This window comes from Solanum lycopersicum, chromosome 5 (assembly GCF_036512215.1).
Source record: "Solanum lycopersicum chromosome 5, SLM_r2.1".
NCBI classification, from domain to species: domain Eukaryota; kingdom Viridiplantae; phylum Streptophyta; class Magnoliopsida; order Solanales; family Solanaceae; genus Solanum; species Solanum lycopersicum.
The window spans coordinates 60,116,049-60,188,137 of NC_090804.1; the positions used below are offsets into that span (position 1 = coordinate 60,116,049).

Here is a 72,089-nt window from a genome sequence, read left to right on the forward strand (position 1 = left end):
AACAGTAAGGGGGTTATGGTCTCATAGGTACAATTTTAGAGTATGAATTTATAATGTAATTTGTGCGTGATAGCATGTGATTACGTTGTCGACTAGTAGAAAAATAGAATGGTTCTCGGAAGATGGTATGTGCATGATTAATTTCTTTTTCAACTTCTTATTTTAGTTTTATTTTTATGATCTTATTATAGTTTATTCTACATATCAAGATTCAATCTATTATCTGCGTGGAATTTTGATTTCCCCCTTTGTTAGTTGCTTTTTTATTTAAAGTTCTACTTTGAAAATATATTGTGTGTATAGTATCACATTGGATATTCCCCAACAACACTAGACTACATGGATCTATTCTTGAAATACAAAGGTAGTCAAAAGATCGAAAAAAGGGGGTTGTACAATCACATTGAAACTTACAAAAAAATTTAGTGTTACATTATTTATTTTTGACATTTTACTATGCCTTTCACCATCATTTCATCCATTATTATTATTAGTATTATTTTTATGAACTTAAACTTCTAGTTGTTATTTTCTAATACTTTGTATGATTTAGAAGTTATTGTGGAAATATATTTTGCATAAGGAGAAGATGGAAGCATGTTTTGATGAGAGCGAGAAGGACTGCCTATTGATTAATTGAAAGAGTCCTTGTTTCTTTATTTTAATGATTTATGAAGGTTTCTTAGAAGTTCTGGTAAATTATGGTTCTCATATTCAATATACGCAGTTTAAAATTAATTGCAATATAAGGAAATATTGACTGAAAGCATGTTGTGAACTCTGAATGTATAGAAGTATACAAGAAATATTTGATATATATGTCAAAATACAAATAATTGATGTATATGAAAAATACAATACTCTTATGACTGGAATCTATAACCTAAGAGCTACAGTGATGATACAGTGTTACTCGACCCACACTGTTCGGCAATCCTCGTAGTGTTATATTATGGAACATCCAGATCAGCCTTCCATTTCGGCGGGTTGAAAGGGCCATAAAGGACTTTAATCTCTTTCTTGAACTTGAAAGAGCGTAAATTCTGCCTTTTTTTGTCCCAATTTTCCACTCTTTCTGCGAATTTGTGGAACCGTAGTAGAATCATTATCAATGGCACGCTGAGCGCCTAAGTGCGAAAAGACAGTGCAAGCTTTGTTATGCCGAAACCTAAATGTTAAGTCAGCAACACTTCCAAATGTCACTTCTTCCCGTCGCATCCGTCTTCAGGACGTCCGAGTGGCATAGGCGCGGGACCATGAACCGTAGTAACCTAACAACGAATCTACGCTTTGATACCAACTTTGTCACAACTCAGACCATCGTGATTGGCACCCACACTAACTCTTTGGTGGGAGAATCATTACTATAACCCAAACCAAGCAACTAAAACAATAACTAAGGCATTTAAGTCAAACATTAAGGAAATAAATAGAGTTCCCACAAACTCTACCAAAAGTTTAACAACAATAACTAAACAATGCGGAAGAATATGGCAACCAATCTAAGTTAGTTAGGTCGTAAAGTTACAACCAATCCATTTAACAAACCACAATCACAATCACAAGTTCATCCTCAAGATATACCTTCAAGTCTTGGTTTCATGGAAAACATAGTTCATCTATCTCATTTACAACAAGTGTGATCAATAATGCCACATTCATATGCATACAAGTATCATAATGAAACAATAATGAAAATACATCACACAATCATAGAATCAGAATCATTACCTACCTCGAAACAAGCTTGAAACCCTAAGAAACTTGATCCTTCTATTTCTGATTCATTCTGCTTGTTCTTGGTCTACAACACTCAACATAATATGGTAATCACTAAACAATCGCTAATTACCTAAATCTATAACAATTCTATGAACCCATGATTCCAATTGTTCGAATTATGGTTGTTCCTACCATATAATCTACAACAAAACCTTCCACCATCAATATTTACCCATTCTATTATGTTCTAAGGATCGAAAAATGGATTTGGGAAGTGAAAAAATTATTTTTAGCCTCAAGATAGATGAAAAACGAGTTGGAGTTTTATGGGGTTCGTTCCTAAGCTCTAAAATTCAGAAAGTGCCAAATAAGGTGTAACGACCCAAAGTACACCCTAGTCATTATCGGCATCGTCATCCTCTACGAGGACTAAGACAGGCCTTTAGCGTTTGTCATAGCACATCGTAGGTAAGAAAATACAAGAAAATTAAAAACTTTTGCTTATATAGCAAGGAGGTTTACATAGACCTCTAAATAGAAAGCATACATAGGCTTCTCGCATAAACAATATACAACATGTAGGAATTTAGTCTCATACTTTGTCTCACATTAAACAATTTATAGAAAGAATCACAATGGTTTGGGCATAGCCTTAGTCTATTACAATATGTCATATATGCTACAATGAAAGTCTCAACATAAGAATGGAATAATTGTCTCAAAGCATAGACAAAACTAATAAGGCTTGATGAGTGGCTTTATCCTCTTAACTCATGAGGACTCACAATTGACTTAGGAAAGAGTCAAGTCTTATTCATCAATGACCATGAATCTCCTCAATGGTCCGAACCTAAAATTTTTGGGGAAAAGGGACATAATATAGGTTAATACAAACCACATGTACTATGTATGTCTCCTATGCACAAAATCATCAATGCATGAGAAAAGAACAATTTACTCAAAACCATGCTTTCTATCAATTTATCTTAACATGCATGTATAAGAAACAAAATAAGTCAGTTGGACATACTAGCAACCCAGCATATAGATCACCCTAGCAATACTTGTGCAATGCCAAGATAGAACCCCATAATCAGTTCCAAGGATAAATATCACATTAAGCAGCCCAATTCATACTTACAACATACTTTCATAACATGTTTATACATCAATACTTACTCATAGCTTACTAAAAAAACCATAATTATAATCATAATCAGAAAATAACACTACTAGGACCATCCCTTAGGACCCCACATGTGCAATGAGTAAGAGAAGTCTTACACCCTCCCTTATCCTATGCAAAAGTCTTCAAGACAACCTAATAAGAGTTCACATACTTAAATTATTCATTTACTTTTACATTAGGGAAATAAGTGCAATAACTGACGTGATACCATGTGAGGCTACATGAAATCTGATGTTCTACTCCAACACCTAAAAGAGAGGGTTAACACTTGCCTAAGGTGTAACCATTCGTACATAGCTATCTAGGTGGATACACCAAGCTAGAGTTCTATGGGGCACATAGTTAAGGGTAAAGGAGATTGTTGCTAGAAACTTTGACTTACTAACGTGGAGGTTTCCATCTCATGAGACAACACATAATTTGAGAACCCGGACTACTAACGTGAGGAAACCCATGTGGGAGATCAGACTTACTAACGTGAGACCTCCATTTCATTTACATGCCCTTTTGGTTATAAGCATTTATTACCTTTATTAATCATCGTATTACATCATACAAGTTCACAATAGTCTCTTTTAGACCTTTAAGTAAACATCTTATCATAATAGCTCATAGGTGATCACAAGTGAGAATTATCCTTCATTGCACTTGTAAGTAAAACATAGACTAAAAGAATTATTGAACTACACAACAAGAAGAAAAAGATTGAAAATAAAACTAAGTATAGGGAGGTGAACTCTCAGGTTAGGAAGAGCAATTTTTCAAATCTTCGCCCGACTGGTTATAAAATTATGTTGATGATGCTAATGTCTTGTAATCATATAGAAAATTAGGTGTGTGATTTGAATGCATTAAAATACATCATATTCATACCAAAATTCATAACTAACGAATTAGGAAAGTCTAATGACTAGACTTTCCAGAAATTACATGTTGATTAGGAAAAACTTTCATTGATCATGCATAGCTTTATGTGTATGTGTGCATATACCCATACTTAGTACAAGTGGTGTACTAACCCTATACAATTTACTATGTTATAAGTGCATGTTAGAGGACAGATTGAACATAAGCATTCTCTAAACCATTTGGAATGTCCTCTTGATTTCGAGGATGCTACAGTTTTACTCTAGCCTTAGTTTTAGACATAGCTAGTGGATTTTGTCCCTAGCGTTTTTTTCGTATTTTCATTTTGAATATTTTTAATAAGCCCGTGTTTGGCAAACTATGTATGATATATTCAATTTCTATTTTGAATTGATTCTTATGATAGATGGTTGTTTCATTTACGTTGAGCTTAGTATATGATGAAATTAAGTATTAACTATATGAAGTCTATGTAAACTTCATTCTTATAAAAAGTTTTAAATTTTCCGCTAAAATCAACCATATGAATGTGATGAAATCAAGAAGAGGCTTGTCTATGACCTGTGAGAGGTTAACGAGACCGGTTGCAATTCGGATTCCAGAATCCGGGTCGTGATATAAATAAAGGAATTAGGTCAAATAACCACCGCCCAATAGACACAATAACAATTCCTTAGCCTTTCCAACAAATTCACACAATAAAAAATCTTACCAAAGACAATTTACAAAAGGCTATGACAACAATTCATCCATATCAATGATCCAACAAAACTTAATATAGGTATCCTTAACGACCCTAAAAATGAACTAGGTTGAACTAGACATTAAATTGTGTTTTAAGGGCTTTTAAATATTTAATTATATGTGTTAATGAGTTTTTAGGTAAGTACAGTTATGTTTGAAGTCAAACGTCAAGAGACGACCAATACATTCAATGACTAGTCATCTATGTGCTTGTGTGTGTTATAGTATGCGTCTGCTTTTTTTCATGAGTTTTTTTGGTTTCTAAAATGATTGGAGGGGACCCTAAGACATATATGAACATGTTTAGGGGTTAACGTCCAAGTATGACTCCAACAAGGACCCACGAGGGCCTCGAAAGATGAAAAACGTTAGCCAGTATGGTACAAAGATGCATTGTCACAGATAGTTGAATTGGGAAAAACTTTCAATATAAGTGAAAAATCAAGAAATGGATAATGTTAATGCCGTAATAAAACACATGAAAACTAACAAGTGATGAATTGAAGAGAAAGAATTAATGTGTTTGATTTGAAGAGGGAGTCTAAAGAGGCAAGTAGTTGGAACTCAAGAAGGAATTTCACTTGAAGTAGAACTTTTCAAATGAGTGTTGAATGAAATAGTTGGAATGAGACTATGACACAAAAGAATTAATGAATTTGTTTTAAGGAAAGAGTCTAAAGAAGCAAGGAGCTTGAATTGAAGGAGTCTCACTTGAAGTCGAACTCTAAGTCAAAAGAGTTTAAGTGATTGGGGAGTTCAAAGTGAATAATATCTCTATAAAGAATTGTGCTTAAATAGAGGTGAAGTCATCGATAATACTCGTGAACTTATAGAGCTAAAAGGGCAATTGGAAAATTGACTTCACAAGTGCTACATGTAGGCTGCATGGACACATTGAAAAACCAAGTCCTATTACAACATTTATATATTAGGAGATTTTTATCGAGTAGTAGAATTGATGTATGTTTAGTTTAATGTGGTATAAACTAAATTAGGAGTGTTACCTTCAAGTTGGGATAACTCAAATTTTTTGGAAAAACACACCTTGGGAGATTTGTGTTGATCTTTGAGAATTATTGTTCGTAATTTAGGTTGCATAGGCTTGTAATCTGTTTTGAGTTGAGCCTCGGTGATACAGTGAAGCTGGACTTAAATCTGGTAGGGGTAAAGGTTGTGATTATTTACACTTTTTTGAGCTAGGTGTTTTCCACCTAAAATACTATGTTTTACTTATTGTTCTTACTGCTTTGTTGGAACACATTAAGCAAACACTTAGCGTAAAGTCAGAGTAAGTAAATTACCAAGTCGTACAGACTATCATAAAGTAACTTTCACAAACACTCAATCACTTTTCGCATAAAAACATTACCATATAGAAGAAATGAGATGATGTTTACATATGTCTAATAGTTGTTAACAAAACATGTATATACTCAATTCGGTAATGTAGATACCTAACATCCATGGGGGACTCTCAAAGTTTACATATCGTACAGGACAATACTTTACTAGGAAATGCCCTCTATGATAAACATACTATATCGATAATCCTTTACAAGTTAATATCCCAGTTGACCCTTTACCAAGATTTATCTTTTTATTTCCTCAATATTAGTATGATACATGAAATATAAATGCCAATAAAAAATAACAATCCATTTATGGAATTCAAATCCTCAGTACAGATAATCAAAAGCAACCCAGGATAATCAACTTGGCAAGAAGAACAATGCGAAAATAGTCAAATAATCATTTCATATGATATCTTTAAAATATCAACAATTTTCCTATGTATTAATGACAACAAAATTATTTTTACCAATGATACAACTAGAAATCAAGTTCACTAGTAATATAACACAACAAATCACAAATAAAGTATCCATTACCAATAACATGATATCAGTATGCATAAATGCTCGTCATCTCATTTATATGGGACACCCATCACCCATTACCCATTTAATCAGTCAATTAGTACACTAACACTTTGAAAGAGTCAAAGAAGGTTCCAATTTGCCTTAAACCCCTACAAAGTCAATTGATGGTCTTTCCCTTCCATAGAGCTTATGAACAATCTCAATCTGGTCAAATACATTATCTAGATGGTAAAACCTGTTTGTAGACACTCATATTACTATACTATTACCCCCAGCCAAATAAGTCGACCCCGAGCTCCTATGGGAAAAACAATGATTTTAATTACAATTTATATGACCTTACAGTAGGAACTCAAATCTTAAATTTCATCGAACTGAGTTCAAATTGACGCCAAAATCATCAAAAAGGATTTCTTTATTTCGTCTATGACTTTTAAGTTCATTTTCTTATGCATTTCTGAGCAATGGAATAATCAACAAATAAAAGACTTGATACCAAGATCGGTTTACCCATAATATAATGTAGCTCAAATGTAAAAATTCATTTTTGAATTGATTTTTTATCACCTCCAAATCAAAGTACTATGATTTCTAGATGTAGAGTGAAATTCCTCAATTTACTCTAATAAAAATCACTCAACTTTTAACTCTAGAAATTCATATATGCTCAAAATAGCAAGCAAACATTGTTTGAAATTTAATACAATGTTCAGGCATTAAAAAAATAAAAATAAAACACTTTCTATCATTAATGTAGAAAAATCAGGTATCTAAAAGGTCTGCACCAACACCTTTTTGCAACCAACAATTTAATTTTAACTAAAAAGACCATAATATCAACCTTCGAAATGAACTGATTTATTTTTACTATGAGTCCTAAATACAGATATGGAATCTCCTCATTAATTTTAACTCAATTTCATGTTTGGATTCCCAAGGAGATGAAGTCTCAGAATAAACTTTCGATCTCTATAATTAAAAATGGATCTTTAAATCGTCACATTTTAATGCTTAAAAAAAAGATGAAGCACGCAAGATTTTCACAATTCATCTGAAACTCATTGAAAATAAATCAAAATTTGTGGACAAGTCCAAACTCATCATATAAACATGTCAACACTTTCAGATTATGAATCTGAGCTAGTCAAGTCAATAATTTGACAGAGGTCAACTCTAAAATTTAAATTTAACTGGAATCCAACTTGATTGTATAAAACTCATCTAGAATCTCCAAGTAAATATGATCATATGATCTTTCTTGCTAAACTAAGTAACAGAATGAAAAATCAATCTAGGTTACAAACAAGAACTTCAAGTCTTTCTCTGTTAATTTCTCCACTGCCTCAGAAGCACCACCAACCATCCTACAAAAAACATCAATATTTGGCAATCAACACACCAGAGAGAGAAGGGGGGAATGCACGAGTAGAGGAGGAATATTGAAAGAACACACATGCAACTACCACAATGAACTTGGAGGAACTTACCCTTCAAAAATTAGTTTTTTCTTCTCTTGCAACTCTAAGATCCTCTCCTCGATTGTATTCTCAACACAAAGCTCATTATACTAGAAATGATAAAAATAAGAATAATCTATCTTGATTGGTATAGTTAGTCAAAGAAATACAAGCACACACCTGGTTGGTTTATACTGCCCTATTCAATGGATTCTATCTTGAGCTTGCCTCTCCACAGCAGCATTCCACCAAGGATCCGTAAAAGAAAACTATCAAAGTGAAAAAGGAGAGTTAAACGTCAAGAAAAGTAGTCCGGGTCATACAACGAAATATTATTAGTTTTGTGAAAAATAAAAATGAGTTTTTGGAGGTATAAATAATCCTAGATATTTAATAAAACATTCTAGAGTTATGTAGAGTAGTACCTTAAGTACTTGATGTATCTAGGAATTGTGTAGATGTTCTAGAGAAGTAGATATTTATAGTGAATTGTAGAAAAATCTAGATTCTTGTTAGATAGTTAGAAGATAAGGTCATCAATATCTTTCTTGTAGATCAATCTTGAATAACTTCTAGAAGTATCCCTACTCTAGTATATATAGGGGTGGCCATTGTCATTTGTAATTAACCCAAAAACCCAATCAACCAAAATCAACTAGTCTTCTTCTATATCAAATTTTTCTTATTCAAAATGTGTTTTCTCCTTTCTAGCTTCCTTTTCCTTAGTTGAATCTTCCAATCTTAGTTAATGATATTGGGCTAGCAGAAGGCTTCATGAATTATATTTTTCTTCTGCTATTCTCTACATGGTATCAGAGCCATAGTCATTTTTTGACTTTTGAATTTTATTCAAGATCAGGTTAGTGGTAGAATCAACTGGTTTGTCGGTATGGATTTCAGCAGTCGTGTTAATGGACTGGGAGTGGAGTTGTTGAATCAGTCAAATTACTAGGTATGGAATCATAACTTGTGGGAGAGGATTTGTGGGATGTTGTTAATGGGAATGACACAAGTCCTGCTGACGGACCAGAAAATAACAGTGCATACAAGAAGTGGAAACATGTTAATGCGAAGGAGGAGTTCATTCTAAAGAGGAAAATCTCCTCCGGTTTATTTGATCACATTATGAAGTGTAAATCAACTCACGAGATATGGAGGACCCTCTATCCCTTGTTCAACAAGAAGAATGAAGCTCGGTTGCAGATATTGGAAAATGAATTGGCTAACACCACTAAAGGTAATCTTTCTATCTCAGAGTACTTTTTGAAGATTAAGAACTTATGTTCTGAGATATCTTTGTTGAATCTGAAAGAGGCTATTTCTTAAGCACGAATGAGAAGAATTTTCATTCGTGGTTTGAAGCATGAATATATCCCATTTGTGACGTCGATTTAAGTATGGGCTCAACAACCATCTTTCACGACCCAAAGCGGGCCGCGAGTGGCACCCACACTTACCCTCCTATGTGAGCGAACCAACCAATCTAAACCCCATTCATTTACCAATAATAAACAGAAAATAATGTGGAAGAATTAAAAACTCATTACGAAATCAATTGATAAGTTCTAAAATTCAATACTTATCATCCCCAAAATCTGGAAGTCATCATCACAAAAACATCTATCCTCAAATTACTAAATCTAAGAATGTCTAGAAAACTAAAACAAATACAAGAGATAGTCCATGTTTGAACTTCAAGGACATCAAGACATGAATGAGAGAGAATCCAGTCCGAGCTAGGAACAATCGCTCACCCTGAAATCTGACGCGGTGAAGACTTGCTAGAGTTGCTGTTGAGTTTAAGACGATGGCACGTTTGCTGCACTCCACAAATAACAAGAGAAAAACATACAATTAGGGGTCAGTACAAAACACAGATACTGAGTAGATATCATCGGCCAACTCAAAATAGAAAATAGTATATATCAGATAATATCATAAAATCAACTACAATACTCAACATGCGGCATTTACAATTTCCATAACCCTTGGTCACAACACCAAGCAAATCAATGAGGACTCACGCCTCCCCATCATACTCATTTGGGAATTAGGTTCATTAAATTGAGTATATTAACATATTTCAAGATTCATTCTCTTTATTTCTCTTGTGTCGGAACGTGACACTCCGATCCCCTAATACTACGTGTCGGTTTGTGACACCCGATCCCCTAATACTACATATCGGTTCGTGACACCTGATCCCCCTAATACTACGTGTCGGTTTGTGACACCCGATCCATTAATACTACATGTCGGTTCGTGACACTCGATCCCCATATACTATCCTGGTACCGGAACATGGCACCCGATCCCCTAATCTCACTACTTCCGTTCATCAAGCCATCTCCATCATTAACAAAGTAGATTAGGGTTTTTCAAGATTTAGGATTCAATAGTTTCATCATGCTTACTTTATCACAATTATATAATCACATTCATGCAAGCATACAATTAAGCATATAGAAGGGTTTACAACATTACCCAATACATATCATTCGTTATTAAGAGTTTACTACGAATAGCATAAACCATAACCTACCTCCACCAAACAATTGCGATCAAACAAGCTAATTCCCCAAAGCTCTGTTGTCCTCTTCGTTCCTCTCTCGATCGATCGATCGTTTCTCCCCTTTCTCTCTCTGTTCTTTCTATTTTTCTTATTCCAAACCCTTTTTATTTTACCCTAATTAGTATATAATTAAGTATAAAAGATGATAAAAATAACCCACTAATTATTCCAACATTATCTCCTTTAACCCCCAAGAAATTGAATTATTAACATTAATCCACTAACTTTATAATTATAAGCATGAATAGTCCAAAACGCCCCTTAAAACTTTTAAATAGGAATCTTACCCAGTCAGGGTTACGCAGCCTGTGACGGTCCGTCATGACTGTGACGGTCCGTCACAAAGTTCAGAGAGTTAGTTCTGTAGAAAGATTTGTGACGGTCCGTCGTGCCTGCGATGGTCCGTCCTGCCATTCCGTCACGAAGTTCAGAGAGTCAATTTCAGTACCCAAATTTCAGAATTCTAAGTATTTTGCAACGAGACCCCCTCGACGGTCTGTCGTGCCCATGACGGTCCGTCGTGGGATCCGTCGACTCAGACTGTTATTACCAGAAAATACTCTACTGCTGAAAACCACTAAACAGGTCGTTACAATAGATACTAATTTACCCATCGTTTGTCCTCGAACGATCACAAGAAGAAAAACAAGGGCGAAAAGGAGTACCTGAATCTGTAAACAGATGTGGGTATCTTTCTTGCATATCAGCCTCTTTCTCCTAAGTGGATTCTTCAACTGGTCGATTCTTCCACTGAACCTTGATGGATACAATCTCCCTTGACCTCAACTTGCGGACTTCTCTATCTAGAATAGCAACAGGCTCCTCCTCATAAGACAAATTCTCATCAAGCAGAACTGAATCCCAACGAATGATGTAGTTTCCATCCCCATGGTATCTTTTCAACATAGACACATGAAATACTGGGTGCACTCCGGACAGTCCTGGGGCAAGGCTAATTCATAAGCTACCTCCCCCACGCGCTTCAGAACTTCAAATGGACCAATATACCTTGGGCTTAGCTTACCTCGCTTACCAAACCGCATCACCCCTTTCATGGGCGAAACCTTCAGCAAGACTTGCTCACCCTCCATAAACTCCAAGTCCCTAACCTTTCGATCTGCATATTCTTTCTGCCAGCTTTGAGCCGCTAAAAGCCTTTCTTGAATGCATTTTACTTTATCTAAAGATTCCATCATAAGATCAGTACCCCAAGGTCTAACCTCAAATGCATCAAACCACCCAATGGGAGACCTACATCTTCTCCCATACAATGCCTCGAATGGGGCCATATCAATACTTGAGTGATAGCTATTGTTGTATGAGAACTCTGCTAAGGGTAAGAAGTTATCCCAATGACCACCAAATTCTATCACACATGCACGAAGCATATCCTCCAACACTTGGATCGTTCGCTCAGACTGACCATCGGTCTGAGGGTGAAATGCGGTACTAAGATCCAACCTAGTACCCAATTCAGCATGCAATGTTTTCCAAAACTTAGAAGTAAACTGCGTACCTCTATCTAATATGATAGAAAGTGGAAATCCATGCAATCGAACAATCTCTGAGATGTAAAGTTTGGATAACTTCTCTGCATTGTAAGTCACCTTAACCAGAATGAAGTGAGCAGACTTAGTTAACCTATCAACAATCAACCAAATGGAGTCATACTTACCCATTGTCTTTGGAAGACCAACCACGAAGTCCATTGCAATTCTCTCCCACTTCCATTCCGGAATGGGCATTCTCTGAAGTGTTCCTCCGGGCCTCTAGTGTTCGTATTTTACTTTCTGACAATTTGTACATCTGGCAATAAAATCAACAATGTCACGCTTCATTCTATTCCACCAAAAGTGTTGCTTTAGGTCGCGGTACATCTTGGTTGCACCAGGATGTGTAGAATACCTTGAACTATGAGCCTCTGTAAGAATAGCGTGAATCAAATCATCGACGCGGGTTACACATACCCTTCCCTTAATTCTTAAAACACCTTCCTCGTTGATTTTTGCTTCTTTAGCCTCTCATCGCGACACCTTATCTCGAATCCGAATCAGTTTCTCATCATTAAACTGCTTTCCCTTAATCTTGTCAAGAAAGGAAGATCTCGCCTCCACACTGGCCAAAAATCCTTCCTTCTCATTTATTTCTAGCCTCATTAAGTCATTAGCCAGAATTTGTACCTCTCTAGCCAATGGACGTCTTGAAACTTGCAAGTGGCTAGACTTCCCATGCTCCCTGCCTTTCTACTTAAAGCATCTGCCATAACATTAGCTTTTCCGGGATGATACAAGATAGTAATATGGTAGTCCTTCAGTAGTTCCATCCATCTCCTCTGTCTCAGATTCAAATCTTTCTGAGTAAAGACATACTGTAGGCTACGATAATCCGTATAGACTTCACACTTAACCCCATATAGATAGTTCCTCCATTGCTTTAATGCAAACACTACCGCAGCCAACTCCAAATCATGGGTCGGATAATTACGTTCGTGCACCTTTAATTGCCTCGAAGCATAAGCAATTACATTTTTCTCTTGCATTAGCACTGCACCCAAACCCGAATAGGATGCATCACAATAGACAATGAAATTCTTACCTTCCACTGGCAAGGTGAGAATTGGTGCACTAGTTAACAAAGTCTTGAGTTTCTGAAAGATTTCTTCACACTCATCCGACCATACAAATGGGACATTCTGTTTAGTCAAGCTTGTCAATTGGGAAGCAATAGAAGAGAACCCCTTGACAAATCGACGGTAGTAGCTAGCTAAACTAACAAAGCTCCTTACTTCTGACACATTAGTAGGTCTTACCCAATTCCTCACTGTTTCAATCTTAGATGGATCCACCATCACTCCATCCTTAGAAACTACGTGCCCTAAGAAGGACACTGAATCTAGCCAAAACTCACACTTAGAGAATTTGGCATAAAGCTTTTTCTCTCTCAACATTTCCAACACAATTCTCAAGTGCTCCTCATGTTCTTTCTTGCTCTTTGAGTATACCAGTATATCATCAATGAATACAATGACAAAGAGATCCAGATAAGGCTTAAAAATCCCATTCATCAAGCTCATGAAAGCAGCAGGGGCATTCGTAAGCCCAAAAGACATTACTAAGAACTCATAATGCCCATACCCGGTCCGAAAAGCAGTCTTGGGCACATCTGCTGCCCGTATTTTCAATTGATGATAACCAATTCTCAAGTCGATTTTTGAGAAGGTACAAGCACCTTGTAACTGATCAAACAAATCATCAATGCGAGGAAGAGGATACTTGTTCTTAACCGTTACCTTATTCAGTTGTCTGTAGTCTATGCACATCCGAAAGCTTCCATCCTTCTTCTTCACAAACAAAACAGGAGCACCCCAAGGGGATGCACTTGGTCTAATGAAGCATTTGCTCAACAACTCTTGAAGTTGGGCCTTTAACTCCCTTAACTCAGCGGGAGCCATTCTATAAGGGGGTATAGAAATGGGGCGAGTACCCGGTTCAAGATCGATGCAGAAGTCAATATCTCTATCCGGTGGCATACCAGGAAGGTCTGCAGGAAACACATCTAAAAACTCGCGGACTATCGCAACCGACTCGATTGAAGGTACTTGGGTAGTATCATCCCTGAGATGTGCCATGAACGCCAAACAACCCTTACTAACCATTTTCTTAGCACGAAGAAAGGAGATGATACGAACCGGATTGGAAGTGTAGTCACCCTCCCACACTAACGGCTCTGTCCCAAGCTTGGCTAACGTCACAGTTTTAGCATTACAACCCAAGATTGCAAAATTTGGAGAAAGCCAAGTCATACCCAGAATTACATCGAAGTCAACCATTTCTAAGATAACCAAGTCTAAATGAGTATTGCTCCCCACAAAAGTCACAAGACAAGACCTATACACCTTTTCAACTATCACAGACTCACCCACCGGAGTAGAAACACGAATAGGCATGTCAAGCAATTCACAATGTAAATTAAGACCATTAGAAAATGAGGAAGATACATAAGAAAAAGTGGATCCAGGATCAAACAATACAGAAGCCATGCAATCACAAACCAAAAGATTACCTGTGATGACATCATCAGATGTCTCCACTTCAGATCTCCCAGGGAAAGCATAACAATGGGCCCTATCACCTGTCTGCCCGTTGCCTCTACCAGGTTGCGCTGCAGTAGTTCCCATTTGTCCGTCACCCCGGCCGTTTTGGTGACCACCATTACCTCGGCCACCACGTCCTCCAGAGTAGCGGCCTCTTCCATGACCACCTCTACCTCTGATTATTGGGGGTCTTTAACTCGGTTTTGGACAATTCCTCCTAATATGTCCAGTCTCTCCACATCCATAACATTCTCTGGATTCAAGCATAGGTCTGTGTGAGAACGACGGATTCTGGGGATAACCTCCAAACTCAAAGAAGTGTTGACCGGTCTGCGGTGGACTCCCATCTACAGTCTGTAGTGAAGACTGAATAGGGCGGGCTGGATAACCTTCTGAACCCTGCCCTCTGGATTAAGAACCATTAAACTCACCTCCCTTACGAAACCTTTTAGATGTCGATGCCATGGAGAAGTCATCTGGCTTCACTCCCTGCACCTCTATCACGAAGTCTACCACTTCCTGAAAGGATTTCGCTGTAGCCGCTACCTGTAAGGCTGAAATCCGCAAATCTGACCTCAACCCCTTCACAAAACGGCAAATCCGCTCTTGTGGACTGAAGCAAAACTGGGTGGCATACCTGGATAACGCACGGAACTTAGCCTCATACGCAGTCACCGACATCTTGCCTTGCTCTAGGCTCAAGAACTCATCTCTCCTCCTATCCCTCAAGGTTCGGGGGATATACTTCTCCATAAATAAGCTAGAGAATGACGCCCAAGTCATAGGTGGTGCTTGTGCGGGTTGACACTCAACATGTGACCACCACCACATTTTGGCTTTCCCTGAAACTGATAGGTTACAAACTCAACGCAAAATCGTTCCACTATGCCCATTTTATGTAGAACTCATGACAATCAACCAGAAAATCGTAGGCATCCTTAGATTCAGCACCCTTGAAGACTGGAGGTTTCAATTTCAAGAACTTACTGAAAAGTTCATGCTGATCGCTTGTCATTATAGGCCCTGTAGTCAAATGAGGAAACGTGCCTATTTCTAATGAGGCATCCATGTGGGGAGCCTAAGCAGCTGCATGCTGTACTCCCGGAACCTGGGGTGCTGGTGCAGAAAACACTGGAGGTGTCTGGCCCTGATCAGATAACCCACTAAGGTAAGCAAGAACCTGATTAATCATCTCTGGGGTAGGTTGGGGTGGTAATTCCTCATTCTGCACTTGCTCATTCTCCCCTTCCTCCCCCTCGCTTACTACTTCCTCAGTCGGTGGAGGAGTCACCTCCCTAGTACTAGATGGGCCAGGTGTTTATCCTCTTCCTCTAGAGGATGTCCTCCTACGACCTCTACCATGGCCTCTTGCCACTGTTCCTCTTCAAGCTACAGTCTCATTGGCTGGCTCAGACGCCTCTTGTCTTACCGGTGCTGGTGTTGGCGTAGTTGTTGCTCTAGTCATAACCATCTGCGAAATAGAGTGAAGATGGTCAGATACCAATTTGTATCACCTATATACCAATTGGATCCAAGTAATAGCACGAAAGAAAGAAATAATGGAATTTTCCTAAAGTCTTATAGCCTCTCAAAGAAAAGTAAAGGCGTCCCCCTACCTTTCCTTATGACTCTACTAGACTCGTTCTTGTGTGATGAGACCAACGAACCTAAGGCTCTAATACCAAGTTTGTCACGACCCAAAGCGGGCCGCGAGTGGCACCCACACTGACCCTCCTATGTGAGCGAACCAACCAATCTAAACCCCAATCATTTACCAATAATAAACAGAAAATAATGCGGAAGACTTAAAAACTCATTACGAAATCAATTGATAACTTCTAAAATTCAATACTTATCATCCCCAAAATCTGGAAGTCATCATCACAAGAACATCTATCCTCAAATTACTAAATCTAAGAATGTCTAGGAAACTAAAACAAATACAAGAGATAGTCTATGTCCGAACTTCAAGGACATCAAGACATGAATGAGAGAGAATCCAGTCCGAGCTAGGAACAATAGCTCACCCTGAAATCTGACGCAGTGAAGACTGGCTAGAGTTGCTGTTGAGTTGAAGACGACGGCATGTTTGCTGCACTCCACAAATAACAAGAGAAAAACATGTAAGTAGGGGTCAGTACAAAACACAGGTACTGAGTAGATATCATCGGCCAACTCAAAATAGAAAACAGTATATATCAGATAATATCATAAAATCAACTACAATACTCAACATGCGGCATTTACAATTACCATAACCCTTGGTCACAACACCAAGCACATCAATGATGACTCACGCCTCCCCATCATACTCATTTGGGAATTAGGTTCATTAATTGAGTATATTAACATATTTCAAGATTCATTCTCTTTATTTCTCTTGTGTCGGAACGTGACACTCCGTTCCCCTAATACTACGTGTCGGTTCGTGACACCCGATCGCCTAATACTACGTGTCGGTTCGTGATACCCGATCCCCCTAATACTACGTGTCGGTTCGTGACACCCAATCCATTAATACTACGTGTCGGTTCGTGACACCCGATCCCCATATACTATCCTGGTACCGGAACGTGGCACCCGATCCCCTAATCTCACTACTTTCATTCATCAAGCCTTCTTTTAACCAAGGCATCATCATTAACAAAGTAGATTAGGGTTTTTCAAGATTTAGGATTCAATAGCTTCATCATGCTTACTTTATCACAATTATATAATCACATTCATGCAAGCATACAATTAAGCATATAGAAGGGTTTACAACATTACCCAATACATATCATTTGCTATTAAGAGTTTACTACGAATAGCATAAACCATAACCTACCTCCACCGAAGAATTGCGATCAAACAAGCTAATTCCCCAAAGCTCTATTATCCTCTTCGTTCCTCTCTCGATTGATCGATCGTTTCTCCCCTTTCTCTCTCTGTTCTTTCTATTTTTCTTATTCCAAACCCTTTTTCTTTTACCCTAATTAGTATATAATTAAGTATAAAAATGATAAAAATAACCCACTAATTATTCCAACATTATCTCCTTTAACCCCCAAGAAATTGAATTATTAACATTAATCCACTAACTTTATAATTATAAGCATGAATAGTCCAAAACGTCCCTTAAAACTTTTAAATAGAAATCCGACCCAGTCAGGGTTACGCAGCCTGTGACGGTCCGTCATGACTGTGACGGTCCGTCCTGCAGGTCCGTCACAAAGTTCAGAGAGTTAGTTCTGTGGAAAGATTTGTGACGGTCCGCCGTGCCTGCGACGGTCCGTCCTGCCATTCTGTCATGAAGTTCAGAGAGTCGATTTCAGTACCCAAATTTCAGAATTCTAAGTGTTTTGGAACGAGACCCCCTCGACTGTCCGTCGTGCCCATGACGGTCCGTCGTGAGATCTGTCGACTCAGACTGTTATTACCAGAAAATACTCTACTGCTCAAAACGACTAAACAAGTCGTTACACCATCCTTGGAGAAATTTGAAAATGTGTTATCGTCACAGGAATTACTAGCCAAGCAATTGGCTAGTGTGTTTGTCAAAGAGGTAGAAGGATATGCTCTTGTAGACGACAAGATAAACTTTAAAGGAAAAAACACGAGACATGCCAGGAAAACAAGGAGAACAATATGGCTCAAAAAGTTGCCAAAGAAGAAGAGTGGGGAAAATGTTTAGTAGCTGAGGCTCGAGCAATAGATTTCATGATTTCCATCAATCTGAAAAGAGATTGGATCAAAGATTTAGAATATAATATAGCCGATCACTTGGAGAAGCAAGATATTGATGTTGTCGACATTAAGCAAGAAATTTTTGAGGATGTTCCAAGTGGTGATATGGTAGCTTACATTGAAGAAATAGAAAAGAAGATCCTGAAGTAGCAATATCTGAAACTACATGTGCCAATGGAGACCTTTATAGTGAAAGCATTGATGCAGATGTATTGGAAGCGGAAGTTTTTGGTCAACCATCTGTAATAGCAATGCCAATGAATGAGGCGAAGAAATTTTTGAAAGCAGATGGAGAAATAAAGATCAAATAGAAAAATAAATTGATATTGAAGTCTCAAGTAGAGAGGATATAATTTTTGAAAGTTCTGAAGATGCAAACAAATCTATTGAGGAGATAATAGATGAATATGACAGTGGATTATATGTAGGTCTTGAGACTTCATAGGAAATTGATATTGTTTCTTTGAATAATATAATTGTCGAGAAATTAAGAGAAAGGGGAAGTCAGAGAACTCAACAAGGAGATACTCTACAGGGATCAACTGATAATGAAGAATTTGTATTATTTGTAGAAGCAAGATGAGGTTGAAAGAAACTTTCGGTATTTTTACCAAGATGTGGCTCAAAGCTTCATTTGAGTTCTTCCGCAACAAGTGCGGGGTAGTCTCCAAAAAATCACTTTAAGGGGGAGTGTGTAAAATAAAGATTATTTTTGGAGGTATAAATAATCCTAGATATTTAATAGAACTTTCTAGACTTATGTAGAGTAGTACCTCAAGTCCTTGATGTATCCAAGAAATGTGTAGATGTTCTAGAGAAGTACATACTTATAGTGAATTGTAGAAAAATCTCGATTCTTGTTAGATAGTTAGAAAAGAAGGTCATCAAGATCTTTATTGTATATCAATCTAGAATAACTTCTAGAAGCATCCCTACTCTTGTATATATAGGGGTGGCCATTGTCATTTGAAATTAACCCAAAAACCCAATCAACCAAAATAAACTAGTCTTCTTCTATATAAAAGTTTTCTTATTCAAAATATTTCTTCTTCTTTGTAGCTTCCTCTTCCTTAGTTGAATCTTCCGATCTTAGTAAACGATCTTGGGCTAGCAGAAGGCTTCCTGAATTATACTTTTCTTCTGTTATTCTCTACAAGTTAAAAATGTATCTGTTCTTTAGGTGCACTGAGATGAAGTTAAAATATCCCAAGCAAAAAAATAGTTTTAGCCTGAAGCGATGAAGGAATCCAACATAAATTCAAGAAATGAAGAATATTTAATTACAAAGAGAGGAAAGGAAATCCTTACATGTGATGCCACTGTAAAATTCAGGGAATGACCTCTGGCTTTCAAGCTCATAAGAAATATAATACAATCTAGATCATTGGTAAATCTTGTAACTGCAGAATCTCTTGCAGTGATAGTCATGGATACATCAAATTGACCACAATTAATACCTGACTGCCAAAAGCACACAAGAATTTTTTTTGCTTTGACTACTGACTGACACAATAAAGGTAGATGTGAAGGGAATAACGAAGACATGTCTTACCTTCTGTAGAGAATAGTGTATCATATGAAAAAATGATGTGAATTGGCTGAAGATTATTTCCTTTGTGGAACCATCTCTTTCAATCACGAACCTTATTTCTTATCTCTTGATCCAATAAATCAAACAGTGAGAATGCTATTATAAAGTATAATAAATAAGATTGAGACCACACCAACGATTTATCATTCATCATTTAGTTTCCACTCAATTAAGTGAGGGTGGTATTTGATGCAAAATTTTCAAATGGTAAGCAAACAATAAAGCTAAGGTAAAATAAGATATCGTTATATATTGAAAAGTAATTGTTTACCAAAGCTTCTATTTTTGTGCTTGTCTGAAAAATTATCAACACAAATTATGTTCAATATACTCGAAGTCCTAAACCCTTTGATAGATGCTTTAGTTTTCTGATCATTTGCTGTGAAATCCACTGTAATTGATTCAAAACATGAAGGGCATGAAAGTTGTCCCACAATTGCAGTGAAGTTTATCAAACATGACTTGCAAAAGACATGTGTGCAAGAATTAACCTGCAAGAATTAAAAGAGGTGCATTTTACTAGGAGAGTCGGTTTAAGTTTCAAATGACCACATAATACTAATGAATTCATAGATTATTTCTTAGGTTGTCTGCAAGTTTAATGAAAGTCGTGTTAGTGTTAAAAGGCATTCCCGAAAGCATTTCTAGTAAAAGAGGTCTTTCCTATGTTGCTGGAAAAGAATTTTTAGAAGACATCTTAGAATTAAATGTGGATTACCATGGACACATTAAGATATGAAATATCCATCATATGATATATGAAATATTAATGTAGTGTGAATAGGAAATCCATCAAATTCAATTTTAGTGATGTATCAAGTTTTGTGAGTATACTTTCTATTTCTTTTCTTAGGGAAGTGGGAGAGTATGCAAATTACAATTGGATCTTCTGCTGGATCATGACATAACCACATGGTTGTTCAACATAGCCAACATTACTTGTTCTTCCACTTCTAGACAAAGCAGAACTTGAGCATTCCACAAGGTAAGGATGATCGACGACCTGTAGTCAAATAAAATATAAGACGTGTGAGTATAGCTTCCAATTAGCGAAGAAGGAAGGAGGCGAAACAAGGATTTCTTCTTTCTTTCAAAGTGATAAAGGGAAAGCAAATCAATCGTAAATGAATCAAATATAAGAAAAAGTTTTCTAGTTATTACATAGATCATAGAAAGTCAAATTGCTTGCTTTAGTAAAAGAAGTCTGAACTTTTTTTAGGTTCAAGGGCGGATATATATATAAGGGTAAAGCAAGCCAAGAAATTACTGAAGGAATTATTATCTCTGAGTTCTGAAATATTAAAAGATTAAACCAATTAACAACATTAAATATTTCATCTCCACAATTTAGTGATTTTACCACAATTGGTGTTGAAGAATTGAAATATTTCTTGTTAAGAAAAAAATTACCTTATATCTGATCCATACTTTCTGAGGGTTAACAATGAATTTTTTTCACTAAGAATACCAAATTCAAGCAGCAACCAATACATTATAAAGAACAAGTCAGTTTGAAAGCATTGTACCCATACCTGCGGCATGCGTGTGAGTAGATTAAAAATGTTGACATAGTTATTCATCAACATACCATCTTGAATGTATCTGTGACAAAATACGTTAGAAAGAAACAATGTGATGAAAAAATGAATTATCCATTGATAGTGTTGATTATTTTCCATGAAAACCTGTGTAAAATGATCATTATATAGTATTTTCAAGCAAGGAACGTCTGTATGTTTTCAAGATGACTTAACACTAACAAATTAGATGAAACATCATGTACCATGAAAAAGCATTTATTACACCATGAGTATCGAATGGAGAGCAAAAAAAGGCCAATATTACTTTCAAACAAGGGTCGAGTTTTATAAGTATAGAAAAAAATATATTACATACGTATAAAATTGTGCCCGACTTTCATCCCACAGTGATCTGTAATAATCTTCTTCCTTAACATCGAAACAATTTTTGCGCAAGGTAACCTGAATAAGAAAGTGTGTAACATTCTAAATAGGAGAAAAACAATTAATATCTCGAGCATTATGCTAATGTGAAAAAAACTTACGATCTTTAGAGGAAGTCCAAGATCAGCAGCCCTTCCCTTTTTAGTACGTCTTAGTATTATGGTTTTTAAAATTTTGTGATTAAACAGAACCATTGCATCTCTACCAAACCCATGATTCCCTTGGGATTGTATGGGTGAGGCATTATACTAGAACATAAGATGTATCAACATCTCCATGTCAGCAACAATATTAGTTATCACAACTAACGAAAGGCATCAAAATAAATATATAATTTGATGACTTACTCTATTCCACCAACAGAAGTGTCGAAAAGATTGGTGGTGGCAATGTGGACATTCGAATAATCTAAAACAAATACAAACACAAAAGGGAGTAAATAAGAAATTTCAAGAAGGTGAAAAATAATAATATGCTCAAGGAAGAAAGATTTCAACTGTCATTCGGGTGAATAGGAATAAATATAACATAGTAAAATTAAAACAAATCCTCAGCTATATGCTTCTCTATTTAACCAAGTTAGGTGCAAATATAAAAAAAGAAACTCTTAAGTCTACCTATTGTTGAGAGCTATGCAATCACAATCTTCACAGAAGGAGTAAGAGTAAGGAATAATTTCCAAGAAACGAACCTGTCCAGAAGTAGGGATGTATTTAGTTCGGAGAATGAAGATGTTAATTATGTTATCCACAAAAGAACATTAATCACAAGAAACATACAAGTGAGTACAACTCTCAAATACGGTTTTACCGGGGAGTACCACTTAACGCCCACTTATAAGAAGATTCTAGCGCAAGAGAAGCTCTTGTAGTATTGCTGTGTATATTATTCACACAATGGGCCTGTGCAACAAAAGTACAATCCATTAGAACACTATCGATAAAGGGTTTGTCCGACAAAAACCTATAAATGTGAACTTTTAATAGACTTCGCAGTAAATATATATATATATATATATATATATATATATATATAGACACACACACATACACCCACACCCCTAACTACCCTGTGATGGCAGAGTGGTTGATAAGGTTTATAATATCATAGCCCTACCTTGTGAAGGTAGAGAGGTTTGTTTAGGTATACACACACACACACACACACACACACACACACACACACACACACACACACACACACCTAACTACCCTGTGATGGCAGAGTGGTTGATAAGGTTTATAATATCATAGTCCTACCTTGTGAAGGTAGAGAGGTTTGTTTAGGTAAACTTTCAGCTTATGTAAAGCATATCATGAAAAACCAAATATTTGGGTATAGTAATGCAATGATTACCTCATCCAAAATAATACGATTCCAATTCATAGAGTGCAAAATCATTATTTTTTCATGTACTTAGTCTCCACTGTTGAGTAGGTAGTGATAACAAAGATCATATTCCGCAAATCTGCCAATATTTTTCACCCAGTTGGCACCATGATATACAAGAATTGTGTTGCTTCCTTTTGTGGTGAAGCGTTCAATCCCATTGACCAACTGTATCACAGCAACAACTGTACGTATAACAAGGGTTCATTTCACTGCTGCAAGAATATAAGATGTAGGTGAGAGAAAATCGGAATCTGAAATTGCTTGCCCTATTTCATCTTTAGCAGGCACAAGAGCTATGGCTTGAACAGTCTTCCCCATCCCATATCATCAGCAAGAAAACACCCTCTAACTATAGATTCTTCTTGCTTTAAAGCCCAAGAAAACCACTCTTTCTGTTACCTTAGAAAGGGTATGAACTTTTGTTTTAGGTCAGCCAATAAGTATCATCCATTGGCAAAAAGAATGTCCCAACATGTTCTTAAAATGTCAATGCAATTGCAACAAATAAAAAGGACCAAATTAAAGGCGAGGATATAAAAATAATGTCATCCTCAAATGCTTTTAATTTGACGGCTTTGTTCCCCTAATTTCACAATCCACATTTGAGTGCAACCACATCATTACATTTATCTATAACCTATAGTTGATTTAGACACAACACATGCCATCTCAAATAAAAACTCCATCAAAAAAAATTAAGAGGAGAGGAAATTATACACCAGTTAACTGCTAAATCATCCCACTATGGGTTGGATAAATTAACTTTTGGCAGGGAAGTCATTTTTATGTGTCTTTAATACTTCTTTTTCTATAATAACATTTTTTATAGAAAAAAACATGAAAAAATTGCAAAAACACCCTAAAAGTCCATTTTACTCACGTAATCGGTAATATTAAAGCAAAGCAAATGCAAGTTCACGTCAAAATAAACAAGTTGTATGATCGCAAGTAAAAACACCAGGAAAATAAAAAGAATTGTAACAGAAGAATTTTTCGAATGAACCTTCGGTTGAAGATGAGGAAGGATACAAATGGATCCTCATTTTCTACACACTTACTAGTGGAGATCTTTAGGAAAAAATAAAGAACAACTTTGAGGGGAAAGAGAGAGAGTCTCATCGTTTTGAGAGACAATGAGTAGGATTGTGTGACAGGATACCAACTTTCAATTATGAAAAGTGTGTGATGAAAATATTTTATCTTTAACACATTTACCTTATATTGGATTTTAGTAATCAAAAGTTGACCAACTTTCATTTTAAGAGTGCTTAAGCCTTAAGAAAGCACTTACCTTATATTTGATGTTTGTTTTAAGAAAGAAAAAGTTAATCTATTTACAAGTTTTGTAATATTAGATAACAAGAATATCATGCTACTGGCATATCAATAGGCTTTGGAAGTTCTTACTAACATGCTTCAAATTGATATGTTTTATGTTATTGTTGTTACATATGATTTGAGAAACTATTTTTAGAACTAAAATAAATTTTTTTTTGCAATATCGAAATTCAACGATCCTGTCGGAATTGAAATATATAGTTGACACTTATTAATTAGAATAACCATCATACTTCTTCTATAAGCGGGAAGGTTTATAATTGAAAGTTAGATTACAATTATATCCTTTCAAAGTTAATTAACTATTATAATTGTCATGGCCCAATCCTTGAGACATGATGACACCTACTATAAACCTTAACTCAAACGGATAGGTAATGAGTACAGGGGTAAAAATTCAGTAGAAATAAAATTACCATAATAAAACAGGACAAAGGCAGAAGAAAAACAAAAACCTTATGCATCATGAGAATCCCTCCCATAGCCTGGAAGTCACAAATGTAGCTCTATATAGAATGTAAGTACAAGTCCCAAAAGTAGACCACAAACAATTCATCATAAAGGAAAAATAATATATAAACATAAATACAGAAGGAGACTTGATGATCCAAAACGCCAAGTGCTCACCCACATCTCTGATCTCAAAAGTTGTTGAAGATTGGCACAAAAAATCACCACGGATAGTTACTAGGACTAATATTACAAAACAGTTGTAAAGTGTAGCATGAGTACCAAACCGACCAAGCAACAAAAGGTAAAAACAACAAAAAAAAGAAGGTAGAATCTAGACACAATAAAGGTCCAAACATATACAAAAGAAAACACACGAGATTATCCAAAGTACATCTAAACCAAATCTAATTGAACCCAATAAGCCAGAAGATACACTCGGGCGCAAATTCGAATAAAACTCAAATAAATCCTCATGAACTCCATATGTACAAAGAATAACTAAGTCTACAAAGAGAAAGTCGGGCTCCCATCCCAATTAAATAAAATACCCAATAATCCAGTCAACTCCCAGTCCAGCTAAAAATAGTGAAAATCAATCTAGGCCACCCAGCTAGCCAGTCTACTCCCATCCTAGCTAGCAAGAGTGTCTTGGGGACCCCGAAGAGGATCTCATATATTGAGGATAGCCAGTCCAATCCAAAGGGCATAAGCCACCCAGTTAGTAAGAGTAATCTAGGGGCGTATTGACTTTGAACATGATCTTAAATATCAATGCCATGTCACCATAGAGACGTCCATTCACAAAGAATCAATAGAAGGCCTCAAGCCTAGACCAATCCAATCTCAAGTCGCTGTAAAAGCATAAAACCTATGGTAGAACATCACAGCCATAAAAATAAAGGGAGAGGCCAGAAGATCTATAAAACTATGAAATCACCTAAATAAGGTTCATACAATCAAACTCAAGTCTGTTGCTCAAATCTACAAGGATCTAGTTTAAATATCTGAAATGACGTTGAAGAAAAAAAGGCTACAAATATAAAAAAAATCTAACTCAACACTAGCTTAATCCTAGACTATGTCTTAGAATGCTCACTACCGATAAAAAGTGCAATTAATTCACAACAACATGCAACAACACACATAAACCCAACTAGCATGATACTAAACCTTAAACAATGTTGAAAAATCCTACATCTTTTTTTCTAGGAAGAGAAATAATAACAACTAGGTATCCACCCCCAATTCATTCTACTCAACATGCATTTACATATTTAATCTCAATCGGAATAGAAAGGACCTCTTATCCTACTTGTAGGTTGAAAACGTGTGGTCCAAATTACAAGGCCCGAGTTTTTCATTTCTGAATGGACTTTAAACGTTTCCAAGCTTTCAAATATAGAATTACAATGTCGATACGATCGTTTTGACTCCACCAAGAAATTAATTAGTGCCATGGAATTATTTCCAAAAAAGAAACATAATACAGGGCTCGTAACCGCCACAACCAATCAACATGCAAAAAGCAATAATTAAACTCAAACAAAGAAAAAGAATAGAAAGGTTAAATGATAATTCACCTCAAAAGCAAGAGTATCCCAAGAACTTCCAAACACTCCACAACATAGTCACGATAATTTCGTATGTGTGGGACTTCGGATCACTTAATTTCGAGCATAAACAAAGTTAAAGTGATTATTGAAGTCTAAAAGAATGGTTGCCATGACGACTGGATTTTAAATAGGACCAGTCCTATCTCTTCTTTGTGAACGTGGACCTTGAGAACGCAACCAAGAGAGCATCGACCCTCTGCAATCTCTGCAGGGAATCCCCCGAATTTGTGTCCTCACGTACATGGCGACCAGTATGCCTAGCCTCCATGAACGGAACCCAGGCCCCCGAATGCAACAATCATATTGTCCTGTACTAGCTTATGCATATCAGCTGGGTTTTGGTAAGTTGGAAATCCCTGTTAGGATGTTCTGAATTCGTTCGGTAACCCATGCATGCATACGAGATATGCAACCCTACAAAATTTGATATTCCAGACTCAACAAAACATCATAAATTCTAATACAAGGTCACCTCGATAAAAAGTGGGTCTCATCCCTAAACTTTGTTTTAAGCTAATATCTAGAATAAGACTAAGAATTAGCAAAGATTCCTCGAAATTCGAATAAAGTGTCATTCTAGACCGAATATAATATTATGGAGTTAACTGTGTTGGGGAAATTTTCATTGAAACTCGTTCACTCAAACTATTCATTAAAGTCAAACTTAGGCTTTAACTTGATAGTTAACATATCTAATTGCAAAAACCGATGCTTAAAGCCTCGGGAGTCATACTGATCATGACACTACCTAAAATAACCCTCTCGAAGATGATGGAACCTTCTTAACTGGATTCAGAAGACATCTTCTTGAACTCTTAAGACTTGATAAAAAAATTATCATTCAAGGTTCATAAGCTCCAAAACACTAATATTTGCATAAACAGCAAAAGAACGATGAATAAAATACCTAAACAAAGAAATGTCTTGGTAATTACAATAATCTCTTATCAAATATTAAATATTTAGTGCATCTAATTTGGGTTAATTGGAATTCAATTAATGTAAATTACTACTATTTCAAGGTGGTTAACTGGAAATATTATTTGATCCTAACGTAAGTTTTTTCACCACCTTAGGAATTAAAAGAACAATTCATTTGCCTTCAGATCTCATCAAAAACTTATAAAATAAATGAACTTTTAAAGAAAAACGTTATTTTTGTAATCATCTTTTCTATGCTGATGTAGTAATTTTTCTTCTTTATTTATTTTAGTTTCATCCCTTATATTATGATTATTGTTTTTTTATTTTGAAGAAGCACATTTTAGTTCATTAATAATATGCATAACTTCATAAATAAATAAAAATTACTAACTGTATGTTGTCTATCTGTATTCATGTGACGAGGTTGTAATTTTTATCTTTTCTGTAAGTATTGATCGGTTGTGTTCAGAAGGAAAAAAATTGATATCTCATGTATTTAGGTTAGTAAAACATAAGAAGAAAAGATGAAATAGAAAGCCATAAAATAAACAATCCGAGTCAGTGGAACCCACTATCTATCCATAAGAAATTTAATGTCACAATCTAAGCATACACCCTGGACGTGCCTGTGAGAATCATTGCTAGTTCCCTAGCGAACCATCATATTTGTTGACTATATGTGGAAGACTAAGTCAAGAATACATAATTCTTAATAATTAAATTTGTTAAGCTTAATAACTCAACTCATAAGGTCTGGTAAATGATCAGTAGAAATACTTAAAGTTTGCAAAACAAATCAAGGAATGTAAATACTGAAAGACTCCTCAACTGTAACTATCTATGAAGCCTTTACTATTAAATAGGGATATCAAGAAATCACCAACAACATCTCAAAAGCAATAAACTTAAAGTAATATGACGACCTTTAGAATAAAAGAAGGCTCAACCTAAGCCAACTGGAGTGTAGAGTGATCTAAACGAAGCTCCTATTGATAATTTTGAACACCTGTATTTGCTTCATAAAAAGATACATGTTGAATGACATGAGTTCATCGAATGTACAAGTATGCAAGGAGAACTAAAAACGTAGATAACTTAACTGACCAGACTGGAAAAGTGCTCACCTCAACTCATATCATGCCCCGAGCCTAAACCCTAGGTGGGGCTGTCACTCAAGAACCATTGTTTGTCCCTATCAAACCCTTGGCCTGACTGTCTTACTTAGCGGAAGACTTAAACACAAGAAATAGTCTTAAAAGGAACTTGTGAAGCAAATTTAGAATGTTTTTAAAGAAACATTAAAACTATACAAAATGGAAACTAAAGTCTCAAAACATAAGGCAATAATGTCACAAAACATAGCCTCTAAATAACTAAGATGGATGTCGGGACGGGCCCATAACATCCTAATGTACTAATAATGAAAATGAAAGTAGTAAAGGGATCCTTCGAAAGGAAGGAGGCTCACCACAAGACTCAAAATGCTTAACTGGATCAACGATATTGTGGATGCCGATCCTAGTTAATTGTGTATGCATCCTAATAAGATGCAGGCCAAATAGCATCAGTACATTGCATGTACGAGTATGTGAGGGGAATTCTAAAACAAGACATAATCTTGAAAGGAATGAAGAACATACATGGCTCAACTTAACACAAAATAATTGAACTCATTTCAATATAAAGTAGTTTAATTAAGTGCAATCTAAATAAAAGTTTTCTAAAAGATTGTTTCAACTTTATGTGTATGCAAAGATATATATATATATATATATATATATATATATATATATATATATATAATTCTGAAATGTATGAAAAAATACAAATAAATTATGTATATATGAATACAATTACTTCCATGGAAGTTTCTCTAACCCATAATTATCACATAAGAGTTATTATGATGATATAACGTCCTGCCTCATGATGCTAGGGTCGTCTTATACCTTGTCGAGCTTATAGAACCTGAACTACTAAGTAGATGCATTAGTTTATGCTAAAAGAACTAAAAGAATCATTTAAAAAGTATGACAATTTTCTACCCATGGTGGCTACATGGTGTATGGGGTTTGTGTTGTCTGAATCTCCCCCATATCGGTGCTCAATACTACTCCCAAAATATTATAATAGCTATCATGTTTAAAAACAAATTTCGCTCTATGCTTTGAGATAATTGCTCAAAAACTTAGCTCAAAGGATACCTTAAAATTAAAGCTTCCCCTCTTGCTTACTTGTGAAAGAACCAAGCTAGCACTACTGGCATGATCATGAGCATACTAAAGGTAGTAAAGTTAATGCAGAAGTTAAATCATAATTTAAACTGAAAATATGGGGAATACCCATATTCTATAACTGAATATTTGAAAAGAATGAGTTTAATACAAAGGAAATATTAAATCAATACTAAGCTGAAACTAACTATATCTTAAAGAAGCCTCTAATTGACTAGAAATACTAGGATAAGCCCCAGCTAAGTCTAGCAAAAACTGAACTAAATGACTAAAGGACTGAAATAAACTCATGACTATTGTCCTTGGACAATGAGTACTCAACACTTATTTTGTTGAATTGGAGATCGGAAATCGATATAAGTCTAATCTGGATGGTGAGAACTTAAACCAACATCACAAGAAGATGTAGCACACGTATGCGTCAGTATTTGGAGGGTACTGAGCATGTATGACGGAGTAAAGCTGAAAAAAACATAACTGAACAAGCATAAAAGCAAGTTTAATATTCTGAACATGATATAGTGAATTCTGAGCTAACTGAATGTAATGACAAATTTATAACATGATGATACTGAATACTGAATATACTGATAAATGGTAAATGCAAGAGAGTCTGACTGAAATGTGGGAGCTACTAATAACCGATTGTAAAACCACATGAGCTAAATGTAGAGTTTGATGTATAAGCCCCATCAAGAGGATCCAATATACCATGCCAGAGGTATAAAGGCATGTTGGGATGATCACTAAACTCATTGCTCACATAGGGGACTTACAACCTACTTGAATAGTCGTTCTGGAATTAATTGGGTACGCAGAACCCTAGTCTAATTTGGTATTATGTTACTCCCGATGAATTATATAATTAACTGATTATGACTGAGTTTCTGTAAATACTGATAGCTCAAAACTGAACGTGCAAAATGAGAATGCAACAATTAATCTAGTAATTATGTATTTATACCTGAGACATGTATATCTGAAGTAATTGAAATATCTGACCAAGCATGTGTAGTTCAAGAACTAAAGAAATACATAACTAGGATTGTGAAATTCATGCGATAAAGTGAATAATAAGATGGATATATGATTGGAAATATAACTAATTAATTCATGAAGTTCTATTATAGTTCTACAAACCCTAGGTCTAATCATGATATGGGAATCAAGAATCTGACTGAAAACTATGGACCCAATGGGTGAAAGGAACCTACTAGTGAAATCCCATAAACCTAGTGATGAAATTCACGGAGAAACACTTAGATTTTGTGGCTGCAACTGCTAGAACCGTGTGTTCTTGAACTAGGGTTCTTGACTTTTTTCTCCTTTCTTGCTTCTAATTTTCAAAGTTTTTATTAATGATTTGACTTAGGTAAGTTTTAGTTATGTTTCTAGTCTTAAACTGTTAAAATCTGATGATTTAGGGTCAAAACGGCGTATTTTAAGGTTTAAATAAAGTGGAAAAAGACCAAAAGGCCCTTGAGTTAATTGCCATAGACCAAACAACGACCTGGATTGACAGTCCGTCGTTCAATCGATGGTCCGCTGGTTGCGTCCATAGGTTGGGTCTGTTCTACAGACCTTTACTAAAACAGGCGTAACGTTTTACTCGGAGGTCTGATCTTAGCAAGGTTGGTGGCTATCAAAAGCTAATTCGATTATGTATGTGATGATATGTCATGTGACATCTAATTCATTTTGTGATAAGAGTTATGATCAATTGAAGTTGACCCAACTATTTTTCCTCCCTAACTGTCTTTTAATTCCTTACCTACGGTCAGACATATAGACTGTAGATCGAACAACGATCCGTGCTGGTCAATCATCATTTGTAACAGAGAATGGGTAAATGGGGTGTCGATCGACGAACGCAGACAACGGAACCGTAGGTCTGTCCGTCGTTCGACACTTAGTCAAATTTTTTTGGGGTAAGATGTTGGAGGTTTCTTACTCAATCGAAGAATGACAAGGAGAGGTCGTGGTTCAGGCTACGGTCTGTCGATGGTAACAGTTGATTCCACCTGCAAATTTTTCAGAAAAGCTGATTTTTGGTTTGTTTTGGATACGGGGTGGTATAGGTTCTTTGGAAATCTCAATTTCTATTCTAACTAAAGTGTGAAAACATTTTGGTCTCTATGAATACATAATCCCCATATACTTCCTTGAGGAAATGAACTTCAAACTTTACTCTTTGATTTTTACTCAACTTGAACATTAAATCTTAAACAATGTTAAAAGCATTTGCAAAGGATTTCCTTAAAAGACTCTAAGAACTTCCTAGACTTGGATCTTAACTTCCCTTGAATATAAATTTATGGATTCAAGGTTGTAATTCATGTTTCTCGATGAGTTTTAGTTGTTTAGAATTCATTTATAGTAGTTAGAATAAATAGGAAGTGTTAATGCACATTAGAAAGACTGAAACGGACTGCATGACAAAAATTGGGTGAAAACTAAATATTTGAGTGCATCCCCGATGTGCCCTGCTAGCCCCCACTTACTGGGGCTCTAAAATGGCGCATTGAATGCGTGCCACCCCAACCTGCCTAGAGTTATAGGGCGCGTTGCGCCAACTTTTCCTGCAGGCAATAACTGACGAACTTTTGGCATCATTTTCTGATCTTAAATCGATTAATTATAATTCCATTTCTCAAATTCACTTTAGAATTAGATACCCAAGGAAGATACACACAAATCTAACTCAAAAAAACTATTAATGTTGCTAAAGTGTCTCAAGAAAACCCATTAATCACAAATAAATTCAATAATGAAAACAATTCAAGAACATAACTCAAGAACATAAAATTCCAACTCTTTCAGGATGAAAATTGTTCTATTAAACATGTTTGGCGTTTGGGTGAATGAAATCAATGCTATGTGATCTCACATACCTCGTAGGGATCACTCCTTAACGAAATCCTCAGGTGATTCCTTACAAAGATGTCGAATCTTGAACTTTCTTCTCCTTTATCCTCTTTTCTCTTGTCTCCAACCCCTAGCGTGAACTTCAATTTTCTAAAACTGAATAAAATCTGATTTCACCCCAATTAATTACCCAAAATATGAAATGAAATAGTTGGTCAAGGAAAAGACCATAATGATCTTCAAAAATCCAGATGAGATGTTTTCTTATTTTAATATCCCAACTTCAAATGGTCATGTCTCACTCATACAAACTCGGAGTCGCGCAAATATCATTCCAAGATACTTCCTACCATATCTAAAATCACACCAAACTCATCTGAGATAGAATTTATGGTCATTTGAAGTTGATCAAAGCTTAACTTTAACTCACTTAACAAATTTCTAGATTTTTATATTCTTACCAAAAATGACTATTTCAAATTTCTAACTTCTTTCTAGTTCTTTTTAGTTATGTGGTGTTACAAATCCACTCTTTATAAAAGCACTAACAAAATTTTTACATGTTTTAAGCTTCATTAATGATAGATATCAACTCAAAAGTGTATATAAAAATACAATAATTACTCTTTACTCTTATTGGGATATTCTCTAACTAACAACTATCACTGTCAGCTACGTGACAGTGGCTCGCCCACGCTGTCAGAACTGTTTTAACCTTTTCGGAATATAGAACACCTCAACTAAGTGTATCAACTAAGTTATGCCTAAAGGAACTAATGAATCATCTAAAAAGTGTGATCATTTACCCATGTTGCCTACATTGTTTGAATGTGAGTTATTTGAACTCATTCCCATATCGGTGCTCAATATTACTCCCAATAAATATATAATCGTGTCCAAATGTATAAAACATGCTCGTTCTCTAGTTTGAGATAACTGCTCATACTATCCTCATAAAAGAGGTAACTACCCTAAAATATCTGTGAACTCATAAGCTCATTTAAAAATCAAAATTTCTATATTCTCAAAATATTATTCTTTCTTTATATAAGAATGAAACATTTGAGAATATTCGGTTTATCTTAAACTTTACACAAAAATATAACTTATAACTTTCATTAAAAACTCAGTTAAAACATAATATTGGATTTAAAAGATTCTCAAGATTTATAACTCGGAATAGGGTTCACGCTGAAATATATATATAAATGAATCAACTCAGGGATCTCAATACTCAGAACTCAACAATATTACTCATCTCAAGAATACTCAATTCATAGGGTTCATGCCGAAGTATAGAAATGATCAAATCAACTCAAGAATCTCCATGCGTAACATATAAAACTCAATAATTAGGAAAAGAATTTCAAAAGCATAGGAACTCAAGAATTCGAAATTAATTCAATAATATCTCTTGAACTTTTCTCTTAAACCCACTTTAGTTTGGAATGTAATAAAGACATTTCATTAGGAAATATACGATCTGTCAGAGATTATTGGAGCCTTTAGGAGATAGTACAACGAATGGAACGGAATAACTATTAAGAGGAACACGTTCAGTAATGAAACAAGGAAAGAAATAGGAACATGCGACTCTAGCGCATTGCTGGTGCGTCGCCCCATGGCTTAAAATTCAGAAGTCAGGCTTTGGTGAAGCAGTGGCGCAGTACCCTAGGGACTGAATTACTAAAGTCATGCCTTGGTGCTATGGTGGTGCACCTCCCCAGTCTCTATCCATAAAACCCAACAAATTTTCTACTCAATTTAAGGTCCTAACTCGTCCAGAATTTGGTGATTTCTTATAAACACTTCTTTATTCTCAAACCCAACATGAATTCATAGAAATTTCATATAACAACTTTCAAAAATTACAACTCATACTCAAGATGCACAACTCAAGAAACTCAAAACTTCCATTGTTAAAGAATGAAACTAAAATCAAGCACTAATCAAGAATCTCTCAGTATAATGAATTCATGGATGAATAGATGTATGGCATGAGGAAAAACAAGTCCAAGACTATGAGAATCCTTACATAGCTAAAAAGAAGAAAGGTTCTCAACGAAAATCTATGGAACCTTAAAGAACACTTGAAACCTAGATTTTCTTTTATGAAGTAACAACATGGCGCCCTACGACAATAGTTCACCCAGGCCTAACTTCAGAAGTTTAGGGTTTGGCGCTTTATGCTAGTGTACCTAGGAGTGTTAGGCAAATTTTTTCCATATTCTATCTGATACATGATCCTTTAAGCTATGACATATTTTCCTTCCTCGTATTAACTCATATAGGCTCTATTTACTCTTGAAAAATTCCTGAATATCCTAATCATACTTCCTAATGCACATTCAAAACTAAATTTATTTTAAAAGGAAAGTTTAAGAGTTTTATGGAGTTATTAAAGAGGCTTATCTAATCAACTATGATCTTAAACTAAGTATCCCAAATGTAACATTCTTAGATTGACAAAGGAGAAAATTTAATTTCTCAATTCAGGATATTTCTGAGCAGTTACCTCTGTAAAAGAGTTATTTTAAGTAATCACCTCAAAACAAGGAAAGAGTATTTCCACTTAAGCATGCGTATATACATTTGGTGGGAGTAGTACTGAGCACCGATATAGGGATGAGTTCAAACAAGTCTTATTCTTCATGAACCATGTAGCCAACATGGATAAAGGATCATACTTTTTTGACGATTCCTTATTTCTTTCGAGCATAGATTAGTGGATCCACTTATTTGAGGTTTTTATACTCCGGCAAGGTATAGGACATCTCTGGCAATGTGGGCGAGACGTTGTATCATCACAAAACGCATAGTGATGGTTGTCGGTTAAAGAATCTCCTAAATAACAATAAAGAGTAAATTCTTGTATTTTCATTTACATCCTAGATTTGGTATTTATTTATGAAGCTTTGAACATTTCCTCTTTTATTATTGCTTTATCGAGTTGAATTGAGTTGAGTAGTTTTCCAGTCATATCCGTTCAGTTATTTGTGCATTATGTTTTCTTTACATACTCATACATTGAACGTACTGATGTCATGCAACATACATCTTATTAATTATGATGCATATAAAGTCATTCAGGGTCATCAACAGGCGCTTCGTTGAGATTACTTGTACTCTAAGTAGCTTTAGTGAGTGTCCTAGCTTTCGGGAGGATTTCACGTTTATTTTCTTGTTGTTAGTGTGTTTTTATGGGTCTTGCCTTGATATCTATCCTAGCATTAGGGGCTTCATAAAGTTATAGTTGATGAGTCTCACAATATGTTTCCTTTTGTTTTGAGATCTTGAGACTATTACTCATTCTTAATTAAGTATTTCTAGACATTTATTAAGATGAGTTTAAATTCAGACTATTGAGTTTATTTATGCAGTAAAAGTTTCGTATTTGCTTAAGTCTTTGGGTAAGCAATAAACCATGTGAAGGGTTAGTTTGGGACCAGTAATGGATCTCAAGTATCATCCATGCCCAAGGTGTAAACCCGAGCATGACATGTTATCTTGATTATCAAAATTATATTCTATACTTATATTCTTGTATATTTTATCATAAATTCCTCTACTTTTTTCAGATACTAAATCTAAATTACAATACGGAGAAGGGCCTCAAATACCCCCTCAACTATTTGAATTGGTACAAAACTACCCTTCATCCACTTTAAGCCCCCCAAAATACCCTTGATGTCAATCTTTTGGCTCACAAATACTCTTATATCTAACAAATCATACTCATAAGGTGGATGGAGGTAAATGTTGTACCGAACCTATATTTTAAGGAATTTCAGACCCTTTTTCCATTGAATTAATTTGAAGTTAGTTAAACTATGAGCTCACAGGATTGCCTTGATTTCCAATTTCATGGTTGATTAAAAATATATATATATAAAAAAAAAGGTTAGGAATATACTGTCTACACCCACCTCCCCTCTCCCACCCCTTCAATTCATATCTTTTCCAAAAAAATTTATCTAGATCTTGTCCACCATTTATAATTTTATTTTTCCAATTTATGAAAAACAAGAGGGGAAAGGGGAGGAAAATAATTGTGACATTCATACAGAAATAATAAGGTCAACAGGAGGAGTTAATTAAGCAAATATGTAAGAATACTACATTTTTCATTTGTTTTTGTTCAAATTCAAAATAAAAGAATAAAATAATCATTCTCCTATCTCCACTCTCATCACACCTTGACAATAAGACAAATTAAATGAATATAGATATGTGAGTTTATTTCAAGTTTGAGTCTTGGATATTCTTATAAAATAAGAGATTCAAAGAAGGAAAAAGAGAAAATGAACAAGAGGTTTAGATAATTGATAGAAGAGTTTATATTAATAAAAATGATTAAACGTATAATATGGACAATCAGTTGGGGTGAGTATGAATTTTTGTTAGATCCACATTTGTGAGATGCGTTATAATATTCTGGGATTGATTTAAAATAGACCAATAGAAAGATATAATGAAATCAATTTTTTCAACATTATTTTAAACTGTATCGGGTCAAAATATGAATCATATGTGATTTTATAAAACCATATTTTTTGTATACGATTTTATTATATATATGAGAATGTTTTAAATTTGGAACAATCACATTATGCAACATAGTTGGAAAATATTAATAATTATACTTTAAGGGAGCTATTAAAAATAACGCCAAATATGAGCTAATCCATGGCATTTTTTGGCCAAAAGGTAGACGCAAGGATATTTTAGGACCGAAAGGTGATTGTAGAATAATTTTGTATCAATTTAAATACTTGAGGGGTATTTTAGTCCCTTCTCCGATTACTATTTAATCGGGGAAAAAATAGTTTCCAATATTTCTTACTTATTTTTTTTTGTTTTTCCGTTCAATATACTTTATTCTTTTTATTTCTCATTTCTACACAAAACGAACAACAATGAAAAAACTCAAATACTAATAAGCAAATAGATATTTAAGGGGGATCTAAACTCAAATCAGTCATTAACTATAAAAGTAAAAATAAAACAAGGTCATGATGGCACCTACCACAACTCACATGTAGGTAAGACAAATCATATCCGGAAACGGCGAGTAACACACATACCGGAAGAAGCCACAAAAAAGCGAAAAGTAAAAACAAAATAGTGAAATAGACAGCGAAAAAATGAATGAAATAAGTATCTATACAATAGTACAAGATCCATTCATCGAACAAGTGGTTGAAGGTACAAATCTACTAAAAAGAGTACAAGCTACAAAATAACCTATATAAGACGGACTTATCTTGAATACAAAAGACTAGACAAAAACTATATGCAAATGGAGATGAGTAGAACTAAGACGCCATCAGCTCACCCTCCATATCCAAAGTTCACGTTGCAACACCAAAATAAATGTTATCAGCTGGCGCGCAAATCTGCATCAGAAAAATAGAAGTAGAATGTAGCAAGAGTATCAAAACAATGGGTACCTAGTAGGCATCATAGGTCTACTATCTTGGAAGGAAAAAAATATAAAGAAAAGATAGGAAATAGATGGTTGTTGAGAGTCATATATATGGTACTATAGCAGAAAGTCTAACTATAAACCTCAATAATCTAGAAGGAACAAGCGGTAACGTAAAGCGGCTATCGATAACCTAATTGGACCGTATAAGATCAGAAGGTACACTCATGCACAAATTGAAAGCTAAATAACCCAAATGGACCCCTGTAAACCGAACGGCACCTAGGAGAGCTAAAGAAATTCGTAGTTATGACTATGTATAATTTGGAATTTTAATGCTCCACACTGGACTCAAACCGTAGCGACGATACGTCGAAGATACCCCAATGGAACAAAGACATCAAAATTTAAATCTAACTAATAAATGTGGAATACTCTTAAGAACTCCAATATCACAAGGTCAACATTAGGCTAGAAATAAACCATATATCGGTAACGCCTTTGTAGTCACAAGTGACCCACTAAAGCTCAAAACCCATGTTTCGATCTGATGTAACCAAGGAGGTCTAGAATAACAATCAAAAACACATCGGCACATAAAATAGGGAAGTTATGGTTTAAATTTCAGTAAGATCATATTTGACATCGAGCTAAACATTCATACTATTAAACCCAAGTCAGCATTATTAGTCTACAAGAACCTAGAACCTTCTGAAGTAATATTGAAGGATTCTATGGTACAATGGCTCATAAGTAGAAATTTAATGGCAATCACTACCCCACATCTAGGCTAAGGGAAATCATAAGTCACCAAAATCAATACAACTAGACATATAGTTAGAAATGACATAATACTACAATGCAGAAATTGTAGTTATGATTAATTACCCTGAAATTACCGAAAAAGAAGGCTAAGACATGATTTATATCAACTAAACATGAATACATTCTAAGAATCTTCCTAAAACTAGCTAAATAACATGTAAATATTGTTGCTCTCAATTGCACACACAAGTGTACCCGGTCGCAAAAGTAATATAGTGGCTCTTAAAAGAATTAGATCATCGAACCCAAAGGACTTGTCAATTAACTATTTTTACTAAATTATATTAGTCTAATTATTTTTAAGAGTGCCAAAAGAAAGGAATACAGAAATAAAATAATAAAATAACTTGATTTGGAAAATTAAGGGTTGCAGCATGTATTGAATCTCATGTATCATATTATTGGCTTAGAACAACTTTTAGTTTTCAAGTTACTGGTTTATAAAATTAATTGTATAACTCGGGCTGCACACCTCTTTGTCACCTACACTCATTATCCATCTAACTACATCGTTAAGCGGAGATATATAGACTAACCGGTGAGCATTTATTTTTCATCCTATTTCATAACCAAGCAAGTTGTTCGTCCGGTCATCACTCCTATGCAAAAATCACCTCAATCAAATGGGTCGATTGGGCTCTCTATATTTTCTGGTCTATGTAACCTCTCCTCTCCTGATTTTAAGATTAAACAATAAATTATCTCTAGATTGACAGTCAAAAAATACTAAAACAAGAATATAGAAGTAACTTATATTGACAACCAAGAATTAATTGAAAAAGCCTTAAATATTCAACATTTGATTCGTAGCTATAGGCCAAGAAATATGGTATTTAGCTACTAATCTCTAAGAAAACAAGAAGAAAAGAACCCTCAAAGTGTTGACGACTTTCTCTTCCACAGTACCTCCTAATTGATCTCCTCCTCTACATTGATGTTTTTTCTAATAATTATTTCTATGAACTATTTATAGATGTATTAAACCCTAAATAAAATAATTGAATCCAAAGCATATTAGGAATTCAAAACCAAATGGAATTTGATTCTCTTATTTTTTGCATGAATCGAGGGTTTCATTGGTCGTGGCAGCAATGTTTGTATTGAAAGTGAATTTCACTTGCTGTTGCACTTCATATTTATAAAATATTATTATATTCAATTTAATTTATTAAGTTTTTTGCTTGATTTCCTTCTTCAACCTTCCATCTTTAATTCATTTTTGCTCCAAACGTTTTCAAGATTACATCAATTTACTCCTACTTATAAAATAAACTTTTTAGCACAATCCATAAATTTTATTCATAAAAAGGACAGATATAAATAATAAATTTGAGGCAAATAATAATTAAATATATTCATTTTTGACGTCACACCAGTACCCCACACTGAAACTTTTGCTCGTCCTCGAGTAAGCATTAAAACTCATCACAAAAAAATCATACTAGGCTTGTCATCAATTTTGTTAACGCAAACAATTAGGCCATATACCAATTTCAAAACAACAAGTACATTTTTCAATTGTTATGCAAGACATTCAAATAAAAAACAATCTCTAACCTCCTAACCTCAAGAAAAGACTTCGAACTTATCAAATTTAAGCTTGCTCACCTAGTTTCATCAAAGAAAGCTAATAAAATCATAAATCCATCATGAAATAAGTGCCCTCACTAGAAGAATCATTACACACACTCAATTCAAAAGATTGAATACTAAATAAGGAATTCATATCAAGAACAACTCTTACACTCACAAATAAAATTCACATGTATGCACAAAGAACCATAGCCTTGCCCATTTTGTAAATCATGACTAATTAAGCATGCTTGAATAGAATCAACTAGGACTTTAACGGGTTGTATTGTAGGCTAGGGACAAGTAGGAAAACTATATCATAGTGACTTACACTTCCTTACACACTTTGTACTTTTTGACTTCATCACTAATTATTATATTTTCTCTTTATTTTCAACCATTTCTTCAATAATTATTTCACAATTAATTTCCATCATCTCAAGAATATTTCAATTTTTTTAAGTTTTCCTTCATAATAGTAACTCTCAACTCATGTATTTTACATGCTTTAAGGTGCACGATGTCCTTGGAAGGACCAGGACCATCATCAAGGTAACTTTTTTTTTGTTCATCTCTCTCTTTTTTTAATCACATTCATTCAAACAGGGATTTTAAGAACTATGTATTTATCATTGATTACCTTTTTAAGTCAACCATCCCTTTTTCTTTGAATTGTTATTTAGAATAAGTCTATGCTATATTGCACAAAAAAAAGGGATTCAACAAAATATTCAAGGGAAAAATATTGTTACCAACAAAAGGCTGCATGTCACGAATCGAATTCTGAAATCTGGATCGCAACCGGCATCGTTGACCTCCAGGGGTCGCAAACAAGCCTCTTCTTGCATTTGTCACATTCATATGGTTACTTTTAGCGGAAAATTTAAAACATTTAAAGTTATGAAGTATGCATAGACTTCATATAGTTATTTCATGAATTCATCATATACTAAGCACAACATAAATATAACAACCATCTATCATCAGAATCAATTTGAAATAGAATAAGAATACATCATAAATATGTTTGCTAAACACGACCTTATTACAAAAGCTTCGAAATGAAATTATGAGCGAAACGCTAGGGACAACATCCACTAGATTTTTCTAAAACTAAGGCTAGACTAAAACTGTATCATCCTCGAAATCAAGATGACTTACCAAATGGTCAGGAAAAATGCTGATGTACAAACCGTTGCAAGAATTGTCAATCTGTCCCTTAACCTGCATCTTTAAAGTAGTAAATAGTAGGGGTTAGTACACCACTTGTACTAAGTATGGGTGAATGCACACATACACATAAGGCTATGGATGATCAAAGAAAGCTCTTCCTAAACAACATGATATTTCTGGAAAGCCTAGTCACTAGACTTTCCAAAATCGTTAGTTGTGAAATATGGTATGAATATGATGTATTTTAAATGCATTCCAATCACACAACTCATTTTCAACATGATTAAAAGACATAAGTATTATCAACATAATTTTAGAACAACTGGGGTGAAGATTTGAGATTTTTGATCCTCTTAGGCCGAGAGGTCCTCTTTGTACACTTAGACCATTTTTTCAGTCTTTTTCTTCTTGTTATTGTGTAGTTCAATAATTTTATTGGTCCTATGTTTTACTTACAGGTGCAATGATTCATTGTAGTCCCATACTCACAATGAATCGATGTAAGTAATCCAAGGACTAAGGAATGATTTCCCTACCATATGGTGAGTCATTCTTTACACTATATATATTCATTACCTTTCATAAGCAATTCTCTATTGATCATGCCATTGATTTCATTACTTTCATGTTTTATATATTATACATTTCATATACACGAGACTTTGGAATTGTTGGTGTAGCATAAGACATATCAAGTGAGGACCCAGCATATGGAACCTCAACCCGAGGTCCTTCTTTAGCAAACACAGAGTCTGCTTCATTCGTTAATTCGTACTTCACATTGTTCATTTCATTCATTCGTAGGTTGATGTAAACACCAGCTATACCTAAGATGAAGTTTAAGAATCTCATTGGGATCATGAAGTGCAATGACCAAGAATAACCTAATGTCATTACTTGAATCTGATTTCACCTCCTGATTGTCTAGCAAAAACACCTTCGATATCATTCATTTCATTATCTTTCATACTTTGAGGTTGGCCTCATTCTTTCTTTGGGAACTTTAACTTTAACCGACATAGATCATGTGAGCATAATGAAATCCAGTGTCTGCCCCACACCGAAAAATTGACCAAAAAATTGACCCATATCATATATACATGGATCTAACCTAACGAATTCAAGAACAACACCTAGATCATCAAAGAACTCCTAAATCTCAACTCATGTTCAAGAACGAAGCAATTGAAGAACAACATTCAAGAACATTCAAAAATCCTATTTTTTGGGATGAAATCGCATTTAATTAAACATGCTTCACACGTGGGTGAACGAACCCAACGTTATGGAAGACTCACATGATTCTTTAGGGATCACCATTAGCGAAATCCACAAGTTATTCTTGACGAACTTAACAATCTTGGCTCTTTTTTTCTTTCTTCTTCGCTTGCGTTCTTTCTCCAAAACCCTAACCTTTCTCCAAAGGTTAAAAACTGACAAGTTCTGTTTAGACCCTTAATAATATTATCAAAATCTAATTTAATTAATTGGGTAAAAAAAACCAAATTACCCTTTTAATTTCCGGATTGGACATTTTCTTAATCCAACATCCCAACTTCCAAAAGGCATAACATACTCATCCGAAGTCGAAATTTCGTAAACTTGGCAGCTTTGGAAAGATTGTTCCAAGGTCTTTCCAATCATATCCAGAACTACACCAAAATCATCTTGAGCTAGGATTTATGATCATTTGAAGTTGACCAAAAAACTCTCTTTTTCCTAATTTAAGAAAGTTTCCAGATTTTAATTCTTTTCAAAACTGACTATCAACTTCTAAGCTTTTTCCTAGCTATTTCGATTTGTGAGATTTTACAGTCAATATTGGCTTCACGAACAAACTCAACTTCTAAAGTTTCAAGAGTCTATCTGTGATGGTCTTACATACATGACAACACATATTGAAGGAAAAGTTGAGGTCACATGAGAAATAGATCAATTTGACTCATATATTCTTGACTTAGAGGCTCAACTAAACAAAAAGATTGTGGCGTCTGAATCCCAATTGCCAACTAATGTGGATGATGACTAACTAATGGAGAAAAATAGAGGAATTTCAACCATTCAACTACACATTATTCCTTAATATCGATGTTGATAAAGAGTGCAAAACTGAGAATGTTGTAAATAATGTTGCTTTAGAGTTGAGGCAACTGGAATCTCATTCAAAACATTTTTATGTAATATCTAAACTAATGGATGATTGTGTCGATGAGGAACAAGGCCCCTACATTCTAAAGGTTTTTAGTCCATATAGACAAAAGGTCATTCCTCGCCTAAGGGCCAAGAAGTATAAGATGCGACATATATTACTTGGTTCTTTTATCTTTATACCACCGCTCCTTGAGAGGAGTAGAAAAGTTGATGCAATGTTAAGGGTAAAATTCATTAGTTCAAACTTAAAAGAAAAGTGGTGAATTTATTTGTGTCGTGCCGCGACATTAAATTAGGTACTTATTGGGAGGCAACCCAATTTATACTGTAACTTCTTTTTTTAGTGTCATTTTTTGTGTGTTGTTTACAGGTTCGGAGAATTTGGAGTATCCGAAATTTGGATCTAAGGGGCATGTTTGAGCTCAAGTGTGGGATGTGTACGACCATTGATGAAAATAAAGAGAACATGCTACTAGCTAGGCCTAAAGGCCTCAGGGATTTTTTCTAACCCTTGTTTCAAATTTGTTTGATGCTTTGGAGACATAACATTCTCTTAAGTGTGGGGTGGAGGAATAAATTTCTAGTTTTATTGTTTTATTGAGGGGATAATGCACATGTACCCCCCTCAACCTATACCCAAAATCTCAGAGACACACTTATATTATACAAAGGTCCTATTACCCTCCTGAACTTATTTTATTAATAATATTCTACCCCTTTTCGACTTACGTGGCACTATCTTGTGGACCCAACACTGGTTGACTTTTTCTTTCAAACTAGTGTCACTTAGGCCTAAAAAGGGTAGAAAATTACTTATAAAATAAGTTCAGGGGTAATAGGACCTTAGTATAGTATAAGTGTGTCTCTGATTTTTCGGGCATAGGTTGATGATGTACTTGTGCATTTTCCCGTTTATTGAGTTTTGTTCTTTTAGGATGGGTTCCTTGAATTTTGTTTTCGGTTATTTTCCTAAGGATAGTTCCTTTGAACAGAGTGTCTTTCATTTTTTTAGGAATAATTTTTTTTTTGTTTTTTCTAAGAAAAAAGAAAAGACATTTTAAGTGTCGTGGTACTAGCCATTTAGGTCTAACAAAGTGTCTTTTTTTTGTTTGATGCTTTGGGGACATAACATTCTTGTGAATGCTTGATTAAAAAAGAAATTCTTACTCTTCGACACCTAAGCTCATGGTTATGTGTTGTGACTTTGTATATAGCTTATTTTATTATGTAGTTTAATATGATCCTCTCGCTCTTAGAAGTTGAATTGATTCATCTTGATTGATACTTGTGTCATGTGTAGTGAGTTTGTTTATTTAATGAGTTGCATCTTAATGTAGAACTTGCCTACATGTTATTGAAGCAAAAAAAAAAAAAGTGTTGTTTTGTCAAGAAGATGATAATAGGATATGTTTGATTTGTCTGGTAAATTTTAGCCTTTTCAGATATTATATCACTGATTAGCGTTTTCGAGCATTTAGTGTAACATTCCGGAAAATCATATATCTATTGAAGAGCCAGTAAGTCTGTTAGAATACGTATTGGGGGTAAATAGGCATTTCAATGCCCAATATTGAGAAATATCAGGTATATTATAGAAAAATGGCTAAAGGGTGTTAGCCAATTTCTATATATACCCAAATAAAAAAAATATAGTCCAAGCTTGTTTAGAAATGTACCTGCAAAGAAGACCCTAAAATAAAATGAATTGTGATAATTATCTCCAACATATATATTAGGTACTAGGCATCAAAGTGTCAAACCTAATACCATAATACATAACCATTTAAAATTATCATATAGAGTAAGCAGTGCCCAAGGACATAGTGAGGATCCTTGGAACAATAAGTAAACGTTCCAAAAAACCATAAATAATAGTTAGTTAGGAAAGTACAACCAATCCATGTGCAAGCACATATGCAAGACATGTGAAGAAGCACTAAAGGAGGGGACAATCATAACCGAATTTTGATAAGGTAGTTAAGGGGGAAAAAGCGTGCATAAGGGACCACTCCATGTGGGTCCTAACTTCCTAACAAATTTTAGACTCTAACATGCTGCCCCAAATAGCTAACTAACCTAGGAATAACCGAAATGGACCCACTAGTGCACCTGACAACCTAGGACCAAAACGGGTTGACACTAACCTAGTATTAATTAAAGAGACAACCTAGTACCTAACCTAGGATGGTCCAAAAGCTTAGTTATTGTCCTATCAACTAAGGGGTACTTTAGTAATTCCCCTAGGTGACCTAATTAATTTATTTAGCAAATTAATTAATTAATTTAAAAGGGCTAAAACCAAAACAACAAAGGAAATTTTCACATTTTGGCTTAGACAAGAAAGGGACAACCTAGTACCAAACCTAGGATGGTCCAAAGAGTTAGTTAAGGTCCTAACAACTTAGGGATAATTTAGTATGTACCCTAGGCTAACTGAAATTCAAGATTTCGATTGAGAAGAAAAAGACAACCAAGTATTTAACCTAGGATGGTCCAAAGGATTAGTTATGGTTATAACGACTTAAGGGTACTTTTATAATTAACCTAGGTTACTTAATTAAATTAAATTATCCATTTAATTAATTAAATTAAAGGGGTCAAACCAAAATTCTTATACTAACCTAGTATAATTCAAAAAACATCCTAGTACTTAACCTAGGATGGTCCTAAAGGGTTGATTATGGTTCCAATGACTTAGGAGTACGTTAATACTTACCCTAGGTCCCTGAATTAATTAAATTAAGGATTTAATTAATTAATATAAAGTCAAAATTTTGACCTAAACCATAGTCAACACCGAAATTTCAGATTTTAGGTTAAGTCAACATTCTCCTATGTTTAGTCAACTTAGGAGGGTTTTTTTAGTAATTAGTTAATTAATTTATTTAATTAACTTATTAAACCTCAAGTTGAATGATTCAAGATCAGTTCTTAAACCTAAAAATGACGTTAAAACTCATAGACAAAAAGGACGCAAAAACAGTAAGCAACGAACGCAAGAAAAAGGCAGAAAAATTATCAATTTCTCTAGGGCGATTACAAGGTCTCTTCAAGGTTTATTCAAGGTGGTCTTCGTAGATTAAGTTCTACTTGAGGTATGGCTTTCTCTCCTGGAATTCTTTCTGCAAGAGTATTTTCCTTCGAACGATTCACAAGATCTTGAAAACTAGGGTTGTTCCCGTCGATCTCGTCGAACTTTCCTTCCCTAGGATCCTTTTCGATTTCAATGTTGAATAGGTTAGAGATCATGTTGTTGGTATGTGTTGTTGGTTGTTCTTAACAGATATTGTTCTTGAATGATGAGTATCGAATGAATATATGAACTTGTAATTGCTTAATGTTAATCTTATCATGATAATAAGAATCAATAATATGTTAAGTTAAGTCCGTGATGTGTTAAGTGAATATGTGTCCTTGGCTTAATGTCGACTTGTGGTTGTTGTGATGTTATAAAGATGTTAAAGCCATCAAATTTTAATATAATGCTTTCCAATATGTTCTTAAAACGTTACACTAAAATCCATAAAGTAAGAATTGACTCAAAGATATCTATGAAATCATATCTTTAATGAATTGGTTATCTGGCTCCAATAAAGTTGGCTGACTCTATTTGGTCAAAATGAATATATGCTAATGGCTAGGAACTTATGTAAATGATTGAAAGATTGACTAAGGATTCATACATATGGCAATTTAAATAAGAACATACGTAAAAATTGTCTTATGCCAAAAAGAATGAATTTGCTAGTCTAACATCTCAAATCTTGAGCCAATACTAATCATATGTCAATTCTTGTGTAGTAAGAGTATGAAATATATATTAAGCACTTCTAAAGTAATATCAATGAATCCATAACCAAGGGCATGACATTCATTGGGACAACTCCCAACATGCTCCACAAAAATGAACTATGAACTCATGAAACTCATTTAATGAAGTGCTCATCGTCCATAAACGATTATATGAATCTACTACACTAAAGTAAGTAACGTGAGTTGTAACATAATTAAAGGGGTCTAAAGTAAGTAATTGACCAGAATGGGGTGTTAAAGGAAGTGAGACAACTCTCACTTACACCTAAGCTACTATGTTAAAAGAATACTCACGTATGAAGGTGTTAGAATGTATGAGTCAGTCTCAATAACGCCAAAGGATGATATGTAAGGAAAATTCACATTTCATCAATGTAAAGTAAGGATGACCAGTCGTCAATAGAGGAAGTAAATCTCAATCTAGAAGCAAGCCTCCATAATGCTTGAGTCAACACTAAAAGATAAAGAAGAAATGAACATTCACGTAATGAGGTGAGTAATTATGTTAATATATTATGCCAATGAAAATGGTGACAACATGATAAGAGGCTAAGATGAATCGTGAGACAAGTCTCAACAAAGCCTAAGTAAAGGTCACTAAAAGTACACACCTAAGAGAGTGTTGAATATGAAGAGCCAATCCTCAATCATACTATATATGTAAGTGTAAGGACAATTCACACTTAATACTAATAATGAGATGAGAAATCATTTAATGAGCAATGATGTACTTATACTAGAAGTCAGCTTCCATGATGTATGAGTTGAATATAAATGGGACTTTATATGAGCGGTGATGCCTTCCTTCGGGAAGGGCGGAGGTTCACATAACTCTCATAAGAACATATTGGACAGCATTATATTAACATTTGATGGCTTTAACATCTTCATGACATCAAGTCAACATTCAGCCAAAAACACATATTAATACATCATGGACTTAACTTAACATATTATCGATCCTTAATTATCATGATAAGATAACTTTACGCAATTACAAGTTCATAAATTCATTTGATATTCATCATTCAAGAACAATACATGTTAAGAACAGTCAACACCACATACCAACAACATGATCTCTCACCTATTCAACATTGAAATCGAAAAGGATACTATGGAAGGGAAGTTCAACGGGAACAACCCTAGTTTTCAAAATCTTATGAATCGTTCGAAGGAAAATACTCTTGGAGAAAGAATTCCAAGAGATAAACCCATATCTTAAGTAGAACTTAATCTACGAAGACCATCTTGAACAAAAACTTGGAGAAACCTTGAAATCTCCTAGGAGAATCAATGGAATTTTATGTTTTTCTTTCCATCGCTTGCTTACTATTTTGCGTCCTTTTTTTTTCTATGTGTTTGAACGTGATTTTAAGGTTAAAGAACAGATCTTGAATTATTCAACTTAGGTTTAATAAGTTAATTTAATAAACAAATTAACCAATTACCAAAACGTCCCTCCTAAGTTGACTAAACATTGGAGAACATAACACTTAGTCAAATCTAGAAATTGGTGTTGACTATGCGTTTGGTCAACATTTTGACTTTATATTAATCAATTAAATCCTTAATTTAATTAATTTAGGTACCTAGGGTAAGTACTAAAGTACCCTCAAGGCATTGGAACCAAAATTAACCCTTTTGGACCATCCTAGGTTAAGTACTAGGATGTTTCGTGAGTTGTACTAGGTTAGTGTAAGAATTTTGTTTTGATCATTTAAACTAATTAATTAACTTGTTAATTTACTTAATTAGGTGACCTAAGGTAATTACGAAAGTACCCTTAAGTCATTAGGACCATAACCAATCCTTTGAACCATCCTAGGATAAATACTAGGTTGTCTTTTTCTTGTTTTAACCGAAATTTGGAAATTGTTTTGTGATTTCGGTTTTGCCCCTTTAAATTAATTTATTAAGTTGTTAAATTAATCAATTAAGTAGCCTAAGCAAATTACTAAAGTATCACTAAGTTTTTAAGACCTTAACTAACTCTTTGGACAATCTTAGGTTAGATAATAGGTTGTCCCTTTCTTGTCTTAATCGGAATCTGAAATTTTCCTTTTTAGTTTCGATTTTAGCCCTTTATATTAATTAATTAATTTCTAAATTAATTAATTAACCAATACGAAATACTAAAGTACCCCTAAATTTTTAGGACCATAACTAATCTTTTGGACCAACCTTAGTTATGTACTAGGTTGTATCTTTAACTAGTACTAGGCTAGTGTCAACCCGATTTTGGTCCAAGGTTGTCGAGTGCACTAATTAGTTTATTTCGTTTGGTCCAAGGTTAGTTAGCTATTTAGGTCAGTAGGTTAGAGTCCATAATTAGTTAGGAAGTTAGGCCCCACATGGAGGGGTCCCTTGTGCACGTTTTCCCCCCTAACATCCCTAACCGAATTCGGTTAGGGTGGTCCCCTCAACCACTTCTTCATATGTCTTGCACATGTGTTTGCACATTGGTTGGTTGTACTTCCCTAACTAACTATTATTTATGGTTCATTTGGAAATGTTTACTTATTGTCCCAAGGACCCTTAGTATGTCCTTGGGTACTGTTTAATTTACATGATCATTTTAAATGATCATGTGCTATGGTACTAGGCTTGACACTTGAATGCCTACTACTTTGTGTGTAACTATTCTAAACGGATTTTTCTTTTAGCTTACAGTCTTCATTGCAGGCACATTTATTGAACATCAATCTTGTATTGGGGTGTGATAACCCAAAAAGTATATTTCTAATATGTATAAGCAAAATTGGCTAATATCCCTTAGCCAATTTTTTATACTAATGCCCACTATTCTCAATATTGGGCATTGGTGTGTCTATGTACCCCTAATAGGTTATCCTAAGGGCATACTGGACTCTTCATTAGACATGATTTTCCGGAATGTTACAAAACTCCACATGGCATAGGGTGAAATACCATAAAACATTAGAGCAAAAAATGCTTTAAACTAGTATCTTCGAGTTGTCATTGGCTACAAAAAATAAAATGACCATCTTATTATCCCCTAGTAATCAAATGTAGAATATTCAAGAATTAGTGGTGAAAATGAGCTCACTAATAATCCATGTTTCTCTATTAAATGATAGTAGACTATTTAGACCAGGAAAAGGATTGTATCGCGAATTAAGAAGAATCCTCATCTCATGTAATAAGTAGTCAACAAAAATCTTTTACAATCTCACCAAAGGGGATTGGCAAACTAACAAAGGGTCCTTTTAAACTCTCAAATCTGTCCAGACATCTGTCAAAGAGAATGGATTCTCAATCTGTACAGGAACATATCAAAAGGAATTGCATGTTCATTTGCAAGACATCTCTACATCTCTTGATCGAGAAGACATCAAGGTTTAGTAGTTATAATTGTTAATTATTAATTAAATTTTGGCAGGGTAGCTTTAATCGTGACATATATCCAACACTTATATACATGATGACTACTACTGGGAAGGCACATAGTCAAATAGCAGCCCTTGGGCTATACTAAGGACATTATACTTAAGTCTAAAAATTTATTGGCATTTCTAAAGAACATGTTCAGTTTCCCACTCATTAATATGAAGATAAACTAACAACCTTTTATCCTAACCAAGAGGAGCTGCATAATTCTTACCTTTTTTGGTGAAGTTAAAACTGATAAAACTACAAAAAGATTGACCTTTCAACTAAAAGTTAGGACCAATGTTAAATCCATTTCTAAATACTTTATGTTAGTTTTGCCAATGGAGATCTTGCAGTAGTTAAACCTGGTAAAACAAGATGTTATTTGTTATCTGCTTCGAATAGATAATACCAGAAAGACTTGTGGTGCTTCAAGCACGTTGATTAGGTTGTTTTCTTAAGATAGTAATGAAGTGTGAGTATTTCATTAACCACCCTATAGGCTTATTATGATTGATAATATAATAACACATTAGAAGCCTATGTACTAACTACTAAGGTAGTAATCATAGCAGATGGGATAAAAAGGAAAAGAAGAGAAACCAGATTATATAATTACACACCTAGAAGAAAGATATAAGGAGGGATAGAAGAAGAGAACACATCCATATAGAGACACAATCGACACAATAGCAAAACACAAGCCCATTGATAGAATTTTAGCTATTTCCTTAAGCTGTGATTTGTTTCCTTTGGCTCTATGTTAGTTGTCGTCCTAACTATGACCATATTGAGAAACTTAACAGCAATATAATAAGAACTTCCCACGTAGCTCATGTGCTTGAAGTCCTTAAGCTCTATTTTTATCTTCTATGGAAATGGGGCTACAAATTGTTCTATGGAGCTATAGAGAAAAACTTATAATCTTTGTTTTCCCTATTAACTTATAGAAAGTTACCAAGTAGAACATGAAAATGGAGTCACTTTAAGCTTGATTTCGTATGTAGTTGGGAGACAATTAATTGCTAAAAGTATAGCTGCTACAGGTAATTTTCTAACGTTCTTCAACTACAAATTTCACTTCGGAATTCTAAGGTAGCAAATAATTGTTGAAAGTAGAGGTTCTAAAGCTCGTGCATTAAACAATAAATAATTTGAATTCCTCGACTGTATGTTTCAAAGAAAATGAAGTAGCAACCCGACTATCAACCTATCCATGGGAATTGAAAGTTCGATTTCAAGACAGATTTGCACAGAACATAGGCAATGGAATAGTAGTGCTCAAACCAGTGTTCGTTACAGCTCTTTCTCAAGCTTTACTCGATGTATTAGGGGAAGAACTAATTGCTCAAGTATTAGCTGATCCATATAATTGTTCAGACTTTAAGATTTATGGAATATCTATCAGTGTGAACTATACTCTCCTAATAGTTTTTTTTTATCTTGAAATTTTGTAGCTCATCACAATTCATTAACACAAAGTAAAAGAATTCACCAAATCAAGGAAGTAAGAAGTGCAAAATAAGAAATTTGATTTATCGACCCACAAAACATTATGAAGCAAGAAAAATCAAAAAGTAGAGTTACAGGATAAAGATGAGTAGTACCGTGACTTGAAGTAATTTCAGCACTATTAGGTATTCTTGATGACTGTGGTACTTGTTCTTGGCCATTGTTGGTGTTGAGAAGCTGAAATATATAAACAAGTTAGGTAAGAATTGCTGAAAGTAGAAGAGCTACTGTTCGCGCATTAAACAGTCAATAGTAAGAGCTCCTCGACTATATGATTTACAATTAAATTAACTAAATTGTATTTCATGTATATTCTCCAACAAAATCAGTAGATTATACAACCACACACCTTGTAAAAGCCAAAATTAAGAAGCACTTGGAAATTTCTTAATATCTTTTAGTAATGTAAGAAAACGAGTCATTCTTGTTTCTAAGTTATGTAGAATGAAGAAAGATCCGAAAATCATTAAATGCAAGAAAAAATATGTGATTAAGCACCTGAACGATGCTCAGAAATCATAAACTCAAGTAACATAATACTCCTGTTGGCGTTATATCTCTGTATTGTTCTATCTGAAACATCGAGACATGATGCTTAGGAACTCAGGTTAGCGACTTGAGTAATACAATCTTTTTAGTGGCTTAATATCAAGCATTTAAGTCATGATAAAGTTAGAAAAAATTCAACAGATCTATGAGGTCTTTGGCTTATCCAGATGGATAGATTCCTAATATGCAGACTATTAAGTATGTGCAGGTCCATATGAAACTGATATGTAGTGATTTCTAAGTGTATGTCGATCCTACTTTATTGTCGAAATTCTCAATAACTCATGTAGTATAAAAACATATGACCCTTGATAGTCAAACCAATGACTAGAGCTCTGAAGTTGTATGTTTCACATTGATATTAATAATCTGAGAAGGTGAGAAGGAATTGTAGCACGAGATGAAAAGAAATTGCAAGATGAATAACTTGTCCAAAGAAATCTTTCCAGTAACCTATCCAAAGGAATTGCAAGATCAAACAAGTTTGGAGAGAACAGAGGCGTGAACCAGTAGCGTTGAAACCACCAATCATTACAACTCTAGCTCGAGCTTTAGTAAATATAACTAGGCCGCAACTAATTGCTGAAAATAGATTTGCTATAGGTGACTATATAGATGACTGGACTGTTTTGCTGAGGAAAAATATTGGATAACCAATAAATAAGAGTAAGAGTAAAAAGATTGGATAACCATTAAATAGTCGATCAATAAAAATCTGTTACCATCTCAAGAAATAAAATTACAACTCACTTAGTATCCTTTTTAATTAAGAAATTTGTCCAGCCATCTGTCAAAGAGAATGAACTCACAATCATTCCAACAAATGTCAATAGAAATTGCAAGTTGAAAATCCAGACAGAGTTGCAGAGAACAACGACATCGAACATCAGTAATAGAACCAATCATCGTTATAGCTCTTGCTCAAGTTTTAGTCAATGTAACTGGACAACAACTAATTGATCTAGTTTTAGGTGTTGCCCTGTTATATAATAAAATAATAAGCTTTATAATGGTCATACTCTTCAGACACATTTGTTATTGAATTTGAGATTTCAATCTCCTAAATCTCATACATGGAGGGAAAATAACCAAATATGATCAAAGCATCTACAAACTCAGTTATTGTCATAAATACAACTGGAATTGTCAAATACCAAGGTAATAATAATATATCATTACCTACGGTCATAACCTGTAGATCATTGACCATTAAGTTATATTAGAGGCGGAAATGATTCAAACAAAACAAAGAAATTGAATAATTCACACCCCTCCCTCAAAAATACGACTCAGATTGCTGAATTTTCAGCAACTTATAATCACGATTTCAGGTAACTAGCATTAGCGTCGTTAACAGAGAGAGCTAATTGAGAGGGTTCTTATTGATAGATAGCAGAACATCGAAGCTACAGAGAGGGCTGCGTTTGAAGATAGGAGATTATAAATAATCGCTAAAGTTAAAATTTATGTTAGAAAAGATGTAGTCAAAACAAAACAATAGTTCTCTTGTAGTGATTCTCATACTCAATGGAATTTCTGAATCATCATGAATTACAAATATAAAACAGCCGCCTTATACAACAGTAAAATCAAAGAGCTTCATAAAAACAATAAGGAAAACAGAAGAATAGATTTAATAAGTTGCAATAAAATTAATAGAATCAAGAGATCACCATCACAGCTTTGCAAACCGACACTAATAAACATGATAATACAAAATATAGAGTGCTAAAATCTGAAACGAGATCAATCGAGAAACAACAATACACAGAAAAAGAATCAGATACAGACCTATAGAGACAGAACCAGGAGAGGCAACATTTATCGCCCAAATTTTGGAGAAGAACATTCTACATTCCGGAATACTGTGAAATGAAGTTAATTTTTAACCTTCATTACTAATTTCACTAAATTTACCCCCATTTGACTGATTGACTCAAATTGACCCGAATTTTTTTTAAAAAAAAAATCTTATTTTAACCCAATAAGCCAACCCCATTTAAAAGAACCCGACCCATTCTCCCAAATCTCCTATATTCTCATCTACCCATTCTCACAAAATTCCTTCGTACTCTCCATCATAAGGTAAGCCTAAGAACAAATTAATGAGTTAGAAAAAAAGACAACCTAGTTTCATAAGGCAAAAGCATATAGGATTGTTCTTTTCTCTTAAGACAAAAGCAAAATATGTATGTTTTCAATAAAGCTAACTGTAAAGAGCTCATATTTTTGTTCAACACCCAAATAGATAAATGTTGTATGAGAACTATGATAGAATATAAGCTTGGATATTTAAATGGAAAATATTTGTATAGCATGAATATATCAGCTGAAGCATAAACACAGTTGGCGTAAGATTCATGTTTCCGCTGCACCGTTCTCCCCTCCTCTTTGTCGTTCTTCTACATGCCCCTTGCTTCTTTTCCCCCTTTACTGCCCTCACCCTCTGTGTTTCCTCATTAGTCATCACTGCAACCCCTCCCGACTGTTACTCCTGTTCCAGGCTTCAACTCATCAATTTGTTTTTAGGCAAGCTTTTGACGGAGAGAATAAAGATATTTGGGAGAATGGGTAGATGGGAATATAGGAGATTTGGGAGAATGGGTCGGGTTATTTTAAATGGGGTCGGTTTATTGAGTTATAATAAGAAATTGGGTTTTTTATAAAGAAATCGGGTTAATTTGGGTCAATTCGTCTAATGGGTAAATTTGGTGAAATTAGTTACGAGAGGGATAAAATTAAATTTATTTTAACGACGAGGGTAAATTTAAACAATAAATCAAATTTGGGGGTATTTTTGACTATTTTTCTTTTTTAATTTGCTACTTAATACATATTTATTGCTGGTCATTATATATTAGCGTTGATATTTTGCCTCGACTGAATACATTAGCGGCAATTAGGTTATTGCTGCAAAATAAATGTCACTAAATCCTATTTTTGTAGTAGTGTCATCATCTGCTAGAGCACTTGAACCCAGAAATAAAAGTGAGTATACTGGCCAGAATTCGCAGAACTTCAGAGCTAGACCTGCATGTCTCATGGTAGTATGGCATAATAAGGTAACTAGGCTCCTGCATGTGCTAGGTGTGGTAGAACCCACCCAAGAAAGTGTCGTCAGGACCAGAAAGGTTTCTTCAAGTATGGACAAGAGGGTCACTTCATTAGAGAGTGTCTAAAGAACATGCAAGGAAATGGTATCGGCGGGGAACAAACCGTCTATATGCTACAAAAGGTTCCCAAGAGGAAGAGGATTCTCCAGATGCTGTCAGTGGTATATTCAAGTCTTTGACTTCACTGTTTATGTTTTTCTATACCCAAGAGCGGGTTTATCTTATGTAATTCCATATGTTCCTATGAATTTTGATATTATTCCTCAACAACTTAGTGAATCATTCAGTATTTCCGCACCAGTTGGTGGGTCCATTCTAACAAAGAGAGTCTATCGTGATTGAACCATTTTCATCAATCACTAGAGTACCATGGCAAATTTAATTGAGTTAGACATGGTAGAGTTTGATGTTATTCTTGGTATGGACTGGCTTCATGCCTGTTATGCCTTAGTTGATTGTAGAACTCGAGTAGTTAAGTTTCAGTTTTAAAATGAGATAGTCTTAGAGTGGAAAATCAGTTCAGCAGTGCCTAAGGGTCGTTTCATTTCATACCTTTAAGACAAGGAAGTTAGTTTCTAGGGGGGGTTTCTATCACTTAGTTCGAGTTAATGACTCTATTGTTTACCTCCTATTTTGTTAGTTTCAGTTTTAGTAGAAACAGAGTTTCCAAAAGTCTTTCCTGATGACCTACCTGGAGTTTCTCCTGAAAGAGAAATAGACTTCAGGATAGACATCATTTCTAGATACTTGTCTTATATTTTCCACCATACAGAATGACACCAACAAAGTTTAAAGTTCATAAGAAATATAATCCAACCCATGACTTAGAGTTTGTTGTTGTAATATTTGCTTCGAAATATGAAGCCATTATCTTTATGGTGTTCATGTGGATATGTTCACCAATCACAAGAGTTTTCGTCATGTGTTTAGGTATAAATAGATTAATCTCATGCGAAGAAGGTTGTCTATGGGTAGTACAACCCATTTTGAGGAAGATAAGAAAGAGTTAGCAGAAGATGTGCATAGACTTGCACGATTAGGAGTTCAATTAATGAATTCTAAAGGAGTATCATTGGTAATGAATAGGTTTGAATCATCATTAGTGTCAGAAGTAAAAGGCGAGCAAGACCAAGATCTTATCTGGATTTCATGTTAGCTCGCATGATATTAATTCTAAAGATGCCCTTAAGAAAGCAAGAAAGAAAGAAGAAGAAGAGATATATGTTCAAAGTGAGATAAGGAAGCAAGATCTTAAGAATATCAACTATCAGTGTTTATAAGAATGAAGTTTTCAGCAAATAATGGGCATAGCCAATAATGACTTCTTTTATTATGAAAGTGATTAAAGTCAAATAAGATTGGCTTATAATGACTTATTATAGTATGCACATGATAATAGCCAAATAAGATTGGCTTATAATGATTTCTTATATTATGTACAGAATCACATATTAGGCATAACTAATTAAGATTGGCTTAATAAAATTTCATGCCAAATTGTAGTTAAATCATATCCTTAGTCCTTCAGACTACTTACTTGATTCATTGTAGGTATGGGACTACAATGAATCATTGCATTTGTAAGTAAAACATAGGCTTAATGGAGATCATTGAACTACATAACAACAAGAAGAAAGAGACTGAAAAATAAACTAAGCACAAAAAGAGGAGCTCTCGGGTTTGGGGTATCAAATTTCAAAATTTTTGCTCGATTTCTTCTAAAATTATGTTCATGATTCTAAGGTCTTATGTTCATATATAAAATGAGTTGTGTGCATTGAATGCATTAAAATATGTCATATTCACACTATAATTCACAAATAACGAATTAAGAAAGTCTAGTGACTACTTCATTTTTCTGAATTGGCATGTTGTTATAGGAAGAGCTTTCGTTGATCATGCATAGTCCTTATGTGTATATGTGCATACACCCATACTTAGTCCAAGTGTATACTAACCCTATACTATTATTATCTTTATAGGTGCCAAATAGAAGGTTGAAGACTCATTCAAGTGGTCTGAATCAGCGATCTCCAGACTTTGGTAGGTCCTCTTGAGTTTGAGGATGCTACACCTATCATTCTAGCTTAATACTTTAGGCATAGCTAGTGGATGTCGTCTCTAGCGTTTCATTTCATACTTTTATTCGAAGCTTTGTATTAAGGTCGTTTGGCAAACTATTACTATCTATTTATTTCTTCATTTAATTGCTTAATTGATTGTAGATGGTTGTTTAATTTGAGCTCATTAGAATATTATTTTATGTAGTAATCATATGAAGTCTATGTATACTTCACTATGCTATAAGAGTTTTAAATTTTCCGCAAATTTAACTATATGATTATGATGAAAGCTAAGAAGAGGCTTGTCTGCGACCTCTGAGAGGTTAACGACGTCGGTTGCATTTGGATTGCTGAATCCGGGTGTGACAAACTTTGTATCAGAGCATGAGGTTAAATTACCTAGGAACTAAAGCTCAAAACAACCACGTTACGTATTTTCTAACTTATGGTTGTTAAGCGCGCCACAATCATGACTTAGAGACTAAGTGATGTTAAAAATCTTCCTTTCTTCTACTCTTTATCATGCCGTGTAGAGATTTGACATTCTGTGTCATTCTAGCATCGAACTTCCTTCTTGTGTATGCGTGTAGAGAATGAACACAAAAATAAACATAGGTGGGAGAGTTAGAGAAGCAGCTGCTGGGGGAAACCAAGCTCCTCCTCAATCCCCAACCACTGGAGTACAAGTGCCAGTCAACCCAGCTGCGTTGACAGATGGAAAAGTGAGAGAAACACTAGTTTAGATGGCCCAAGCCATGACTACTCAGGCACATTCTATCACAGCCCATGCCACTAGAGAGGGCACTCTGAGGAGAACCCACATGCTAGCACCATGGCTAGCAGATTGAGGGATTTCACCAGAATGAATCCTCCAGTCTACACAAAATTCTATGTGCCATGGGTGTTAACGAAAAGGAGAAGGCTGAGTTGGTTGTATACCAGCTCAAGGATGTGGCTCAGGTTTGGTACAAAAAGTGTTGAGATGGTCGAGTTGGTCTAAGGCACAAGACTAAGGTTCTATGCTTTGAAAGGTTGAGAGGAGCAAGAGAAGTCAGCTGATGTGGTCACTGGTATTTTGCATGTCTTTTCTTTTCCTGTGTATGCATTGTTAGATCCGGGATCCACCTTTTCTCTTGTTATTCCTTTAGTAGCTAGTAAATTTGACTTGCTTCCTGAGATCTTGCATGAACCTTTTCTAGTAAGTACTCCCATAGGAGATAACATTAGAGATAAAAGGGTATATAGAGATTGCCCAATAATTGTTCTTGATAGAGTTACTTATGCTGACTTAATAGAATTAACCATGCTTTATTTTGATATAATTTTAGGTATGGACTGGCTTCATAAATGCTATGCTACCATAGACTATCGAAACAGGGTAGTAAGGTTACAGTTGCCAAATGAGTTAGAGTTGAAATGGGAAGGGCGTGGTTCAAACCCAACAAGCCAAATAGTTTCCAATCTTAAAAAGAATAAGATTTTATCTAAGGGGTTAGGAGTCGATGAGAACCTTTCTTATGAAGAGGTTCATGTTGCAATTTTAGATCGCCAAGTGAAGCGTCTGAGGAACAAGGAGGTTTCCACCGTGAAGGTATTATGGAGGAACCACCTTATTCGAGGGAGCAACATGGGAGGCCGAGGCTAATATGAGATCATATTACCCTCACTTATTCAGTTCTTGAGGATAAATATACTCTTCCTAAGTCTGATTTTATTTATAAAACTTTAAATTTTAGTGCATTAGTCGGTTTTGGTGTTTTAAGTCCATAATTGTGTGTTTTATACTTGCACTCTATGAGTTAATATGAGTTCATTCTTGCATTCATGTTGTTGTTTTTGTATAGTGTAGATATGATTTTTGTGTTGCATGAGTCGTGATGTGCATTAAGTTAAGTGTGGTTTAAAAGGAAGTTCCTCACTCTGAAGTTTGAAGTTTCAGATAAGCTTGAGTAATATGCAGCATCTAGTGTAAGTGTGAATCAGTAATTCACAAAGAATAAAGTTTCAAGTATGTTAATGCATTTTCAAAATTACCCTCTTTGATTTGAAATGATATGTAGTGTTATTCGGGGAAGAATGTTCCTAAGGGGGAGGGGGAGATAATGTAACATTCCAGAAAATGTACTCATCTAGTGAAGAGCCTATTATGTTTTAAGAATAGGTATCGGGGTACATAGGCATCCCAATGCCCAATATTTAGAAATATTAGCCATATTAGAGAATATTGGATTAAAGGGTGTTAGCCAATTTTCTTTGTATTAACAATCTTGTCCAAGAAATGTACCTGTAATAAAGACACTATGCTAAAAATCTTCATTTTCATCGTTCACAAAATAAGTGTGAGGCATCCATGTCTCAAGCCTAGGCACCATAGCACATGACCAATTAAAATTGGGATGTAGAGTAAGTAGTGCCCGAGGATATAATGAGGACCCTTGGGACAATAAGAAATGAGCAGAAACACATGTGCAAGCACATGTGCAAGAATTCGGTTATGGTGGTTAGGGCGGTTAGGGGTAGGCACACATGTGGGGGTCAAGCCAATGGGTCTGAACTTCCTAAACAACTCTAGGCTCTAACTATTTTACCTAACTAGCTAAATAACCTAGGACTAACCGAAATAAACTAACTAGTGCACCCGACAACCTAAGACCTAATCGGGTGAGAGCAGCCTAGTAACTAACTCAAGAAACATCCTAGTACCTAACCTAGGATGGTCGAAAATGGTTAGTTATGGACCTAAAGACTTAGGGGTACTTTAGTAATTACCCAAGTTCACTTTATTAATTAAATTAACAACTTAATTAATTAATTTAAATAGACAAACCGAAATCCTTAGACTAGAAAAGTAACTAACTAAGAAAGATCCTAGTACCTAACCTAGGATGGTCCAAAGGGTTGGTTATGGTCCTAAAAATTTAGGTACTTTAGTAATTATCCTAAGTAACTTAATTAAATAAATTAAAAACTTAATTAATTAATTTGAATGGGCAAACCAAAATCCTTATACTAGACAAGTAACTAACTAAGAAACATCCTAGTACCTAACCTAGGATGGTCCAAAGGTTTTGTTAGAGTCCTAACAACTTAGGGGTACTTTAGTAATTACCCTAGGTTATATAATTAATTAAATTAGAAATTTAATTAATTAATTTAATTGGTCAAAATCAAAACGACTAAGCAATTTCCAGATTTCGGTTAATTCAAGTGTCCTTCTAATTTTATTTAATATAGGAGGAGTGTTTCAGTAAATTAATTAGCTAATTAATTTATTAATTAAGTTAATTAGTCTAAGTTAAATAACTAAGTATCAGTTCCTAAGACTTAGAAACTCACTACAAAAACAGAAAACAAGCGTGAGAAAAACAGTGAGCAAAACGCAAGAAAAACAAAAAATTTCTTAGGTGATTTCAAGGTATCATCAAGATTTTCGTGTAAGGTGATCTTCGTAGATTCAATTTTACATAAGGTATGGGTTTTCTCTCCTGGAATTCTGTCTCCAAGAGGCTTGTCAAACATTTTATGCATTCCAGAATATCAAAACTAGGGTTGTTCCAAATGACATTGTTGAACGCCCATCTCCCTAGTTATCCTTGTTTTCGATTCTAATAGTATGTAGATATAATCTCGAGCATCTTGCTGGTATTTGGTGTTTATTATTATGTGATTTGAAATAATGTCGAATGAGACCTATAGGTTAGATCCGTATGATCAGTGCCTAATTGTGTTCGAGAATATGAAATTGTTATGAGTCGTTTAATAAATTCATTTTATTGTTGACAAGGATGAAGATTTCAAATTTCTAGTTGTGTTTTACAGTAGATATGTTGGTAAGTGTTGGGAATGTAATGTTTCCAAGAAGAAATAAGAATGAGAATCAAATATAGTTAATGAATATTCAATGCCAATTTAACTTATTAGCTTAGCCAAACTAAGCATTTAATTGTTCCTATGATATAACCAAATGTTAAAGGTTGGCATACTAAAAAGATGAGATAGCTATAGTATATTCATAAGTTGAATAGAATTGGCTTACTATGTTATTTCATAAAAAATATGATACCCTCATGACCATTTTTTTAAGTGAAAGTTTGGTTTATGCCAATAAATCAGCAAACAATACATTGTCCAAAAAGTTGAATGGAATTGGGTCACAATGTTATTTCAAAGATATGATGAAAAATTGACTAATGACTAAGTTATACCAAATTAAACATGACCAATGTAACTTTGAATTCATACAAAAGGTATGCCAATCATTGGGACAAGTCCCAATATACCCTTTCCAAATGAACTTTGAACATATGAACTACATTGAACAAAATTCTTAACGTTTATAAAGAAGGGTATAAAGCTAACAAAAGACATGAAAGGAGTTAAGGTGAGTAATAACATGATTAAAAGTCTTTGAATTATGAATGTTACCAGAATGGGGTGTTAAAGGAATTGAGACAAGTCTCACTTACACCTAACACAACTATGTTAAAGATACTCATATGATAGTGTTAATAATCGTGAGACAAGTCTCATCAACACCAAGATGATAATGTAAGGTTAAATTTACATTCCATCAAGTAAATAAATGTATGACCGGTTAACCAAAGAGTTAAGTAAACCTTATAACTAGAAGCAAGCTTCCATAATGTTCGAGTCAAATTCTAAGAGATAAGAAAGTAAAGTAAATCTGAGCTTTGTACCGATAGACTATCAATGATCTTGTGCCAGCACATGTAAGTCTCATGATATGAGGCTACCACCAAGGTGGACAAGTTGTCTCCGTATGTCTCCTAGTCTTTGAACTGCGTTTCCAGCATATGAACTAGCTAGTGGATTCCATCTAAGAGAGCTAGGTATGATGCGGTTTCACTTTTGCCGGTGATTCCACCTCTTTTCAGTATGGGGAATACACCGGATTTCATTTCTAACTCTCATGATCTATATCGGTTATAGCTCAGGAAAGTATCCGGTTCACTTCAGCCGTGAACCCCTCTTTTTAGTGTGGGAAAGACACTTACTTGGTTTCACTTTAGCCGGTGAACCACCCCTTTTTGGTGTAAGGCAGACACTTGATTTCATGCTAGCTCACACGATCTTAATTCTAAAAATGTCCTTACCAAAGCAACAAAAAAAATAAGAAGAAGAGATGTATTTTCAAAGTGAGAAAAGGAAGCAACAACTTAAGAACATCAACCATCAGTGTTTGATAATAATGAAGTTTTAAGCAAATAATGGACATAGCTAATAAATACTTCTTTTTTCTATGAAAATGATTAAACCAAATAAGATTGACTTATAATAACTTATTATAGTATGCACATAATCATATCCAGATAAGATTGGCTTATAATAATGTCTTATATTATGTAAAGAATCACGTAATAGGCATAGCCAATAAAGATTGGCTTAATAAGATTTCATGACATATTGTAGTTAAATCGTTTCCTTAGTCCTTCGGATTACTTACTTGATTCATTGTAGGTATGAGACTACAATGAATCATTGTACTTGTAAGTAAAACATAGGCTTAAGGAAGATCATTGAACTACACAACAACAAGAAGAAAGAGACTGAAAAATAAACTAAAGTACAAAAAGAGGAGCTCTCGGGTTTGCGGTATCAAATTTTAAAATTTTCGCTCGAGTTGTTCTTAAACTATGTTCATGATTCTAATGTATTATATTCATATAGAAAATTACTTGTGTGCTTTGAATGCATTAAAATATTTCATATTCATACCATAATTCACAAATAATGAATTGAGAAAGTCAAGTGACTTCACTTTCCAGAAATGACATGTTGTTATAGGAAGAACTTTCCTTGATCATGCATAGTCCTTATATGAATGTGTGCATACACCCATACTTAGTACAAGTGTGTACTAACCCTATGCTATTATTATCTTTGTAGGTGCAGAGTAGAGAGATGGTTCAAGACTCATTGAAGCGGCTTGAATCAACGATCTCCAGACTTTGGTAGGTCCTCTTGAGTTCGAGGATGCTACACCTATCATTCTGGCTTAGTAATTTAGACATATCTATTGGATGTCTTCCCTAGCGTTTCATTTCATACTTTTATTTGAAGCTTTGTATTAAGGACGTTTGGGAAACTATTACGATCTATTTATTTCTTCATTGAATTGCTTAATAGATTGTAGATGGTTGTTTAATTTTATGTCCTTAGAATATTATTCTATGTAGTAATCATATGAAGACTATATATACTTCACTACGTTTAAAAGTTTTAAATTTTCCACAAATTTAAATATATGATTGTGATAAAACCTAAGAAGAGGATTGTCTGCAACCTCTGAGAGGTTAACGACGCCGGTTGCATTCAGATTCGTGAATTCGGGTGTGACACCGAGTATCTATTTCATCACTGAATATAACAAGATTTTTGGCTCTTGTGGACGTTGCATCGGTGGTCTTTGTCGTGGTCGCCCATTGGATTGGAAATTCACCGACAAAAAATTTCACCCCCCTTGTTTTACAGATTCAACTTTTTAAGTGTGTTGATTCAACTGGCGGGAATGGTTATGTACGCTGAACATGTCCATTCTTCCAAAAAAACCTGTTCTCTGCCACTATGCATCTTTTCCAGCACTTCCCTTCATGAACCCGTATGAACACTCACACTTATTTTATCAAGATAACAAAAGCAAGTAAATGGTTTTTGGATTTCCTCCCAAATAATGCCTTTGTTAACGTCGTGGCACGATGCTAGTCAATATTTTTTCTTCGTCCTCGTGTTCGCCGATGGTGTAGTTAGGTAAGCCTCCCGCAAATGGTGGATGATGACCGGATATCAAATCATCCATTTATCTTCTTGATGTTGAATGGTTATAGCATTTGCGGTGGTTGTTTGATACAACATTTCTATGTTGTCTTTAATCTTGTTCAACATTTTATCTTGTGCTTCAACTCTTTGTTGAATGTTTGATAGAGATTCGTCGTTCTGGTCACACTCATGTGCACTTCTCATTTCTGCATTTTCGAAGACTGAAATAGTTTCCCTTTACCTTGTCTTGTGCTTTCATCTCCTCTACTCGCTTGGATATAACGTATACTTGGCTACAAGTAGACCCACTCGTGTTTTTATTGATTTTCGTTATCGTTCTATCCATTTCATCAAGGGTCTAGGTTACCACTTCATAAGGATGAAGTAACATATCGCCTGTGAAGAGTTGATCAAAGATACTTCTATTTTCGGTCTTCAGACCTCTGTAAAAGCATTCTAGTAAAGACTTGCTGGTCATCCCATGAGATGGACATGGTGCTAATACTTTTTAAAATTTCAACCACATTTCCTCAAAAGTCTCATCTCCTACTTGCTTAAAGGTTAAAAGGTTGTCTCTGAGGTTCAGCAGTTTCAAGAGGGAATGGTTTGTGTGAGGTCTGTAGTGTCTTTACATTCTTGTCCCACTGCATCAATACAAAAACACACAAATAAAAGAAAAACAAAACTAAAAGTAAAACTAGTAAAAACTACACTAAAAAAAATAAAACACATTGAGTGAACTACACTTTCATGTGACACCACTCCCCGGCAGTGGCACCATTTTGATGCTTGCCTATTTGAGTTTGTGATCAATGACACTTGCCTACAGTCTGAGTGTCTACGAATCAAAACAAGTATAGCAACCCAACCAAGGTTTGGGTTGTGTCTCAAGGGAGTGGTAGTGAAAATGGTAATTAAACTAGAATTTTGTTCTAGTTAGTAGTAGTTTAAAAAATTATCAAATAAAACAAATTAAATTCATTGTGTGACACCGGAGTGTAAAATATCGATATTGGGGTTTTTGTCACAAGTAGTAAAAACAATTAAAATAAAAAGAAAATCAAGTAATGGGGGAAAGATTTTGGGGTGTGACCGCAATATATGTTGCGTAAACCAGTGGGTACATGCTTTCGATAGGTAAATTTCCAAAATAACGGTAACTAGGCTACGCTTTAGATGAAAGTAAATTCCCTCTCGGGCAACTTACTCCATATCGAATGGGTTCCTCTCAGAAACCTACACGTCTAATGAAGACCAGCCTATGCCTTATCCACACCCGCTCTTTCAATGAAGAGTGCTTGGATATGGTACTAGGGCTCACCCTTATTGGTTGAGCCTCATGTCGCCTCACTCCTTAGGACATCAATCTAGTGGTCTTTGTTTACGACCTCTCTCTCGAGCATGCCAAAAATACATGAGTGGTTTTTTATTTGCAACTACAAACCCATTAGATAAAACCACAACCATCAGGTGAAATAATCATTAAAATGCATCTAATCCTATCAACAAGCAAGACCCAATAATAATATCAACACATATTTGTTAGATCACACCCCAAGAATGGGGGGGGGGGGGGGTTAGCCACACATCAAGCAATAGTTAAATACACCAAAAATGATAAAGAAATCAAATGATTATAATAAATTAAACCTTCATATGATAAAAGGAAGAATAATGGAGAAGACCCACTACCGATTTGAGAAATAAAAACTTCTTTTTCAAGTCTCCCACAAAACCTTCTCAAAACTCGAGAGAAAATTAAAAAATCTAGGTTCTAAAAGTTAAAATAGATAATAATTCAGAGGCCTGAAAATAATAAGTAAGTCTAGTATTTTTAGTTTTCATATTTAGTGCTGGGTAATCCGTTTGGCGAATTTATTCGTGAATCGCCGAGTAGTTCGGTGATTCGCCCTTCTTCTATTCCATCATCGTTTGTTCTTTGGCTTCATTGTCTATGCATGTTGTAACATTGGGAGGTATAAATCTGCTTCGTGAAACTATTCGGCGAAGGTGCTGCCTACTGGTTTTCATCGCCTTTTGAATCCACTTCCTTCAGGCTTCGCATGTTGGAACAAGGGTAAAATGCAGCCCTTCAGCAGATTGCCATGTGTGCATGGGGATGCTTAGGCTTCAACTTCAGCTCTTCTTCATCCTTTTTAATCCCTTTTTGCACCTATGTGTCCGTGTTAACACTAAAGTTTCCAATAACTGAACTTAATTAAGAGATTTTCTCATATATTAGATAAAATGAGCAATTGTGGATATTGTTTACATTTAAATAAAACCCTAAATGAGTCCAATTTGAGGACTCATCAATGATTTTTCTAATAATTATTTCTATGGACTATTTATAGATTTAGTAAACCCTAAAATAAAATAGTTTAATCCAAAGCAAATTAGGAATCTAAAGCCAAACAGAATTTAATTCTCTTCTTTTTTGCGTGAACTGAGGGCATCATTGGATGTGGTAGCAGTGTTTGTATGGAAAGTGAATTTCACTTGTTGATGCGCTTAATATTTTAAAAAATATTCAATTTATTTCATTAAGCTATCTTCTTTAATTTCCTTCTTTAGCCTTCCATCTTTAGTTCATTTTAGCTCCAAACTTCTTCAGCTTTACATTAATTTAGTCCTACAAATAAAATAAACTATTCCGCACAATCTATGATATTCATGCTCAAAAAGGACAAATATAAATAATAAATGTAATGCAAATAATGATTTAAAATATGTATTTTTTACCTCACATAAAATACCAACACAAGCTCAATCGAAAATAGGTAAGTTGTAGCCTTCTGCAAAACTGATCAAGCGCCCTCTAAAATCACTAAACTAGAGTTTTACCCTTTTAAAACACTTGGATCAATAACATCCTGACAAATAAATGATAATAACATAAATATGGATGCTTTGACACTCAATTTTCTACAATTGGAAACGGGATTAAAAATGAACCCAAAATGACATTGGAATACTCACGTAAGGAATCCTGCAATTGACTCTATCAATTGGTCTCATTCATCGAAAGGATCTTGTACCCTGAAAACGATCACAATGTGAAGCTTCAAACAATCCAAAAATAGGCCATGAAAAAATATGATCAACCATCCCCATTAAAGTTAAAAAAACAGAGTGAAGGGGAGGGAGAGTTATGGGTCAAATGTCCAACCAATGAGCCTAACAATTTCTCAAAACAAATGTCGAACCAATTCTCATAACAACCAACAACTGCCCACCGAAAATCGAGCTCTCCTAAGTCTTAGACTAGAAAAGAAATATGAGAAACGAGAGCATAAAATATCAGCGAGAACCGCAAAAGTGATCACTTGGACGCTAAAGTTGCTAGGCCGTCGACGTCAAGGCCCTCTATAGCAGCTCCCTAGAAGCTAAAGCAGGTCAAGGGCCACAAAAGTGACTAGGATTTAGCTGGTTATACCCAGTTGTTACCCTCAGGAAAATCGTAAGTTTAAATTAAACCCGAAAAAGCTAAAAAAAAAACTACGTCTCAAGAAGTATGAATATTACGGACCATTCAACAGCCAATGAAAGGATCTACAAACTTTAGATGGTCTCGTTCAATAATTTTTTGAAAAATATTGAGAAATGTTATTTTATTAACCACTCTACAGGCAGTGAAAGGATCTACGGACCTTAGATTGTCCGTAAAAACAAAAAAATCAAGTCTTATTTTACGAACCATTCTACATCTCATAAAGGTTTTATGGCCCATAAAAGGGTCCATAAATCATGTCATGACTGGAATCTAGACCCCAGATGAGACCGGCGTTGTTGACCTCTCTGAGGTCGCAGACAAGCCTACTTACATCATTCTTACTTTAATAGGTTAATTTTGGCGGAAAATTTGAAACTTTTTGTTTCTTAGCATACTTATAAAAACATTCTCATTAATAAGTAATTGTTCACCATCAACCCTCTAACATTAAGAGATAAGCAAGTGAAACAAATAGTTCAATTCTTATTAAGTGTATAATTGCCAAAATGGCACCAATACATAGTCTGAATAAAAACAGGAAAGAAACGCTAGTGGAACATGCTCCACTAGCCCAACTCTAAAACTAAGCTAGAATTTAAAAACAACAACATCCTTAAAAGCATGAGGACCTACCAAAACCGGATGAATGTTGAACGTCCGGATAAATGCAGCGATGATCCTGTAGCTCTATCGACCACTTGTGCCTTCACCTAAAATAGTAGAGTTTGTATAGGGTTAGTACACATTTGTACTAAGTATGAGTATATGCAAGCACACACCAAAAACTTGCATGATAAAGAATAGCTCTTTCTTAACAACCTGATTTTTGGAAGTCAAGTCAGTGGACTTGCCTAATTGAGATTAGGAAAGTTTCCAAATTTGGATTTGGAAAGTCAATGAGCTTTCCAAATTTGAATTAGGAAAGTCAGTGAGCTTTCCAGATTTGGAATTGGAAAGTTATGCCATGAGAATAACATACATCATCATACTTTTCACATTTGCACACAACACATAACATTTTCACATAGCACATATCATATAACATACAACATATTTTGCATGTAGCACATAATTTCTTTAATATCATTTATTCATATGCCATGAGACCTTGGAATCATGAACTTAACATCAAGAAATTCCAGAAATGAGGTCTCACAAGATGGGACCTCAACTAGGGAGTCTTCATTAGCAAACACAAAGTCTGCTTCATTCATTCATACGTACTCCATTTCATTTCATTCATAGGCTAGTGTAAACACCAGCTATACCTAGGATGTAGTTTAAGAATTTCATTAGGTTCGTTGTGCAATGACCAAGAATGACGTAATGTCATTACTTAAATCTAACTCACCTTTTGATTATCCTATCCTAACACCTTTGGTATCATTTATTTCATTATGTGCATCATGAGGCTGACCTCATTGATTTATTGGGAACATTAACTTTAACCGATATAGATCATGTGAGTATCATGAAATCCAGTGTCTCCCCCACACCGAAAAAAGGTGGAATCACCAGCCAAAGTGACCCATAACATGCTAGCTTACATGCGAATTTAACCACGCTAGATCCCTATATTGGTTGTATAGGTTCGAAGACTAGGAGATATAAGAAGACACATACCCGGAAAGCCGGACAGTCTCATCTCATGAGAGTTACGGGAACCTCTGCCTTACCGAGAGAAGGCATCACCGCTCATAGCTAGCCTATTGATGCTCAGTATAAAGTTCCATTACATCCATCTCATACGTCATGGAAGCTGGCTTCTAGTATGAGGACATCATAGCTCATTAGATGATTTATCATCTCATTATTAGTATTAAGTGTGTTAAGCTCAATACTTTCATTAGAGTGTTCATAGAGTCTGGTCTCTTCATTATCTTACACTCTCATAGGTGAGTACGTTTTGGTAACATGTACTTAGTCTCATTTGAGATTGCTCTCATCATTTACATTAGCCTCATATCATGTTGTCAGCACATTCATTATCATTAGCCCCTTTTCTTTTCATAGTTACTCACCTCTTATTACGTGAATGTTCACTTCATCATATGCCAATGCGCTTGGCCATTCAGTGTGTTTCACACCCTTACATAACCCTTCTAGGGTTTCATCGTTTCATTGTTCATTTCCTCATTTCATTGTTCATATCATCTTATGCAAATTCACTTGGCCATTTAATGTATATTACACTCATACTTTACCCTTTTAGGGTTCATCATTTCATTACATACATCTTAGGTTCACTTACTCTTGAACGTATGCTAGACTTATGAGTCTGTACACACAAGCCATGGGGCTTCATTCATAGTTCGTTAAGTGATTCATACATTCCTAAGATCATGTAGTACAAGACTTATGTATCTTTTATAGATGCCAAGATCTTGATTTCGATCTAAGTAGGTGGCATTATTCGTGGATATTTTGTTCACGTATACCTTATGTATCAATACAGAAGTTTGGGCTAGGAAACCCAAGTTCGAATCTCTTGGATAACATTTATATTTTTCATTGATTTTATTTTTAATCTCCATGATATTGGGACTCTAGATTGAACCCCATCATTTACATTGTATCTTTAGTTTTCTACTTGGTTTTCCTCTTAGGTTGGCCGAAGGGTTGTGGGTACGAACCCCCACAACCCCTTTTTATTTTTCATAATCATCTTATTGCCCAATTTCGCCTAAACCAGGAGGTTGTGGGCTCAAACCCCCATAGCCTCTTTTATTTATTCTTAATTTTCGCTGGGAATTGGGAGGTTATGGGTTCGAACCCCCACAACCTCCTTATTTAAATTTTTATTTCGCTAGGGGCTGTGAGGTTGTGGGTTCGAACCCCCACAACCTCTTATCTTTAGTTTTAATTAAAAATTCACTAAGTTAGATGTGTGACAGTGAGGTTGTGGGATCAACTCCCACATCCTCACTTTATTTCTTTAATTAATTTCGCCTTCTCCTTTCCGGCCTTTAGGTCATGGGTTCGATTTTCACACCTCCCATTCTCTTTTCTTTAATTTATCTTCTTCACTCTCTGCTTGGAGGTCGTGAGTTGGATTCCCAAGCCTCCCATTTTAATTCTTGTTCTCTTCTTCCGATACCAGCAGACCGAGTTTCGATTCCCCTAGCCTCTTTTTCTTTTCTTTTTTTTGCGAATTCCAGTAGCCAAAAGGTGAGGTCACATGTTCGAATCCTGGTGGCCTCACCTCTTTAAAATGTATTAAATTTCCATATTTTCAACCTTCTTTTTGAACGAAATTAAGGTACACCAAGCCGAAAATTTATTCATTATTTGTAGCTTCCTTTCCTCAACATTTTCATGTTAGTTCTTAGGGCGTATTCATATACCATTTTAACACATCTTTAGGCGCATCTTTCATGAGTTTATTTGGTTAAAAGATTCTCACTAAATCAGCCACGTTTTTTTAAATGAACATCACGATTTTTCATGGATTTATGCACATAAAACAACAACTATAACTTTATCAAATTTTGAGCATCAAGTCGAGACCCTTGCAAAAGTCACATACTTGCACATAACTTCGAACACACATTGATTGTCATTTTCATGATTTCACCTACATAAACATATTCACATTAAACAGAAAAA

At 34.9% G+C, this 72,089-nt stretch overlaps 1 long non-coding RNA gene and 1 pseudogene across 23 annotated transcripts; both read right to left on the reverse strand.

The window, feature by feature from the left end:
* Positions 1–7,693: 7,693 nt before the first annotated feature.
* LOC138348938 (ATP-dependent helicase rhp16-like) lies at positions 7,694–23,515 on the reverse strand (annotated as a pseudogene).
* A 14,254-nt stretch (positions 23,516–37,769) lies between these two features.
* On the reverse strand, positions 37,770–55,182 carry LOC101248392 (uncharacterized). Of its 23 annotated transcripts, XR_011221388.1 has the most exons (7): positions 54,829–54,965; positions 53,788–53,824; positions 52,987–53,061; positions 52,584–52,665; positions 41,608–41,676; positions 41,199–41,284; positions 37,770–38,020 (listed from the first exon to the last, which is right to left on the reverse strand). It is a non-coding gene; the product is annotated as an uncharacterized lncRNA (long non-coding RNA). The 23 variants fall into 23 exon arrangements; XR_003246972.2 differs by lacking the exon at positions 52,987–53,061 and having other exon boundaries at positions 41,608–41,670; positions 54,829–55,020; XR_002027747.3 differs by lacking the exon at positions 52,987–53,061 and having other exon boundaries at positions 41,199–41,287; positions 54,829–55,020.
* Positions 55,183–72,089: the final 16,907 nt, after the last annotated feature.